We start from the raw sequence: 60,948 nt of genomic DNA, 5'->3' as shown, positions 1-60,948 counted from the left end.
TTCACTAGAATATGTCTTAATTAACAAAAATGTACTGGTCTGCTTTTCTTCCCAGTCTTTTTTTATGCAAAGTAATAAGTAAGTGGACTAACAGAACAGACTTCAGCATTTCAGAAGCAATTGGAAGATGCTAAAACAGCTACAGACACACTGTTTTCTAAAAATGAATTTAATGCTTGTGAAAGATGACTCTGGAATCTGAACTCCACTTTTTAGACAGACTATTGCTATAGAATAGGCTATGTGTGTTTATTCCAAATTTTCCTGCCAGGTCGCCCCAGGGTGAGGTCCTCTAAAAACCACCTCTTACAGAAAAGAGGATGCTATTTCCATCCCAGTCTTTTTTTTACAGTCTGTCAGTAGCACTGGAAGTAATAGCAAATGCACTAATGCCTTTCCCTGTGTTTATTCACTCACTGGAGACATTACTGAACTCTAACTGTGATTCAGAGGTCATTAAAGATCACGACATTAAAAAAATGACAAGATTTAGGAAGAGATACAAAGATTTTTGAAATTAACACTTCCAGACTATAGAATAAATAGTTTAGGTTATCCCATCCAAATAATTGTTGTCAGAAACTCATAATCTTAATGTCAGATATCTGTATATGGATCCTTATATTAGGAATTGTTAATTTTCACTTCTTTTGAAAATTATTCCTCTGTTAATACCTATGACTTTCCAATCCTACGTGCTCACATATACAAGTTAATCACTGGGATTTGACAGAAATTTTGATGCAGAAGGTATGTTCTGTAAATAAGAAAAAAATACTGAAAAAAAGTAGAACAAGGTACTCCAAGAACAGCAAAACTAATGATGTCTAGTTTCATATGGATTTGAGCCACACGTCCGTACTGCACTCCCCAGTCCACAATAATTCCAGCTATCCATCCTGCCATGGTTTTCCTCTGTCCTCCCTCCCAGCAAATGTTGCAGCTGGTCCAGAACTAGGAACATGCCTCTCAGCCACACAAGCCTCGAAGTAGTGAGCTTACCCTGAAGCTCCTTCCTCAAAGGACACCTTAATCTGAGTTGTGTCTCTCAACAATTGCAAATTTTCATAAAACTTGTAAGAGATTATTTTTGCACTGTCTCCTGTCAAATATTTGTCTCTCATCAAACTTGTCTGAAACTGAATGGTGGGCTCAACGTGGTTTGGACAGATAGAGGGACAGAGTAAGCAATTGTTTATCTTGTTTCCTTAAGAATACAGGCTAGAAATACTGGCACATGGGAGGATCTGTTGGTAGGAAACTATAACGGGGACACAAAATAAAACATCTAGTTAGACTGAAAGACATAAGAAAATGGTTTATTTGGGGGGCACAGTAATGTTTTATTGCTCTGGCAACTTTACATTAGCAAAACCAACTTAATATATTACATGTTAGCATACCTTCAGTATTGAAAAACAATGATTTTAGTGCAATGAGACTAAATAGAATAAATACTGTATTAGGATCTCAGGAGTAAAAATTCATACCATAAATATGTCTGCACATCTATGTAATTATATGATTTCTATTACCACAGTATCCAAACTCTCCAAAATAATTAAAATAGTTGAGCGTCTCTTTTTGTCCTCAGTTCTTGAAGGAGATAGAGCTTCATTTTTAAGTGAGTGTGCATACATACATATTTTCTTGCATGTATATGTAATGATCTTGGGAAAAGGCAACTCAAAAGAGAGTTTTTATTTTCTGATGATTATAAGCCTTGCTATATATGTTTTGATAGCAAATTCCAAAATTTAGGTCCTGTGTCTGCCAAAGCTCTGTCTCTCCTGCTCATTAACTCCTTCATTTGCCAAGGATTTTACAGCTGTAGTAGAATTTAGCTGTTGTGGGATATCACAACAACCTCTTAGGCACTTGGACCCTATTTCATGGAGGGCTTTGATTATCAGGGCAGACTTTGAAATCAAACTCTGCATTCAGGGCATAACCAGCTGAGCTCCAGGGCAAAGTTCTCATCATGACCTGTTGCTAAATACGCAGGGGTGCTGTGTTTTACAGCTGTTGGAAGTTTTTATAACATGGAGCTTTGTTCCTAAGTATGAGTTGCAGCAATGAAATATGGAGGTCAGCGATACAAACATAGCTATGGTCAGGAGTGAGACTGATAGGAAAGAACAGAATGTACAGCTAGTCATGGGAAGTACATTTTTGTTATCATGGCTAGTTGAATATCGATAGACTGGAGAGTCACATAATCCCAATGCTGTATACCAGCTTAACTATTTGAGACAGATGTTCTCTTGTAAAACAGTTCGCTTTCCCTGCGGGCAAAACCCCAGTCCCACTTAGGCTCGGTGTCATCCAGATGCTAAATCAATGTCAGACAAGCGCTAATTTTGGCAGGCTATTTAAGATTCAGCGTAATCCAGATGCTAATTTTGGCAGGGCACTGAGAATTCAGGGAAAAGCTGGACTTCTTCCAACTTCATATATATGTTCAGATGGGAGGACTAAGTTTTAGTTTTACTCTTAAAGTATGACTTTTAAAGTTCAGAAATCATTGCAACTACCTTAATTAAGAGACCTTCAGACATGCTAGAACATTTTTTCATCTTTGAGGATAACAAGAAAACAGTATTTAGTAACCAACAATATAAAAAGTAACACAGGGTTGCAGGAGAATGAAAACAGACATTTCCTAAAAACGAAGAGCATTACATGGTGTCTTTGTATTGTGCATAGGGTTATGGAAGACCTGGTACGTTGTTAGCTCACAGGTGGCATTAGAGAGAATTGATTTTTCTAATTCTTCATAGGAATGATTAGATAGCAAAGAAGGTGTTCATGAGTGCAAACGGATACACTTTTAGATTTTAAGGCTCAGATGCCCCCTAGAACTTCTGGCTTATAGTTATTAATATGTTTAATTCTCCTGATGCTTGAGGGTGTAAAAGCAGATCTTGGGTCTTTGCCCTTTAACAAAATTTGATTCCCAGTCTACAACTCCGCATGTTTTCAAAATAAAAAACTTGTATGATTATGAAGGCTGGTTACTATAGAACTTGCTCAAGCTAAACTGCCATTGACAGTTCTTGTGTGTACTATGAACAGGATGCTGAATGCTGCCACACAACTTTAAATGTTTTCAGTGAAACCCAATTTAAAGTCTTCTTTTAAATCACAGACCAAAAAAACAAGTGTATCTTCAGGTATACTATCACTCATGGTTATGTGATTTTATTCATCAATATGATGAATGAACATTGATTCAGTATTAAATTCCTTACTTTAATAACGCCTATAAATATATTTACCTCTATAACCTGAAGCCTTTGTAACACTTCTTGAATACTGGAAGCCATCCTGTCACTCTCATTTCAGTGCAAAGCACGCTGCCTGGAATCCTCAAAGTGCATCTCAGATTCTTTTTCCAATGTATTAAACTTAAGCTGTCCCTAAAATTAACCTTTGCTTGAAAATCAAGGTAAAATGCATCTGATTTCCTCCCTCCAGGGACTGATGAGCCAGCTCAGAGATTTCAGGAAGATGAGCTCCCAGCTGCACTGTTGTAACCTCTGGTAGCTGTCATGAGCAGACTACGGGCTGCCTGCGGTTCCATCTAGAATGATCTGAAACAGAATTAAAAAAAACTCTGCTTATTTGAGTGTATTCACATTTTGAAACAAATTGGCATTTCATAATACCAAAGTAGTAGGTTAAAGTTTGGATATGATCAATTCCTGGTTTAGATAAATATCTAACTAGATAACGCAGGATTATTCACAAACAAACATCTGAGCATGTGAATAGTGAATGAGGTTGTGCCTTTCCATGTCAATAAAGACAGACACATAAGCACTTCAGGATTCAGATGTCTAGATAGGACAATGTGTCTGGAATACAAAACAAGAGAGGAACATTGTCTAAGAATTTGGCATGTTTTTATCACATCCTATCATATTTATTTAGGTGCTCAGTAAATTGTGAGAATTCTAATATATCTTTAAAGAAGTCATTTGCCATGATAAAGTACCAATGGGTGTTTGTGGTGGGTAATCTATATCTATGAATAATCTGCAGAAAGTAGGTGTAGATGACTAATGTCAGACACATCATATCACTGTCTTTCAGTATCTGCTTAAAAATTGCTGCTACCATCTGGCCACATCTAAACACTAAAAGTAAAAGTTTAAAAACCTCTTATAGGTGAACTGAAATTCATTTCATTTGCCAAAACATTGAATCTGATTTTTTTTCTTCTCTTTTCAGCAATGTCAGCTCTTTAAGCCAATCAGAGTGTTGTTTTTTCGGCTCTGTTTTAGATGTTGCTGATAACCACTGCAAAGAAAACAGAACCCTGAACTCCATGTTTGGCAAAACAAATTATTTCCTGCTCTGCTTTTTTAATCACTATCAAGTCTGTGTGTATTAGATTTATGATTTGGAATCTTAACTTCAAAACTGGGTAGGAATTTAAATAAGAATAATTGACAAGGAATGTCAAAAGAAGATATCAGTTTTTCAGGAGTTTCTATGGCATTTCTGAACAGTAGTTCCTTATAAGAACTTTAAAACTATTTTACTTAAAAGCAAAACAAGCTCCTCCTCAGATTTTTTTTTTTTTTTAATCTTAGTAAACATCAGGATATGACAAAGAGTCCTAATGAGGCCAACATGGGAGTTACATAGTGGACCAGTAAACTTCCCATTGTTCTCTGTAAGAAAACAAATATTGCACTTCTATGACATGATGCTGTCTGGCTCTCAACACCAGTAGAGTCTCAAAAATCCACGCAATTCTTGATGGATCTACCCGGGACACACTATGTCTCCACCCACTGTGGTTTTCTTTTAGGTTTATGGATATGTATGGGTAGGTCGCTTGGGATTGCCTAGTCCTAGACACTAGCATCTTAGAATTCAGCCTAATAACTCCTAAAAGGAAACTCCAAGCCAGGAAAGAGAGAACATCAAAATCATGATCCTTCAATCAGAATTAAGTTAGGAAAAGATTTAAGAGAGAGTTAATGGTGAGGTGTAATGTAAGACATAGTGTATAACACATTTGTTTGCCTAGTCACAACTGTCATCCTTGTCCCTCTCATACACCTTTCCTAGCCTCTCTCTTCTCCCTCAAGGATACAAATCCTCATAAATGAATTTCTGCAAGATCAGAGAAAAGGGAAAATGATGGAAACCATAGGAATCATCCTATGCATAGCCCCATGTTATGCTACTACTACTGACATTTCATGCTGCCTTCTGAAAAAGAGGCCTTATGGGTCTCACAGAATGACAGTTGTTTATAAATACAAAGGGGGTTACAACACTTAAAGGACCTTCTGCTATTTCTGATGACCATCATGGAAATAGCATCTGTTTCTGAATGTAAATAAAATGCATCGTTTTGGAGAAAGAACAGAATCTCCTTAATGGCTAGGAAGAAAACATGAAAAAAATCTCTTAGACATGTCAGAAGCAAGGGGTAACATTTTCAAAGGCGTTTTAGTAACTTAAGAGCCTAACTAGTGAATTCAGATCCCTACTACCAATGGCAAGCTTAGATGCTGTGGTTCTAAATCACAGATCCATGTTCTGACAGTTTTGTAAGCCTCACTTGTGCGTCCTGCCAGGGAAAAAAGGTAGGCACTCTGCAAGGATTATACAGTGTCTACTTTAGAGAACTGTATATTGAATTCAGGCATATTAGTAGAGCAACTCAGTACTCCCACATGCTGAATTTGTAGCTGCCTATAGTCAACACGTTTAAGAAACAGCTGGCACAGTAGCGTGTCTGCTCAGATCCCTGAGCAGGTCTGCCAGCATACAGAGAAATCCTTAATGGATGGTAGAGATTTATTAGTGGAGGAGGAGGAGGAGGAAGTAACAACAATCTGCACATTATCTTCTTGTGGAAAACAGCTAGGACACAGACATATTTGATGGTCTTTATCCACAGGCTGGGGTTCAAGTTGTTATCTACCAGGAAACTGCTCTGCCTACTGGGCTATTCTGTATGCCTGGTTAAGGGAAATTCTCCATTATATTTGTTGAAGCAGATCCACCATACAGCACAGAACGTAAAGTTTACCCAAGGAGAGCAAAAGCAGAAAGGAAGGACCAGCCTACTGTCTGAGGTCAATGGCATTTCCCTTAGCAGGGAGTGTTCTAGCCCCAACCATTCTGCTGCCAGTCTTTCCTCATCTAGATATCACAAAGACAACAGTTACAATATTTAGCAGAGCAATAACTAAGCAATGAGGGAAATGGCAGAAGAGATTTGCCTAACTTTGTTCAATCTAGATGTTTGCTGTCTAGTCTAAATTCATCTTCTCAGCTCACTTTGTAGTCAGTGGGGAAAAAAAAAAACTTCCAGAGAGTGATCTATCCCATCCACTCGTGAAACCTATTTAAAGACGGATGAATTCCTCTGTTTCTCTGCACTTGAATTTATAGAGCAACGTGGTGGTGAGAGTATCCAAGCTGTAACTGGTAATGAAGATGAAAATATTAGGTACCTACACTTATTCTTAATGTAGCTTATGTACATTTGTACTTTAGGTACCTTATGAAAATAATATCTTCATTTAAAAATAAAATAATTAAATTAAGAATTTCAAAAATACTGGAATAGATGTCTATCTTGAATCCTGCAGGATGGCAGAAAAACCTCTACTACATTATACAGTATTCAGGTATTAACATCTTGTATTAACATTTTGTGGATGTTAGAGTGAAGAATTTTGTGTAAAAAAATTACAAAAATTTATTCCATATATATGGAATCATGTTAATGTTCATAACCACTTCATTGCTTATTACATCCTTGTTTTCCTCTTCAGCCTCTTGGAGTAAAGATTCTTCTGATCTTTTGTTTTTTTGTCCTTTACACTGTCATGAAAAATTGGCCTAGCATAATCTAGGGAACTATGTTAGCCAAGATTAACAAGAAGGAAACTGTATATTAAGAAAAGGGAGACCTGTTATTATTTCTTTGAGACAAAATGCGTAGAAGGGAATGAAATAAAATGCAGAAATGTGCTCTAGCTGTATTTCTTGTAATGAAACAGTCATTGAGAACTTACTCCTCTTAACATTAAGAGTAGTTTAAAGGAGAGGTAACCTCCTGAACTCAGTGGAACATCAGTAAAAATAAGAAGGCTTATTTATACACATCCTTCAAAGAAAATGAAAGTAGGGAGGATTTTAAACGGCACCTATTAAGACTGAATTTTCTTAAAAATGCAGGATCGGATTTCTTGCATCCAAATGTATGTTTCTATGCTGATATTTAAAACTGACCTCACCCTGTCCAAAACCCATGAGATATATTTCTCTGTGTGTTTTGGAAATGGGAGTTCCATGGACAGGCACACTGTTAGATGTGAATGTCTGCATGTAAAGTGGGACATGGATACCAATAACTGATACTACGCAAAATTAAAATGCCATCGATCTGAGAATAACAGAAGAGATCAAGATAAAGCAGGAAATGCTAAAAAAGTACTTGAAAGGGAATGTTAGAACTGCTGTTAGTAACTGCTTGGACATAAATGAAAGACAGAAGCTAAAACTAATGGGTCAGGAAAAAACAGCATATGACAGGCATATCTCAGAATCTGTTTGCTGGCTGCCATCTGAATATCTGTATCAGAAGCCTCGCAAATCAAAATAAATATTTAACTTGTAAATATGTGCTCCTACACTGCTTTGACATTCCCTTTCACCTATTTTTTTTTCTGAAAGAACAAAGAGTTCTTATCATCAATAATTTTGGAAGGAAATCAAGCACCATCCAGAGTTTTCAAGTTACCAGAAACTCTTTGTAAAGTCAATAGAGACTATTTAGGAATTACCGCGGGACCGTTTGACTATCTGGGAGTAATTCTGGGAGTTCTGAGCTAACAATTTTCCCATTTGTTGCACAGAAAAAAGGTATTTGTGAGAAAATGTTGTATAAAAGCATCACGCTTTGTTTAGAGAATGGAATGCTACTGAAATGGAGTTAAACAAAAACTGATCATGGGAACAAGTACTGTAAACTGTAATATTTTTGCCAAAAGGAGAAAAAAGGCTTGCTTGTTTTCTTAAGTAAACAGTCACTCATAGCTGTTACTCATACATGACTTGATTCTTGTTGAACAGTTGTTGAAGAGTTCATAATATAAAGACAGTATGTTACTCAGTTGAAGAGGGAAATTTATGCAACAAGCAACAACTCAAACATGCCTGCCATATTTCTTCTATGAGGAAAGAGAACGTAATTGGCAGCCTCTCTTCCCCTACTAACAGTTTTGTACAAGGGGGTGAATTCACCCTGAATTGTGTCATGCCTTCTGCTAAGTCAGAAGATAGAAGAGCTTTTAACTCTGGCTCTTAGGATGCCTTGCTTCCTGCAAATTTGACCCCAGCCTTGATGTAGGCTTATGGAGTAGCATTAGATTAGGAGCATGTCCCCCTATATCCTGTTTTAGTTGCTTTCTTTACTTTGAGGAGCCTACATTAATGTTATGTTGAAGTAAGCTGCCAGAAGTGGCACATAAATCTTGCCTCACAAATTTCCTAGTGAAGTAGTTGTTACAGCTGATCAGCAATCAAAGTTAACCATTGAAAAATAAATACTGTCCTTTGAGTAGGCACATTATGCATGAAGGCAATAATAACTACCTTAGCACTGACGTGAATGGATTCAGCTTTCACTTATTCAGGTAATAATTGCCATCTCAGCACCTCCGCTCACTTCTACTGAACTGCGCTGAAGAAGCCTTTAGGTAAAGCTTGGCAATATTAAAATTTCTTAATCCTCATTCAGTCTTTGGTCAAGGGTATTCCAGTGCTATAGAGATGAGCAGATACTTGATCTACAGAACTTCACACTGTTTACAATAGTCAACCAAAATGCTAAAAGGAATTATCTTCATCTACGTTGAAGAGAGTATCTATGACAGAATCTTTGATGAAAGTTATAGTCAGCATAGAAAAAAAGAAGTGCAATTTTCACTGCTTAAAAGAAAAAAACATTAAAGGACCGCAGCATTTCCTGGAAAATTTCTGCTTACCAGATCCACTGCTGCTTGCTTGAGTTATTTCATCATCATCATCATCATCATCATCACTATCATAGTTTAACGGATGAAAAGCTATTTCTGACTCTGTGTCTATTTGATTAGCATCTGATTCTTGCTCAGTAAAGCTTCGCAGTGCAACAAGGCGGTGATGTATTGCTGCATACAGGCATCCAGCATCTTTTGAGCTTGCCTGCATTAAAAAAAAAATGCATACAGTCAAAACTAACCAAAACAAAACTCTAACTACTTTGCAGGTGGTCACAGAAAAGCTGACTCAAAAGTTTTCAAAAGTAATGAAAGAGCTATGAATATGTTGTCCTTTTTAATCAAAACAATACATGTAAGATTCTCATTTAATAGTTTCAGAAAATAAATTTGAATTCAAAAAATATCAAGTTTCTTTAAGTGGTCTGAGTTTTACAGTATATTAACATGTAGCTGTTGATTGTTTTCCTTATAGATATAAGAAGCACAAGCTTCAAAACAATTGTCTCCTGGAGAATGGTTCAGTTTGTACTGAGTAATTGATATTTCAGATAATTCCTGAATGTGGTTCTAGAAGTAATAAAGCATTGAAATGTTAATCTATGTATTTGCATTTCTGCTTAGAGAGTAAATAAGAGTCAACCTAACTACAAAAATTTTATTCTTGGTTATAAACTTTAAAGATGCCATGAACTCTGTTGCTAAAGCTGATTGGAAGTTGGGCATCATCAAGAAGCATACCAAGAACACAACAGGGCAATATTTTGCTTAACATAAAACCTTAGAGCACCCATGTCCTGACTACTTTGTTCAGTACTGGTACTCGCATCTCAAGACTGTAATAGAATTAAAGAACGAATAGAGAAAGGAATGGAGCAGCTCCTTATGAAGAGAGACTAAAAAGGTTGAGACTCTTCAGTCTGAAAAGAAGTCTGAGAAGTGTATAATCAAGGTTTAAAAAAATCCTAAAAATGGTGGATAAACCGAACACGCAATGGTTGTTCAAATCACACAATACAAGGACTAGGGGACGCTTTGTGAAAGTACTAGAGGATCAGTATGAAACATAAAAGCACTTCTGTACACAGGGAGTAATGAACCTCTGAAACTTACTGCCTCAGGAGATTGTGGGGGCAGACAGTATAAACGAAAAATAATAGGCTAAAAATATAATACTAAAGGTTAAAAAAGAAATTAGATGAATTCATGGGCAATTACTTCGTAAACAGATACTCAAGGAAACAAGTAGGGATGCATGCTCTCACATCCCTAATACAACAGTCAGGGATGCTGGGGGAATGAGGGGAACACACTATAGAAGGTGGCTGTGTTCCCTTGCACTCCCAAAATAGGCCTCCATTTTGGCACTGTCAAAATACTGGGCTAGATGGACAATTGCTCTGATCTAGTAGGTTATTTCTTATGTTCTTAATGAAGCAAAGCGTTTACTAGAGGGTAACTGAGTGCTTATGGTCTTTTGTGGCCCAATTCTCCATTGTTGTGCATCATGTGGAGTTATTTCTGTCTGTCTCAATTGGCAATAGGAACAAACACATCTGGTTTGGATTGGAATGACTACTTTCAGTGTGTACAGGTGAAAAAGCTATGCAAACTGCAAAGCAGCAGCAGACCAGGGTCGTCATCTCCGCTACCCAAACTTGCAGCAGCTAACAGTTCTTTTCCCAAAGTCAGACAAATTCAGATTTGTTCAGGTGTCTCGACAGCAAATGCCCGTCTCAGTGGACAAATCTGAGCTCTCAAGACAACACAACTCTTCAGGAAATGTAGGATCATAAATATGAAAAAGGTAGCTACTCAGTCTGATCATTTCTATCTGTTGCTTTCAGCTTATTCATTCAAGGAGCAATTGTCACTTTAATCTAATATAAACTCAGGCTGCTGCCAAGATGGGTGGAATTACCTCCATAACCTCACCAACTCCTCATTTCTACCCTCTCCATTGTGCCAGCACCACCATTAGTGGGGTTACATGGTGAATCAAAATCAAGCCTAAAACCATATTTACCAAAAAAAAAAAAAAAAGAGGAAAAGCATTCAACTAGATCAGTCCTCTGATCTGTCTCACTTATAGCTGTAAAAATTCCAATGCCACTAGAGGGGATGAGGAAGAAACAAGCATATGAGGGGAGGGGGCAGGGTCAGCTCTCTGCTCAAAGCTAGGTAAGTGCCACAAGACCAACTTAATGGAGTTTTGTGGACTCTCTGATTTATATTCAGCATAGTATAACTACTCTCCCTCACTCTTAGCAAGCCCTTTGAATAATATCCTTGAACAAAATGTCTCAATCATTCACATCAAAAAGAGATACCAAAGTTAAACCTGCTGGTCCCTTGGAGGAGTGGACTCCGTTGACTACTAGACCAGCCTGACGTACGTGCCAAGGCTTCGGTGATGCCTGCTGGCTGATCATGTTGCCTGCCACGCACAAGGGTCTCCGTGTTAGTTGGGCTGGGTACCATCTGCAGCAATGGATCGTAGAAGCTCCAATGATGACTGCAGAAGTAGCTTCCTGCACCTTTCACCACACTCATATAGCTGCCATATATCTTGGTTTCCCAAGGTATGTGTTTTTACTGTCCAGAAGTGCCAGGACAGAATTTGAGGAATGTTTATATCTCTGTATGCTAGAGCAATTTCTAATGCTCACATGCAGACCAGCTGCATAGCACAGGCACAGTGCCTTTTTGGAAGTGGTAGATGTACAGTGCTTACACATATAATACATGGCATTTTGCATGTGAACAAAGTCCAGCACTTCCCCTAAGTGGTGATTTACCATTCCTGCCCAGTGGGCTGAATCCTTCCTGGTTAGGATTTGGTGGGGAAACTCCAAACATCCTTAAACTCATGTGGATGCTCTCACTTCCCAAGCCAGGACCTCAATCCTGTATGTGCTATTCATTTGAACATAAGTCCACCACATTTCCATCCTCTGCTTATAAGCTCTTGCCAGATTAAACCAGGATTTCCAAGAGCATTGTCTTCTATAAATTCATGTCACAAATCTGTGTTCTCTCTGAAGTGCAATATGGGGCTCCTAGTCTGTATGGTTTATTATAAGCATTTTGTCCAGAACCACAGCAGAAAGCCGCTGCTTTACACAGAAGTAACTTATGGATATGTAATTACCTGTATAGAAATTCTTAATGCATTGTTTCTGTAAAAGGCAAAGTCCAGAACACTAACTGCTGCATATGACTCTGGAATGATTTGCATTTCATCAGTGGTATGTGAACCAGAGCCTGGAAATGTCTCTCCCAAGGCCGTATCACATCTTCACACCTTTTTCAGAAATACCAAGGGATAGCATTGCTACCTCATTTCATAATAAAAGCCATGTTAAAGTCTTAAGCCCTAAGTAGAGCCTAACCAAAAAAAAAAGGCAATTTGCTAAAACCAAAGCCTCAGCAAGTCTCCAGAATTCAAGGAGATGTAGAGATTTGAAGCAGGGGGAGTTATTTCTTGCTTACCTGTATTAGAAATACTTGAACAGAGTGGTCTTCTTGGTCTGTTGCAGTGAAGCACAGACTCTTTCTATTTGCTCTTTTTATCACCATTTGATCCCAGAGTCTGGTGTTGAGAATCAGTCTCAAACTGCCTTGATTTCGCATAACTAAAATAAGGTTTATATAATAAGTAATTGTAACTACCTTCAGTTTTATTACAGCAGTTTTCTCCAATACTTGTATACAACTAACATTTTCATCAGTTACTCTTTTTAAATTGGTCTAAAATCTGGCATTTTGAAATGATTTTTTAAAGTTTTTTTTAAACTATCAAAATATATTAGTTTTTTTCAATACATTTGGCATACAAAACAAACAATCCAGCACAACTGTACAATGCAGTACAAAAATGGCAGCACAGTAAAAGCAACATTCCTGAAGTGACTTGACAATTAGTGCTCCCGGAAAAGCAGAATCAACAAAGAACAAACGGTCAGAGCGGTGAGTGAAATAAAGGTACTTTGCAGCAGAAATACACAGAGCCTAACAACATCAGCAAGTGCACAAACTGAGTGAAAAATGCTCAGGCAAGGGGGTGCCCCAGCTTGTGGGGCAGCTAAAACTATCAAGGAATGTTAAAAAGACTTTCAGCAACTTGATTTAAATAAAACTAGCTGCTGAGTTACAAACATTCTGAGATTAATTCATTCTGGCCAGCAACAATACAAGTTACTTAGCGTTTCATGTATGTGTTTAGTTATTTAATTCTTACTTAGCCTTGATTGCAACATTCCACGTTTATTGCTAGAAGTGTCATTAAGCCTCAGGGATCCTCTGCCTCTTTCAATCCAGGTTAAAGAAAACTTATTAAATACAAAGAGCTTGCAGTTGATCTAAAAAAGAAATGCATGATGAAAATCACCAGCCAGCGCCAATTTTATTGGATTTAAATTTCTATTTATATTTTTAAGCCTTTTGATAAGGCTTTAGATATATATGTGTGTGTATATATATATACACACACACACACATATAGATATACCAACACTATAGCTGACAGTTACTTAAAATGAAATGACTCCAGCTCTATGCTAAACTTACTACTAATTAAGTCATGGAAAACATTCAGCATGAACCTCAGTTTACTTTTTCAATTATTTCATCTTCATTAACTCTTCATCTGTGATATCCACTGACAACGGTGAACTTGTTGCAAGTGATCTATAATCCTATTACCTTATTTCATTAAAAACCTTATGCAGCACAGCATATCAGTACTACTAGAGAGTAAATTTTCCATGTTCTGACAGGACAGAAGATTTAATCAGTGCTAAAATTAGCTAACTTTCAATTTTAAGATTTTTAAAATCATATACACGACTGCTATTTACTAAAAAAATTACAACTTGAAGATGAAGTATAGCAAGATATGTTCTGCTAGGCCAGAAAGATAATTTGGGTTTTAGATGACGTATAAAACTAATTACTTGGGTAACACATTGCTTTCCTTCTCAAAACATTTTGTCATAAAACATCTTAAATCACATCCAGTTTTGAAGTTTTAATTAGCGATGGTAGGCTCAGCAATCTACTGTGAAGATACTCAGAAAAATACAACTGTAGAATGAAGTTTTGAAGCGTAGTCACTTACGGATAGGGCCTAGAGGATGAATAGATATCAGATGAAAAAAAAAGTATCAGCCTACAAAAAAATTAGTTAGCAGAGGCGTATCTAGAAAAGTGAAAATTTAAAATATTAACCAAAGTGATGTTTAAGTCACTGTAATCTCTAAAAGATCTAGATGTTATTTTTAACAAGAAAACTGCTTACCATGAAGGCTTTATGAAATACACACCTGTAATACATTGTGTTCTGCTTCTTCTCCAGTTATAATTTCAATTTTATCTAACAGAATTTTCTCCACTGGCTTGGAAATACAAGCAACTGCTGATTCAGTTAGTGTTGCATTCTTCATGAAACTTGTTTCTGAAGGATATTAAAAAAAAAAAAAAAGGAAATCCTCACATTTTTGTGTAGAGGGAATATTTTTTGGGCAACAAAACTAACGCATTTCACAGCCTGTGACTTCAGTACTCCCTGTGGTGCTTGATATCAATTAGTGTTTCGGGACAAAGTAGTAAAGAGGAGAAAAAGTTAAGGCTGGAATGCTGCAAAATGTTACACCTGTTCAGATTCATTTTGAGTTGAACAGGGCTCTCTACAGATGCAGAGCTTTGCCCCAAGGGACAACTGGTAGGACCAAGCCGTAAATAATTAGAAGTTGAGTTTCCAAATAAAATGGGTCTGTTATATTGCTGTGCAGATTTATAAATAATGAAAGGCATATGTCCCAATAATTTGCACAGCAATACATGTACAATAAAGACCTGACACAAAAAAACATATGCTACAAGACAGTCATAGGTTTGCATCATCTAGATATGTTTTCCATAAGCTTTTGGTTTTTTGATTTGTAAGAACGTTCATACAAAGTAAGAGGCTCCAATACATCCATTAGTAGAGATGGGTGTAAAATTTCAGGAGAGGGCTCAAAACAGTGGCCTATTTGGGATTCTCCCACAGCCTAGGTTTACGTGGCTTGCCTACTGAAAAAGCTCACACTACAGTCACAAAGAACCCTGAAATCTGTCTGTATAGAAGTTTCAGTCCTACAAATTTGTACCCCATTAGGGTACCAATAATGCAATGCTGTTTATATGAACAGTCACAAAATACAAACAGCAGACAGCTTACAATTGTAGCTCAAGAATGTAGTCCAAAATGTATTCACAAAATTCATTGTACATTTTCAAATAACAAACACATTTGTAATACTCTATCCTTTCCCGAATAACTTAGATCATTCATTATGAAGTCAGGCCAGTTCTAAACCAAATGTCATAAAGCAAATCACAGCTGTTTTCTGAACACAAATTTTTGGCACATATTGCAGTGGGTGTACTAGTGACTGGATAACTTGAGAATTGATGAAAATTACTAAGCCCTACTCATTTGACATCTGCTAAGACACAGTGAAATAATAAAGCTAACTGTACTTGCTTGCTAAATATGCTTACTTGTTTGTGGATGAACATTAAAAGATTCTATGTACATGGATGTTACTTCTCCTTTGTATGAATCAGCTCCGTTATGTGTCTCGGGATGCTTTTCAGGACTCTACAAAAATATGGGGAGATGAATTCCTATTTAAATAAAATGGCTATGTTACTTCATATCAAGCAGAAAGTTGGATCATTTAATGTACATTGCGGTGAAGATTAGGAATTGTAATATATTAAGAGTAAAAACTGACAAATGATACAATTTCGGTCTCTAATGGAAGTAATTTTATTGTCACCAAATCAGTACTTAATTCTTTCACCAAGAATGGCTTCTTCGTAAGGATCCTGGACTAGGATTTAAATCCACAAAAGGACTTAAATGTTTAAGTACCAGCTAATTTCCAGTTTAAGCACTTATGCCCCAAAAGAATAGTTTAAAAACTCCCAAGCACCTTGAAATTTAACCATGGAGGAATTAAGAATCTCACTGACTTCCAGTTTTTGCAGATAAAAGTTTTCTAGACACTTTTAAATAAGTGCTTCTGACTATTGTCAATGCCCAGTGACTAAACTCCTAGCTTATACATAATTCCTGGTTGTAAATCATAACCCAGGCCTATGGTTCCCAAGCTTTTTCACTGGCAGATAAGCAATTCTGTTTTAAGTGGTATAGTCCTCGGTTTGGGAACCACTTCTTTTGTCTAAGATTCCTTCAGGACTTGATCCATTTAGGTGTCCCACTGCATGCACAATATATCTTATGGTGGACAATAGCTAGGATGGAGCGTTCAATTTCCTCCTCCGCCCAAGAAAATTCATACTCATGTTTCCCATCTCTTAATAGCTGTAATGGAAACTACTAGAGTGGTGGGAACTGCATTCTGTTCTCTCCTGTTGTGGCTGTTCCACTTTGCATGGAATATTTAAACAATCCTGCTTCAGGTCAAAATATGAGCATAAGAGGAAAAGTGCCTACCAATACGAGCTAGTAATAAGAGTACTCATTTAGGATGGGAAAGATAGGGATGCCTACCCATCCAACATCATAGTTTTTTCCTATACACCAGACATTGGAATCATATTTACTCACATCTGAAAAAGAACAGAAGGTGCTAGAAAGAACAATCTCTGAGAAATTTTATATTCATAAATAGATTAATCCTCATAAGAGTCTGCCAGTATTTACTGATCTTACCAAAACTCTCTCAACCATGTTTTCTCCAAACACAAAATCAGAATTGCTGCTGCTTACTATACGTCTGTCTTCAACCTGCTGACTTCTATGGGAACAAAATAAGATAAGCACATGGTTTAGAACTTTGTAAAGAATATAAGTAAGTTCATGCATTTACTTTTCCACACCTTACACTGAAGATGAACAAGCAAAAAAATGAACTCTTTACGAATCAGACCAAGTCTTTAAGAGAATCTAAGACTATTTTCTACATAACCGTTCACAAAAAGAATGCAAGGTGTTACACTGGGTTTCATGAAGATTCTCAAGGATATTCCTTAAAAGCAAAGGACAGGAGCAAAACAGCATGCCTCCTCCTCAGGGAAGTATCTTACTCCACTAGATTTAATGTGTTGCATTTCTTTCCCTATTTACTTTTGCTCCAGCAAACAATTACCCTTCCATGTTGGTGCAGCTCCAGTGTCCTTCAGAATAACCTACTCCCCAGTGCCCCACAGGCACTCCATCCTCCACCTAACAGCTTGGAAAGGCAGACAGGCAGTGTATTTTAATGAACACTAACTCCACATATATTCACATAAATCCTGCAAAAATGTAAAGGGATGATAGAAGATGGCTCATAATGAGGCATACCTAAAATAGGAAAGAGATCTTTACATTTTTCAATGATCTGTTCTATCACACAGAAAGTGAACACAACTAAATATTCACAATCCTTTGGTGTTGACGAAATACAGTTTGAGGTTACAGATCTGAGAGAAATTTCATGTGGTAGAAAGATTGCATCATGGCTAGGATTTGGAGTTCCTTGAGTGGACTTGTTCTGGCAGAAGCTAGGTAAAACAACACTTGCTCTTCTTCCCCTTCCCTCCTGCCTTTTTTTTCCTTCTCATTGTCTCAGGATAGCCAGGTGAAAAACACTAAATGTTTTTGCGTTGTCACCCTAAATTTAACTACACTCAGTTTAGCCTCTTTCCTCTCAGGAGATTTCAAAAGAAGAGGGTCTTTGTTTTTTAAATAGCGACACTGTCACAACTTGCAAAAAGTATATTAGTTGTGTATTACATTCAAGAATATACAATATTAACAGAGTTATCATTTGATCTTGCTAATCATACAGTCACTTCAAATGAACATGATCCCTTTTTTGTAAAAGTCACTAGAAAAGTCGTTGTAAACCTCCTTTTGTGGAAGTCGATTCTGGTCCTATTTTTTGACAGAAGTTGGACAAAAGAATGACGACAGGTTGTTCATGATTTCTCTAGAGCTTATTCACTGCCTCTCTTGCTGACAAAGTCTACACCATTCAAATTCTTAACCTCCTTCTGCTCCAGAAAGATGACTTGGCAAGAAGATGATCTGATGTTCTGCCACAAACTGTATACTTTAGCACAGCTTATCAAGCCTCTTCCAGATTGTTCATCACCTTTGGGAGAGTTTATAGGCAGTTGTGTCATGCAAAGAACATTCTTGTTAATCAGCTGGGTTAGCTGGCAGAACTTTGATGATCCATCTCTAAAACTAAGCTTCTATGTTCACAAACACAGTGTTCTTGAAATCTCTTCACACAGGATGAAGGAATTTCCAGGTACAGGCTTCCTCCATTTTACACTTATGGGAACAACTGTTTCTTAACATCCCTGTGTTTGATGGGTTGCTAAGACTAAGAGGAAAAATAAAAATCAGATAATCAGTCTCTTTATCAGCCTTGAATCCTTCCATAAGTAATCAGTGCAGGATCTGTCTTTTTGCAGTCAAAGAGAAAGTGCCAGCCTTAGAGTCTCACTGAAACCTCAATACCCTTATGTTGCTGCAGGGCAAGAACAAAGTATGCCATGATGACATCGCCAAGGAGATGCAAAACAGATGCACAGAATTCAGGGAACTACCACTAACAAGGAAGAATGGGAGAAGAATTGTGGATAAGATACTGGAAAGAGACTACAGAAAGGGAGTAAGCGCAGGTACTCAGCTCCTCCTTCTCAGAGTGTCAGGAGTGATCTAAATAGCTGCTAGTTCTAGTGCTGGCCCCGAACCCCTGCAGGTTTCCAAGCAAACCCTTGTGCAAAGTTGAATTCAGGACCAGAAGCCTGTATTTTCCTAGCACTGCATTTCTGTCACTTAAGACACAATTTCCTTTCCATATTCTTAATCAGACTCAAGAAACTATGCAAATTTCTCCTCTTCAGTTCATTACTGTAAGCTATGGTAATGCTCCCTATTTTTTGTATTTATATGCAGCTTAATAAAAACTTGTTGTTGCCAAGTTACGTGGGAGAAAACAGCTATGACAAAAAGATTTCACTTAAGTATTGTAAAGCAACAAGCACTTTCTGCAGATCAAAAGAATGCACTTACACCTTCCCCACAGCAATCTCAGCAAAGCAGTAAGCACCTATTCATGTTTAAATTATTTTACTCAGTAAATACATTAGCATTTACCACAATTGTGATACATAAAATTAATCAGGCACAGAATACACCATGCAGATTAGCAAACCCCCTTTAAAAGAAAAGAAAAAGAAATACCATAAGCACTTTAAAGTCCTGTAACTTTTCAATGTCGAAACACTGCATAGCATTTCTCTATCCATTTACTTCACAAAAGAAGTCACTCACCTACTTTTTGCTAGATACTGTGCAGGTGACAGAAGGTGAATGGGCTTGAAATATTGGTATCAACTGATTTGAAAGGCAGCACCATCTTCCCTTCAGGTTTTCCAATACGTATATTACCATCATTCTGAATCTGCTAAAAATGTAACATGCTGTGTGGCTTCACGTTGTCCTCATAGGGCATAATCACAGCTTTAATTATGACAGAAGGGGACAGGCTGGCTCTTCCAACGTAATACTGAGCATCTACCCTCTAACGACACTCTTCTTGTTGAGAAGGATTAAGAATTCAAGTTGCCCAAGCACGTAAAGTCCCTCATCTTCTCAGAATCCTGGCACTGTGCATTGCAAATTTGTGTGCAAGAACCTTTATCTGTGATCCATCTGGCCCTGAAGACTGGAATTGAACCCCTTGCAGTTAACATGTTCTCTCCCAGCTCTTTGGATGTGAGGGGGAAAGGAGACAACATCACAGATTTATTATCAGTAGCCCCAGCTACTGATAACGTCATTCTTCGATCACTAACTGGTCCCATTCGTATTCCTCATGCTCACAACTTCCAGGTAAAAACCTCTAATCAAGCATCAAGAAGCAGTATCAATACCCACACATGAACCTGCTGACACTAAACCAGTTAGTCACAGACCTGTAGCATTCTCATGCAGCCATTCTCCAGAGAGAGGCAATAGCTTTTGCCTTTTTTACACTTTTGCATCAGTACGAGCTCTTTCAGTCACTTACAAAGGCATCAGGGTGTAGGTCAAGTGCTGGCTACCTGTCCAGACAAGTCAGCTTCCTCATGCAGAAATTCTAAAGGCCGCGTCTGCACAAAGATACAACCCCATCACACCACACTAGTTGTTCACTCTATAAATTCTGGCTATAAGTTCTGGCATTCCCCTACAGAAGTAGGGGACCAGTTGCAGCATTCACCATGTCTTCCAATCAGTAATGTATGGTTCTCTTCATGCCTCCTGTGTCCAACACACTCACAAATTCTGGTAACTCCTGAGTTTCTCTGCAGCCAAAATATTAATGAGATGGTGCAGCTATGCAATCAGAAGAGACTTCTCTGACGGGACACAAATATGATCACAAACATTCAAAACCAAGCAGTATTTTCAGCTGACAAAGCTGCATGAGATGGCCAACTAAAGTAGCTTCTTGCTTGGGGGTTGCTAACGAGAGACAAGCTGTCCCACAGAGATTATTACCAGCAGGAGTCTATTCCTTATGGCATATGGAACTCATTGCAGCACCCACAAATCCTGTCACCGCACACAAACACCAGTAAGCACAGCGTGGATGTAGATAGCATGAGCTTAGTGCTATGTAGAAAGAAAGGGCAAGCCTCAGGCCAAACGACAAAGTGGTGCAGGAATACATTAAAAAAATCTTACCGTATTGTTTTAGGGCTAGAAAGATTCACAGTAATAGATGACCTTGCCACTGTCTTCAAACTTCCTGAATTCTCAGCTGAGGAATAAGAGCTGTCTTCAGATAACTAGGAATAATATAAGCAGATGAATTAATAAACCTGCAATAAACAGGTCTGCTAGAAATCCAAAGTCACTGAGGTATATACCTCTGGTAGTTGGCAGAGCTTCCTCCCACTGTGTGCTAAGCCAGTACCCTTAAGAATATCCTTTAAATCAATGTGCTAAAACGTTACTTTATAAAAAAATAAAGTCAAAAAGACCTCCAAACTTGATTTGCCCACAGAACCCGAGCACCTGCAAGTTGAGACAGGCTGCCAAGAAGGTAGGTTTTTCAAACACTGTCAGCACTGGTACAACTGGTCCCATTCTAGTCAATAATTCATTGTGTCCACTGAAACTGATACGGGAACTTCCTTTGAAATCTTGCAGTGAAATAACTACTTTAAAACAACAGTGTCTTTAATTTGATTGAACTCCAAACATGTATATTAAATCACATTAAAATCACTTTTCTTTTTACCTGACCATGTACGCCGGTCTCAGTCGCTTGAGATGCTATGGGATTTTCAGGACATGTGCGGGCTTGTGGTGGCTGTAAAATGGCAGGTCTAATGACATTCCACAGTTGATTTTGTGACAAGCATCCTTGCAAACAAAAACAAAGTGTTTAAATAAAGACTTTTTCTTCCCATCTAATTCATACCTGTGTGTCTTGCCTCTTTAACTAAAAATTTCAGAGCACACTTAAATAACACGGCTATTTTTTACTTACTATGTGTTCTAAGAAATGCTAATCTCTTCTAAAATACACAATTCTGCATTGAAACCAAGCATGCTACCCCATTAAAATAGAAGGGTAATACAAATACATACACATACATACATATATATACACAAATATATATGTGTGTGTGCGCGTGTGTATACATACATATATGCATACACTCAAACAAATCAGCACTGCTTTGTGATAGATCCATCAGCTGATATTTCAAATTCAGTCCTGCACCTGCAGATGCCAAGAAGGATTCCTCATTGCCTTCTCTGGGAGCAGAATTTTATCCTTGTTCAGTCATGTATCAGAAATGGGGGATTTGACTATTCAGTCACTCCTCTCAAGTTCATATAACCTTAAGCAGTCAGAGAAGAGGCTCAGAACAGAGCACGCAGGATACATACATCCTCAGATAAATAACTTATGAACCTCATAAAGCATTCACTCACCAATGAGGAGGATTGACATTTTTATCTGTTCTGTATCTTAAGAAAGTCTTTGTGGAACACAAGTCAATAAATATTGCAACGACAATTACCTTCTTTTGTACTTTTGCTGTCAGTGTTCCTTTGAAGGAGAGCTGAGGTCATGAATATGTTATTCTTCTTTACTAAAGAACAAGGAATTTAAACTTTAATAATAAGCAATAATAAATCACAAATTATTCACCTGTGTGTCTGTAATCTATCTCTATTTTGGTAGTGTTTGAGCAATATCCTACAATTCATCCAAATAAGACCTTCAAGATAACTACTACTGTCTTCATTTTGCAGGTGGGGAGATTTAGGCATGGAAAGCACCACGGTTTTTTGGGTTATGTCAGAGAAAAAGTTTTCTGGGTATTAACAGATGCTTTAATCTCATAAAATTCCACTTCAGCTGCTGGTGCTGCTGTTTTGGAAAAGCCATGGAAACAGTACTGCTATCTGGTCCAGTCTCGTGTTTTTTTTAGGATCAGTAAATTAATGTACCCTGGCCTAATATTTGCTTTTCTACATAAATATTTATTGTTGTTGTTGTTCCCTTTTTTTTTTTTTTTTTTAAATTACCTGTCTGCGAGGGGGGAAAGGTAGGAAGGATGGTAAAGGAAGATGATCTTCCTCTTTTCTGAGAGAGTGTTGTATCTGAAAGGATAGAGAGACTGAAATTATCCTTTGTTCGGAGCAAAAAAAAGATGGATTTTTGAGGTTAGCCAATTTGATGTCATGCCTTCCTTGGCAGCAGAATCAACTTCTTATCTGCTAACTACTAGCTTTGAGGTACACTTTTAGGTTATGCCTTTACCACTGATTCAGAGGGATCTCTGCGGCCAAGTAGCACAGCACAGCTTATCCACACTGCTTACGGCTACTCTACTTTATAGTGGTTCTGTCCTGGAGACAGCCAATTGGAGTGCTTCAAAACCAAGACAGGGAGTGAGCCAGCAGTTAAGCAGTGTGGACAATCAAGAGGCCTAACACTCAAGCTTGCTCCTGAACCCGGCTTTATTTTTTGGTATCAGCATACTCTAAAATTTCTACCATATTTCTGATTTTTATATATGAGCTCAGTATTATTTTCAAGGTAATCCAAACTTAGGTTATCTTATATCCTTTTAGCTATGTTTAGGTGTGCTACAGGACTAGGTAAAACAAAATACAGTTTGCATATATTAAGGCCTAAACTCTGAAGTAACTTTCCAACCCCATCATTACCTTAAATAAATACTATAAGATTCAGATCATTCCTACTGTATAGTAGCCTTCAATGACTTGTGTGTATTTCTCCTGAATATCATGGAAGGAACATACTGCCCTTAAAGGGATTTCCAGGTCAGCTGGCAGCTGGATGGAAGTAGAGGCCTTTCTGAAAATTGCTTTACACTTTCATGGATTCTTCAAGGAACATTGATCTCTTCCACAAACCAGGGAATCTCATTCCTTCCCAGCTCCCCTCCTCCCTTGACTGAGTGAACAGTTCCAGGAAACCACATTAAATATACACATTCTTCACTATTTTATGCAATATTACTTAAGTAAGGAAAATTCATATATTTTTACTTAAGGTGGTACTTAGTGGATATTGCTGACAAGTAAATATCAATGTTTAAGTTTTCCTGACTCAGAATATTTCTACAGGGCAGATACATTACCTAGACGGAAAAATATCTTCTCTTCTTTACCAGATAAGATCAGAGAACTACAGTAATGATAAAGGTGAATGGAGCTAAACAGCGTACCTGTGTTGGACTGCAAGTCAGACTTCTGAAAAGTAAAAGATGATGATCTTGCACGTTTTCTGGAGAAACTAATGAAATCTAAAGAAAAGTAAATATAACGTTCTGTCAAAACAGTTTGGTAGCAGATTTCAGCACAATGGTGTGATACAGAATTAAAACTTTAACGCAATAAATTCTAGGAATGATTTATAGGAACAGCTTTAAGGCAGAATCTAAGAGTGAAAGAGGACCTTAGAATCTCAGTCAAGAGCTGGTACAAAGCCCTAGGGAGTCTTCTTTATTTCTACCAATGTCAGGGGACCAAGAGTCAGCACTTAGAATTAGTTCAGGGCGCACAGGCTCAGAGTGCATTAAGAAGTTACATTATAACGTGGCCTGAACGAATAGAAAAGGGCAGATAGGAGCTAATACAGCTAATGAATATACCTGCCTGTTTTTCAGGGGTTCTGGAATTTGGCTTTCTGATAAATATGAGAGGCGAGACAGGAGGAAGATTCTGGAGGTAAGACAGAGACATACTAGGAAACGTTAGGAGGCTCTACAACCCCAGTAGTCTATTAACAGGGATTTGTCCTGGCTCATACAAAGTGAGGGTTTGAACACTATTTTCACAGGCAATGGTCAGGCCTATGAAGAAGCCAGGGTATTACTATGCTATTTCAATGAGGTGATCATTACCATTTTCAGCTTTGCAAACTGGGTCTTCTGCAGGACGCTGGAAAAAAATAGAAGGGTTGAAGGGTCAGGAAGAATAGATCTGCCATTTTCTAGAGCAGGACACAAAGTATATCTATCCAACATATGTGTATTAAAAGCAGTCTTGTCCCTAGTTTCCATTTTCACTTGTTCTATTTTGATCCCAATTATTATGAGTCTTAACATAGGCAAAAGTCTCTTATTGCCACTAGGATCATTGTCTATAGAGTCCTCACTTCTTAGTATTTTCTATCAACTATGTAAAACAAAAGCTTAAGCTTTTACCTTCAAAGGACGGTCCTTCTTTTCAAAGACAAATGTTGGCTGGGCAAGCACTGATCTCTCTGGAAAACAGAAAAGATAATTTTTAATAACAGTTCTGTAGTAGCACATCTCAGCCATAGTTCTCAAAGTGCTCTACGAACAAAATCAAAATTTTATCCTCTTGTTACAGATTAAGAAACTAAGGAGCTGCAATGATGTATAACGTTCCCTATCAATAAAAAAGGCTAGGGTCCACACTCCCAGTGTGAGTTTTGCCTAACTAGAGGCCACAGGATTACCTTTTTTTTTTTAAATACACTTTTAGTTAAAAAGGAAGAAATTGCCTTTCATCCAGTGCCTTTAGCCTTTACAAACAACACATTCGATTTTGTGGTCTAAGCAACCTTAAAATTCCCAGTGGATTTCCACAGGAATACCAGATATGCTTTAGGGGACTAAATAACAACATTTTGTTTTTCAGACCCCATTAAGTAATAAGTTGGGAAATCACACTCTCTTCCTCTCATCTCATGTATAGAGCTTCCTCTTATACCCTAAGAAGCTAGCAAGAACGCAGCCTTTAATTTTGATGGGTGCAAGTTCAGACCCCAGTTCCCATTACTGTAGTAATCCAAAGAGCCTCACAGTTTCAAACCCCAATCTGTATAGGTTCTGCAGAGGCTCTTATTTGTGCTATGCCAGTGTTCATTCCTTAGCAAGAATCTCTTCTCTCTTCCAAATTCCTCCTCCAACCTTGTTTTTTTATGATATCTCAGTATCTACTTTTAAATCGCAGAACAGAGATGGTCCTCAGGGCCTCCATACTGTTTCTCAGACACATCAGCTATACCTGTGTCACTCCTGATAGGTGTTTATCTAGGGTCTAATGTGTTCTTAAAACTTACTCACAGAGGGGACTCCACAACCTTCCCAGTCAATGTTCTATTTACATTCCCTGGACAAGAAAAATGAGTCACATTGGAACACCGTAAATGTTTCCCTTTGTCAAGCCTGATGTCCCCCTTCCTGCAATTTAAGCATAATCTCAGTGGACTGGGAAATAATGTGTTCCTTTCTTCTTTGAATCACTTTTATATGTTTAAAGACTCATTATATTCTTTTTCTCCCTTAAACTAAACAATAATTTCCCTCTGTCTTTACAGTCACATTTTCTAAATATCTGAGCATCCTTGCTGTTCTCATCTGGAATCCCTGCAGACAGTTCCATGTCACATGTGAACTGTGTCAGCCAAGATGGGGCAAGAGACCTAATTGAAGCCTCACCAGTACTGAGTAAAGTAGAAAGATTATTACTTGTCTTACATATGATATTACTGCTTGTTTCCCATCTCTTATGCTTGCTTTCCCCTCTAACAGCATGGCATTGCCGACGCAAGGCATGCAAGAACCACCAAAAGCTTCAGGTGCATTTCTGCAAAATGGTGCCTAGCCTATCATTTCTTATGTTCTTGTCTTGTGTCTGACTGTTCCTACTTAAGCATGATAGTTTGCATCTGTTGCCTCTGAAGTGCATCCTCTTTATTTCTCCAGCCTGTCAAGAACAGTTTAAATTATAGTCTTGCCCTTTAATGCAGTCATAGGCCCCGAGAGCTTGATGACATATGCAAACTTCATGATTCAAATCATGAATGCAAATTCTTAGTACCGTCTTCAGGACAGACACTCATAGAGCCCAAACCGATGTGCAGCTTCCCTTCTGACAATAAACCACTGTTACCTATGTTGTGATAATAATTTTCCATGAAATCTTCACTAGTTTGCTTATGAGATTGTCATGTGAGGGTATTAAAAAGCCCTCAAATTCAAGATATCTCTCTCTAAGGCCTATCTCCTTACCCTAGGAAGAAAATTAAGTATTTGATGTGATTCGCTCCTGACAAATTCACGCTGGCTGTTACTTAACACCCTGCTATCTACTACATGCTTACAGCAGAGTAGAATACTAAATTTAGATTTTCTATAATTATTTATCAGTATTTATAAACTGAATGTGTACTATGTGCTTATCAAGGAGAACACAAAATAAATCTGTTCCAAACAACACAACCTAATATGTTGAGCCTTCAAATGCCTAAGTACACATTTAAGCATGCTATTCTTTCATTACAGTGTATAGACACATAGTAAACTATATGAACTTATGGTAATTCAGTAATCAGCATGAGAAAAAAGTAACATACCCGGGGCAAGGCTCAGTACCTAGGTCACAATGAGTATGCAGTGAGTGATTGAGGTAAAATATCATCATACTAGATGGTTTTAAACATTTGTTCTTTGACTGCTTTCTTAACTTTAAAGCACACTCCTTTTATCAGATTCATAATGCAGATACTAGAAATTGCTTGAATGAGACACTGCGCACTGGGACTCAGTATGGTCATTTGTTGAAACCTTTGTCCCTTCCTTTCCTGATCTGCACTCCATTCTTCATAATCCACGCTTTTCTAGTTTAGAACCAAGTTACTGCTCACTCTAACAAACTTGAGTAGCAGGTACAAAACAAGAGGCTTTTTATATTCCTGTGCATCCTTTAAGAACAAGGGAGAACTGCAGCTCTGATTCCCAGAAAAGCGCAGGGTTGCGAAAGGCAGTATCATCCCAAAAGCAATACAAGCAAGATGTGTTGCACATGGCCTCCCAGCCATCTTCACACTTCCCATTCTTCACGTTTCAGATAAATGAATGCTTAATGACAGTTTTCATGTACGAGTATGATATGGAAACATATCAAGTTCTATACACCAAATGCTATTCTCAGGCATACCTCTACATTTCTTAGGCATGACTAAAAACAACTTTGGATCCACATTCTTTTTTCTTATAAACTTTTTCAACTTATCCCCTGGATCAAATTTTGTGCTGATTTAAGGCTCCTCTTTCTTACATGATTTTAGTTCAGGCTACTTACTTTGTTAAGAATGAGAACTTCATAGCCCGTGCAACTCTAATGGGCTAACCTGGTTGTTGATGTAAAAGAAGAAAAAGTTGTATTCACCAGTACCACCAATTAATAGAGCAAATAGGATTCACCTCACGAAAGCTTGAGATGTCTGTAACTTGCAGTCAATAGAAACAAGCAGTTTTGGAGCATAAGATATCGGATCTGTTTTAGATTTGTACTTTAAGGGATGATGCACATGTTTTTCTCCACGGGGGATAAGGAGAGGCTAGAGTGACTACTGAGCTACATGACTGCCTTTGGCCAGAGAAATCCCACACTTGACATGTTGTCAGCTTCCACATGTCAGAACATGCATCATGTACATTTCCTTTTTATTACACTGGCTTCCTGTGTTTCATATTAGTATATTCATTCTCCTGCACAACAAAAGTGTGTGTGAAAATATATGGATCAGTATTTTCATCTTGGCTTGCACACCGAACTACTATCAAATCGATCAATTACTTTAATTAAGGAAAGATCAACCTATCAGGGAAGGGTTAAAATTACTGAATAAATGCATCATTGAAATACTGACAGCAATTTTTACTTTCTGTTTAAATTCTGTATTTACATGGGCATTATGTGTGCTGAGGACTGAATTTAGCAAATTTGGTACACTTTGCAATGAAGACCGGTTGCCAGTACGCGGTCCAGAAGCATCATTTTGTCCTTAATAGAAACAGCAGGAAAAAAGCTCACACTGTTAAACTCCAAAAAAGATAATTCCTTGTCACTGAAAGTTAAAGAAAATTTCCATAATCTGGTTGCAGCTGGGGGTCCATGGCATGGCATGAGATGGAGTAATTCCACTTCTATTCACCAGAAGGGAGTGGCACACATAAACAATAGCATGTCATTGAAATATGATTTATTGAATATAATAGGCTTTTTTGCTGTCTCCCTTTTTTTAAAAAAATAAGGGACTTGTATTCTTATTGAATGAAGGAAAAAAACAAAAATTAAAGCATAACTACAGAGACCTTCATATTCTCCACAATATTCCTTAAAGCTCACTAGCCAGCAGTACTTTTAAAGGTCAATTTGCTACTGTAAAGCATGGAATTAGCAAGGAGTGAACTGCTATGAAAAAGGAACTGACTTTCTATTACGGAGCTAACTGTTGTTGGAGCTAAAAGGCTGTAAGGAGTTTGCGGGGATTAGGGAATATCACTACAGTTTAAACAACAATAAAATTCCAGTAATAGTTTAAAATTCAGGAGTTACTGAAGAAAAAAAAATCATAATTTGTTGATTTCCAACAGAAAAATGTGAACCTAGGATATAATGGTACCTCTTAAAGATAAATAGGCATATTTTGATAACGCAGTAAATATAAAAGATATATCCCATTAACTGTTTTTGAGCCAAGGGGACAATTTTCTTGCCCTCGGTATATTTTGTCAGAAGTTGCTGATGCTGTCATGGGCTACTCCTGATCATTTTGGGGGTTTTGTACTGCTGCTACCCAAACCAAGAAAGCCTTTTTGTCATTCCTGAAAAATATTCCATGCACCTGACCTGCAAGATCCTCACTCCTTTATCAGGCCTGTTTGTAACCAAGCTTTAAAAATATATTTGTTTAAAGTATACAGGTAACTGGAAATTGATGTGTTGGATACATTTTAAACTTCTCACATACTTAAACACAAAATAACGGCAGGTGATCCCCAAGGAAAAAGCAACCTAGAACGAGCTGTGGATATAACGCAGCTGCAATCAAGGAATTAACACAGTCGTGTCAATATGCTGGTTTTAACACTAGCGAGCAATTATGCATTTTTCTCCTCATTTTTCTGCCCGAAGGTTGTTGCTGCCAGGGTGGGTGGCAGCCAGGCTGTGCCTGACGCGGTCCCAGGGAAGAGGCGGCAGCAGCAGCCACGGCCGGGTGCACAAAGCCACGGAGGGATGGGAACGGAGTGGGCTGGAGCCGCCCCTCCTCCTCCTCCTCGCCAACAGGACACAGGGACAGGCGCAGGCTGGCTAGCGCCTGGTTACGACCGGGCCGCTCCAGTCCTCAGCGGCTTGCTACTTCTGGATAAAAGAGGTTGTTGGAAAAGTTACCACAAAAACCTGCCAAGTGGGCTGCCTCTGGCTGCTCACACTGGAATAATCCCCCAGCCTCAGCCAAGAGTCCAGACACAGGACCTGTCTGTCTGCCCATGAATAATCACCACAGATTGGGCTCTCCTTTCCTTGCTGCAGATCCCCCAAAGCTGCTCAGTCAGAAAGAATTTGGCCTAATGTTTGCTGGGTTCAGAATTCAAAATGAGCCCTTGCCGGCAAGGCACATTTGAGAAGTTTCAGAAATTCATTTCTAAACGAAATTTCAAAATTTCTAACACATTAGAAATTCACTTGTCTGAGATCTTTTCCGCAGGCCCTCTCGGCTCCAGCCTCCAGCGCTGCACCGAAGACCTACCCAAACGTGCTCTGGCCTTGCCACCTGCCTTGCCCGCGGGGTCCGCGGGGCCCAGGCCTGGTGCCTGCCCTGCCCCACTCGCCTGGAGCCGCCATCCCCTCTCTGTCACTCTGCTCTTCCCTGCGTGAACTCAGAGCGCGGCCTTAGCCCGGCATGTGCAGCTGACAGGTAAATCATACGCCCAGATGGAGCTTGTGTTTTTAAAATTCAGTTTGAAAGAAAATTACAGAAATGCACTTTGGGAAAAAATAACTGCTGGCTGCTGCCTGAGTCTAGGAAGCAACAGTCAGCAGGCCATGCAAGGGCACGGGAATAATGCAAAAATCGCTTTCACCAGCTTTGCATGCACCCCACAAAGCCAGCAGTGCCCATAAAGTGGATCCTTCAGCCTTTTCCGAGCCATTCCAGTCTTCACTTCTATTGCTATTGTTTTTGTCTTCCCACAGCTGTAGAAACTTTACAAAATATATATTAAAAAATATATATACTGAAGTTTTTTGGCAGTGTTAGTGTTATTATTATTATTATTATTACTTTCTCTTGCCCAGGGAACAGATAAATGAACCTTATCCTCTCAGGGCAAGAGACAGAGGAACGAATACAAGCCCAAGCCTAACCCTAATTTTGGGGCAAAAAGAAAAGTCAGAAGTCCTATGTCAAAAGTGGCTGTAAGTGCCAAGCCTGCAGTCCTCCTAAAACAGAGAGATCCCTCTCCAAACCCTTAAGACTATGGTTAAGAGAAATTTACAGATCTCAATACAAATCTTTTATTTCTGACTTTTCAACAGTTAATTTTTACATTTTCAGACTCCAAATAAATTCTGTTGCATCTTCACTGTTATCAAATGTGCATGTTTACTATAAGTTTGAAAACATTTTAATTTATATTCATACTAAATACTTTCACATTTTTGTACATAAAGTTAGGAATCTATAACAAACAAAAATAAAAGGCTTTATATCAAACAGGATGGCTGACTTCAGTGCAAGCCGTGAACGTCCATCAAATCTAAAAATCCATCTGAATTTAAATACACACATTAAGATGCTTAAATATTGGCAGAGTCTGATGGCTATGATTGTTCTTACATGTGAATTATTTCTTTTCTGGTCTTAGTAACGTCTACTTTTACACAGAGAAAGTACAGAGACTGATCTTCTCATTCAAATTAGTTCTATTCAAATTAATTTCATTGGCTAATGATCCCCTTTAGGCAATTACAAAATTGAGTAGCTGTTTAAGGATGCAGGCTTTCAGCAGTGTCAGAGGTATGGAGTATCACCTAGCTTTTTTAATAACTGCTCAGTGACTACTGTTGTTCAGGGCATAGCCAGTCAGTTTTAAAAAAGCTGTAACAGCTTGCCTAGTAAATTAATCTAACTTTTTCCAGTAAATTAACCTACACCTTCCAATAGGTAAGGTGTCTACACCTTACATTGTGTTCTGGTTTTCTGCTTTAAGTGAAATCTTAACTGAAAGCCAGATGAAAAGCTGTATTTTCGAGATTTCTCTACTAAGCTGGCAAAAGCTTTTGTTCACACTATTTGTCAATGGAGTGCCAGTGACCAGGCAGATGGCAAGGCTGCCGTGTCCGTATCATTTCTTTCAACTGCTTCATACAGAGAATCTTTAAATGCCTAATGCCGATCCCTTGGGTTTTGCCTGAGCGCTTACTGTTCCCAGAACTGCATATGTTATTCGTGTAGCTCTCCAAAAATAAGTACTAGTCCTGCAAACAGATATGCAGGTTGACTCAGCTACAAGACTCAATCCTTCACACAAAACTCAAACAAAACAGTAATTTGTAAATTCCGTCAAAAATTTAACACTGATGACAAAAGCTAACTCATGAAAAATCATATTTCTCTTAATTCCTTAAATGAAAATAACAACTTCTACTATTTTTTCTGAAAGCAATCCCATTGGCACTACTACTTTAAACAGTAAAAAAAAAGTGAAAATAAATTTCTTTGAACCAGAGTTTTATTTTCTCAAATAAAATAAGATCCTGGAAAATCCTATGCTCTCCAAATAATGTATCTGTCAGTATCTGACTGACAAAACATTTAACTGTGTCCAGCTTTCTCTCACAACATTGTAGTAAACATTATACAATACATAAAAACTATTAAATGCACAGTTAAAAATCAGATTACCATCTTATTCCATCAAAAAATAAGGGGATGGGGCAGTATTAGCAAGTTTCTACACTCTCATACTGTATCATGATTTTCACTAACTTGGTATGTTATTCCTATAAATTTTAAAGATAAAAGCAGAAACATACCTGTTTTTGATGTCAAGAATTACTTAGACCACTGGTTCCCAACTGAATTTTTGCTGTATTCACAGAACTTAGACCAAATAAAGCTAAGCAGTAAGCATATGTCCTCGCATAGAGGCTGCGTGTAACATTGCTGGTCCCTGCCTGTGACCAGTTTGGCTATACTTGAGAATCTCAGATTTCATTTTAGCTAAGGGGAAAAAACAACAACAACAAATCTGTAAACAAATAATTATTTAATTTCTGCTACTAGCATCAAACAACAGATACTTCTTTTAGCAGAAAACTGTATGAAATGAGCTATTCTTGCACAGTACGTAAAACAGGTCTTAGTCTCCACACTTTTACATCACAGAAATTTTTCGTAATTCCTGCTATGTTTGTTACTCACCCCTCTGACTGAGAAAAGAGCTTTGTACTTTACATTACTGTATATGTGTCTTTGTCAAAAAAACAGGAGCTTAACACTCAGGAGTCATAAGCTGTTTTCATCTTAGGGGCTGCTGAGTAGCAAAGCTAGATGTAATTTTATTTCTAGCAACAAAAACATAAACATTACATTGAAGTAATTGTTTTACAGTATTTCACATACAAATTAGCTAAACTGAAATATCTAATTCTGAAAGAAGTCGAGGGCAAAAGATTTACTGTGATTTTAGCTGTTACATCTCCAGAGGTAATCTGACTTTACTCAAATAATAAGTGACAGAAATAAGCTTTGTCTCTACCATTTATGAATATCTGTTGTTTATAGTAAATCCTTGGGGAAAAAAAAAACACTGAAATAAAATATTATGCCTGGTACTCTGTGGCAATATACATGAAAAAACAAAAAAAGAGAATAACAATGGACTAACATGCAAGTGGAAGATGTGGATCCAGAAATTAGCATCGTTCCATTAAAGAAAACTGAACTCTTTTGATTATCCTAGTTGACAATCTGTCCATTACCTTGCTGCCTCAAGGAGTATCAGAGATAAACTGTGTACTAAAATGACCAATTTTTCTTCAATAGTCTGTAAAAACATAGAACACTACCTATACTTCAAAAAAAAAAAACCCTGCAAAATCAGGTAGAAAAGAAAAAACATACAGTGAAAATATGCAGTAGGATAATTTAACAGAATATGCTCCTATCTAAACTTGGACTCACATTTAAATATTGTTTCTGGTTTTTAGTACAAAAAGAGACATCTGTCTGTATTTCCAGAGACGGAGAGTTTTCATCTAAAAGAGGACAAAATAATAAAACCTTCTGGCTACAAATAGGATTTGCCAAACCTGCAGTAGAGCTGTGGTATCTGTTTTATATATACTCACTGAACTTCGTAATGTAACACAGAGTCAGTTCACAGCCAAGTGAGAGTGCAAGAAGGCTGTCAGCCAAGATCTCAGGTCCCTCAGTGCCAAAACTTAAATAAGGAAGACAACATAAGGCAAAACAAGGGTGTCCTAGAACAGTACTTTATACGCTCAAATCAGTAATATTCACCAACTTAAAGACTTTTAGAAAAACTGACGTTCAGAAACGTCACCGATCCTGAATAACAGGTCCGTTTCCAGAAGTGCTAAGCAGCTGAGCACTCCCAGGGAACCCACACGCGCTGCTGGTTGCTCAGCACCTTTGAAAAATCAGGCCACTCATTTAAGAATCTAAATATGGACCTGGAAACCTACATTTAGATTCCTATTTACTATCCTTCATGCTTTTGGTTTCTGTTCATGAAGCACTTTAGCACTTTTCAGCACAACTCCTTTAAAAATTAAGATAGTTTCTCTCCCCAGTTAATACTTATTTTTTAATGTCAGGACAGCAGGAGTTTCTAAGCAAATTTATATTACTTTTTTGCTAAGATCTTGTGAGACATTCACACCCAAATCTATTTTACCTATACACCCCTTCCATCAGTAACAAAATGGGAAAAAAAACAAGGGCATAAATCAAACGAAAGCCTAATCTGGCTCCAGTGCTCATCAGAAGAGTTTTTGATAGTGAGAAGTACAGGAGATCATCTCCCAGTGACATTTCATACTTGAACACATATTTCTATATTGGGGACAAGTTTTCAAATTTAGTATCTTAGTAACACTTCCAAACTTTGAAGCTAATTGAAAATTTTCTTTCAGAATACTCTTCCATTGAAGAGTATCAATGAACCAATAAGATTGCAACTAGTTCTCATGAATCCTCATTTTGCAAAACTGTTCAATGGACAATGTTCTAAATGGTTGGTTTAAAGCTATGCTGAAGTGTTTTATCACAAGAAATAGCTTCAACATTAAATAAAGTACATTGAACATATTGAGACATAACTTTTGATAAATCTTTAGTTTTTGGAATACAGTATCGCTCAGAATTTTATTTCTGGAGAACTCAAGAGTATACAACAGACATGTGGCCATCTGGCTGGGCTTGCTACACAAGTGACTGTACTTCAGTGGCAAATGAAGAGATTCCTGTAAACAACACTGCATGCTGCTCGAACACCCTGTACAAAAAACAAAGCGTATATTGTTTATCTTGGGTTCAGATAGCATCTTATAAACACAGCTTGGGGAACTGATAAATAATCCCACCCATCCTTTTTTGTATCATCTGTGATTCAGGGCTTCTCAAAGAAGCAAGTTTTTGTTTTATTGTACTCAGGAAAAGGAAAGGAAAAGCTCACCCTACTGATGACTGCAAAATAAAACTTAAGAATTTGTCTAAGGACAGCTTCACTGTACTATTAAAGTCTCCAATCTTGCACATTCTTTGCCATACAAAGCGTTCATAATCCACATAAACAAGTTCACTGTCATCAGTGAGACCAACTATGACAGCAAGAATTCTTCAACCAGGCAGAGCTGTGCAGAATCAGACCCTAACTTTTTAAGCCACATTCACTCTCTTCGCAGTGCTACAGAATCTAAATATAGTTTCCTTGACCGGTGTGGAAACGGTTCTTTTACCTGAACAATTCCACCTATTACTCCTTGCTTCCACTGTGGGTTTATAGCATGCAGCATGAGAAATTTAAAAAAAATGAAATACTTCTTGTCTCTCTTCAGCCATGGAAACTCAGCTGGGAACCCGCAAAAATGTTTATAAATACAGCATATGTCGCACCCATTCATTTCTATAGAGCACAGTCCTCATCTTTATATGACAAGAACATAAACAAGCATTAAAACAACACCACCACCACCCTACCCCAGCAATGCTTTAACAGAATTTCCAAGAACTGGCTTTATTTCAAGCGTTTGAGTGAAGGGAGTATTTTTGGGAATCTCATCACTGCACTGTAATTCTAGCAGAGCTGCAATGCCAGAAGTCACTGAACCACTAGGACTGTGCCAAGGTACGTAACCAAAAATTGTTTTATAACCACTGAAATTTCCAACATCCCTGTGCTCAGCATTTTCATTCTATCATACAAGCCTGTAAAATACTCAATTCAAGGGCATGTTCAAGAGCATGTAAAACATCACTTTTTTCAGGGCATTGTACAAATATTAAATGTTACAAAAGCCTACAAAGTAGCGTAGGAATAACACTCATTTTGTTTGTGCAGAAATTGAACTACACAGATTAAGGCCCTGATCTAGCACAACACACACATACTTAAATATTATGAACAGCAGTAAATGGGATTATGTGTGTTCAAAATTAAGCACAGATTAAAGGGTTGGTTGACTGAGTAACTGGCCCAAACAATCTGAACTAAATCAATGGTAGCATCAGGATTAAACCTTGAAAGCGCATGCTTCCTCCTGCTGTTTTTGGTTCATTTATCAACCTGCCGGGTTAAAAATGGCTTGTGGCACCACCTGCAAAATGTAGCTAATAATTTAGCACTTGTTCCTTTATCCATCCTCCTAAAAAATATGTTATAAATCAAACTCAGTTCTTGCTCCTCCTCACTACCTAGATGAGGAAGGGTTTTCCTGTCCCCCTTTCTAGTTACGCATCTCTTTGAGGCACTAAACTGCACCCGTTCTGCTTTCAGTGCCCAGGTGCTCAGCGCAGGGCACATCACCAAGGACAGCCAGTAAAGCAAGCGCTTTTTGCCATCACTGGCAGGGCAGTTTTTTTTAAAAGCTGCAGAAAGCTCAAAGGAAAATTCAAAAAACACCCTTAGAAACAAGGGGAGACCCCCTTTGGGGTGCTGCATGGGAAAAACCCACAATGCATGCTACCTGTTGATGTTTTTTATTCAACTAAAACACAAAGTGCAGATTCATGAAGGATTACACTAAGAACTTATGATAAAAAAAAAAAAAATTACTGCCAACCAAGCTCTCTCTTGCATCACCAGCGCCACTGCCACCAACCAGATACAGACTTTGTGTACATCGCTGTCCCACTTCCCCTAAAATCTCTTCGCTGGAGGAAAAGGAGACCTCAATCACATGCAAAAAGTATTAGCCAGCAAGACCTACCTGTACAGCACCCATCCTTGGGATTTGATTTGCTGTGACACAAGCCAGGAAACAGCCTGCAGGTGGTCTGCTCTTGCAAGCCGGCAGCCTGCTGCGCAGCCCAGGGGTCGCTGGGCCAGCCTCCTCCCTGGGGCAAGCCAGGCTTAGCCTTCACGCCATGCCCGGGCCTGACCGAAACGGCGTAACCCACGCAGGAATGCCCTATACCCCTATATAAAACACTCCCTCTGCAAGCGGGAATCCGCTGATTTCTCATTATGAGGCCCTTAAAATTTTATATATATATATATATATATATATATACACACACACTATATAAGATATATATTTTGTATATATAGTAAAAAAAAAAAAGTATATAAAACCTGTAGTTAAGTCTAGAACTTTGGATTTACACTTAATAGCTCTTTCCTAGGTGGAAAAAAACAAAACCAAAAGCCAAACAGGCGAAGCCCCGCGACAAGCCACCCCACAGCCGACGCCGCCGCCGCCGCCGCGCAGTAACGGCAACGGCCGCGCGGCAACGGTAACGGCGGCAACGGTCACCGCCGCGGCCGCGCGGCAACGGCACCGCTTCCCCCAGCGAGCGCAGCCGCGGCAGCCCGCGGGGGAGCGAGGGCGCGCCGGTGTCACACTGACAGCTCGGGGAAGGCTTTTAACCGGGGGCTGGCCTTTGGGAGGGGATATGTAAAGCCGCCAGGCGGATTAACGTAACAGGGCGGCCGGCCGGGCGGGCTTCGCCTCGTGTTTACCGAGAAAGGGGCTGCGGGAGGGTGAGGCCGCTCCGCCCCGCCGAGGGGTCCGCGGTGCGGAGCGGCGGGGAGCCTCCCGCCAAGGCGGGCAGGGGCGGCGGGGCTGTTGCCGCCCTTGGCAGGGCCGCGCTGCCCGAGGTGCGGCCGTGGCGGCGGCGGCGGGGGGGGGACGTTGCCGTGGCCGCTGCCCCCTCTCGCTGAGGCGGCGCACTGGAGAAGGGGGCTCGCTGCGCTCCTTCCGCGGTGCCGAGCTGAGGATCCCCGGCCCGGCTGCCGGCGGGACGTGGCGGGCGAGGGGGGAGGGAGGCGTTTCAAAGCGGTGCCGGCTGCGGGCGGGCGGGAGCCCCGCGGCGGCGGCGGCCCCCGACCCTGCGCGCCCCCTGGCGGCGCAGCTGGGGCTGAGCCGCGCCCGGTTATTCCCAGGCTGCCGTGAACCAAACGCAGCGTTAGCAAAAGACGGTGTTAAGGTCCCCCCTCCTTCCAGGTGGCACTACGCAGCGCGGGGATGAAGTCCAACTTGTGTCTCCACTCTTGGTCCCCCAGCTGGTATTGTTGTCTTGTTACTGGTACGTGAAACAATACAATACCGATGTTCTAGCTTCTGAACAATGTTTCATTTTTGTACTTCTTGTCACATCTTCTACTCATCTTTTCAGATAAACAAGTCCCAACTTTTCCGTCTTTTTGCCTCGGAGAGTTGTTCCTCATGGTTTTTGGTGCACCTCTCTAGCCTTCTCTAACTGCAGGATATCTGTTTTCAGACTGAGGGGGCCCACACGCAGCACTCCAGAAAAGGCCGGGGCATGGAATTCTGTAATAGCCTAGTCTCTCCAGAATTAGTTTTCATTCTATTCCACATGTTTCTCAACGTCTGATTAATTTTTCTATGATACTGCATACTGAGCAGAGCTGTTACGCTGTTCAAGGTAATGCCCAGTTCCATTTTTTTGAGATGATACAGTTAATTTAAATCCTGTAATGTATTTATAAAAGGCTTTTTAGTTTTTAATTGTGCTTATATATATGCATACTGTCCCTTATAATCTTACTGTGTACTCTAATGTAGGATCAAGACTAATATGCCTGCAGTGAATAAGTAGGCTGTATAATACAGTGAATAAAGACACAAATCAGGGCATTGTTTGCATACTGGAAGATGCTGAGCGCTTTCTCTTCCTGATGGATGTGTCTAATCTAATTTAAAAAGAAAAGGTTTTGTCAATTTTGTGTGTCGCTAATTTGGCTGAGTTGAAAATCCTAGTCCAACCATCCAATTTTAGAAGGTCAAGTTCTAAACCATGGTTAAGTGATTTTAAGGGCATCTTGTTTGGTCCTTTTGAGCAAGCTTCTCTTTAACTTAATTTTAAAAATTCAGATGAAGGTGTATCAAAATTATTGTCTTTTAAAAAACCTAGTGTGAAAGACTGTTTTTACCCCTAATATGAGAGGATTGATATTTCTTTACTTTCAGAAAACTGTGAAGGTTATGGAAGGCAAAGACAATTTGCAGGAGTCTGAAAATTACAGACTGATCTAATGTTTCCGAACGTTCTCCTCTTCCTTGGGTATTGCTCTGGTTTTCACTGTGATCAGTGTGTAATAACCTTCTCCACTGCAACCTACTATTGCAAAACTCACTCAAAATTGTTAAATAAATCCTGTAAGTAAATATTCCTAACACCAATTGTGACCAAGTGAAATGAAAGTCTGAGTTTAGAGACGTATGAAATGAAACGGGACTGTAAGCTAAAGGCCTGATATCCCAAAATGTTTGTAAATTGTGGATGCAGAGGCAGATTGTGGTCTCAACATTGCAGGCTGGGCCCATTCCTATTTGGGAGAATGTTTTCTTCACATATGAACTACACTGGATTGTTTGCTTTTAGATAAAATTTTATATTTAGATCTGAAAAATGTAAGCAGTTGTAATGGCTGAATTTCACACAGATTTTCCTAACTTCAATTTTGCTAGTTTAATTTTGAAACTATGCATTGCTCCAGGTTAACTTAACTTTTGGCCCACATTTGTTCAAAACGATTACAAGTTTCAGATTGTTTTAGTTGAACTTGCGATGAGCTTAAAATGTAATAAAACTGCAGAACAGGCAAGATTGACATAGTTTCACATTTCATTGCCAGTATGGTGGTTTATATATCTGCAGGTAGTGATCCCAAAAAGCTCAGAATATTTTGGAATGTAAAATAACACACTGTTGCGCACCTGGGTCGCCACACACATCAAGTACAATAGGTGATAAAATCTAATGTTGACATTTCTTCCTTAGACCCACAGAAAATACAAACATGCAGCCATAAAATTATAAGAGCAAATATAAAGAGAAATACTACAGTTCCTCCAAAAATAAGCCCTGACCTCTTCCATTTCATTTATTTTTCATGTTTCCATTGGTTTAATGGGAGTTAGGCTTTTTGCAGTGTGAATAGTCATAATTAATTTTTTCTCATACTGTAGTTTTTCTTCTTTACTCGGTAACATTTCACTTTGTCATGCCTTGTAAACACTTACATTTTGTTTCAAAATGCAACAATTACTTATCTCTACATTTCAGTCTCTGATTCTGGTCCCATTCCAGTGTAGTAGAACAATGCTATATTTTTAGAGGCCTTATTTTTGCCAGCAATATCAAGCATTCGAAATAAAACCCTCAGAACCAGAGTCATTCTTCCCATCACGTGATGTGGTAGATGTGCGAGGTAGGAAGCAGAGCGAAGCGTGCGCAGTCCCCGAGCGGGAATTCCTCCTAGCGGGATGATGGCATAGGGGAGAGCAAAGCTTCAGCAACACTCTCCGCAGCCCAGCAGTGCGGAGGCTGCCGCTTGCCCACACTGCGCCCCGCTCCGTATGCTGCGGCCGCTGCCGCGCCTTACTGGCATCGTGCGTTGGACAAAGGTGGACCCTGTGGCCCCTTTTGAATCGGTGACAGGAGTCCCTCTAACATCACTGGGACTAGATGGTCACAAAGAGCACTTGATTGTTAATGACAAACCACACAGGTTATAAACACAACACACAACTGTTTTACCCAGAGTTGTTACTATCTAGGGACACCTTTCAAATAAAAAATATATATAAAGAATGGCCAGCTTGGCCACATGATTGCTGAGCTCACTGAGACCAGCCTGTACGATACACCAGCCTTGACAGCCATAAAAGATCTGCTGTGAAACCAGGTGCCCTAGCTGACAACCACAGCTTCTGTGAGCATTTCTGAATTCCAGTTTTACTAGGGCTCAAGGGCTAATGGCCCCAAAGTACACAAATGAATGAAATGAATCTCAATGACTCCCTATGAGAGATTCTATAGAATCCTTTTAGGATGGTAAAACGTCCCTAACCACAAACTGCTGCAGAATGAAAGCATCACATCAGCTTGCCCTGGTATTAGCCTGGCATTCACTGCCTGCCACTGCTGAAGACAGGATACTTTGGTCCGACCCAATATCACCATTTTTGTTTTCTTGTGTTAATACTGCATTCATTTTCCTTGTAGAATTCTTTCAAACAATAAAAGCTCTAACACATTATGGCAGCCAGGTGAGAGCAGAACATCATCTGAAACTGTAAGCTGAAAGTAAAAAAAGGCTAAATAATGTGTTGAGGTGATAAAGTAGACATATCCTGTAGTTTTGACATGTCATCTATGAAAGTGTAAATTAATCAACAATTAGTTTCTCTCTGAGTATTTTTCATCAGTTGATGAAATTCATTTTGGATTAATTAGAAATAAAACATTAATCAGATTTGCATTAATTATGGCATCTTATATATAGGCTGAACATATTTTAGTCTGAATAAGACAAGGTAAGCTTGCCTTTAGCAACAGAAAATGACACGTCTGGTAGATAAGCTGTTCCGTTTGTATTTACACCTTTATTTTCCTTCTTTCCCTTCTTTCTTTTTGCTTTGCAAGTCTGTTGCCCAGGAACCCTTTTGGTCAAATTAGCAGTTACATCTCTGAAGTCTTCCTTGTAGTAAAGGGCATTGTGCATTTGTAATTGGAAGAAGAATTTGGCCCAGGTGCTTGAAGAAAGAGCAGTGTGCAGTGGAATGAACTCAAGATCCCAGCATGTCTGTATAAATCTGAGTATATTTAGCCAATATTTTGGCATATTGTAGAGTTGTACATAAGTCAGAATCTTGTTAATTTTTGTGAACTCTCCAGTCATCAGAAATATATCTTAGAATTTTGAACAGGACCTGAATTGCTACTATTATTTCTGTTTTCATTGTTAATAATTAAACATCAGACTCCAAAAAAAAAAACCCAAAAAGCCATCTTTATGCATCACATAGTATCAAAAAGGCTTTTGATGAATCCAAGCTTTTTCATGGGCCACATTTAAGAAAAGCAGATGTTTTTTATATATCCTACTGTATAACGGACAGATTATGTTTCTTAACCATTAAATTGAATTTGGGAATGTTCATCAGTCTGTGAAATTCACTCACACATAAATAAGTATATATAAAAAAGGGAAATCAGTAACATCTTGAGGATTGGTAAGGAGCATCTGTCTAATGGACTACAGCTCCTTAGAACAGTAGAGCTCTCGTTCGTTAGAAGATGGAGATTCTCTGCCCGTCAGATCTGTACCTGAATCCTCTGCCATTCAGGCTAAGGGAATGTGGAACAGGATAGTCTATAATCTTTGTCAGGGCATACACGACTTGTTCATTTGCTCAAAAGTAAAAGGTGACAAAATCTGGGGGGGTATCACGATCTAATGGTTAGTTAGAATACTGGTTACCAGCAGGGAAAGGAGGCCCCATAGCACTCTCCATCTGTGCCAGCATGGCTCAGTAGACAGGACATGAGTTTGCTTTACTAGATCCCGAGTTTTTCTAGAAGCATTTTTGCCCAAGCTCTCATTTATTTACAAAATGTACAAATTATATTTAAGGTTCCTAAGGTAAGACATAAGATGTTGCTTAATAAAAGCACTCTCAATTACACAGACATATAAGCCAAATCAGCAGAGGGAAGCTCAAAACACATAGTTTATAGTATAATTTACATTCAGCAAGAGAATTTTCAGATGAAGAGGATTCCCCTCTCCAAAACAGAATCAGACTGGCAGTGTCCCCGAGCGGGCTTTACTCAAAAGGGGGATAATCCTGGAAAGCCTTGTATTCTTGTGAATTATACATTTATTTAGAATTACTGAGGTATGAGGATCACCAGTTTCATTTTAAACACTCACCACTACTAAAGTAGCTCAGCAGAGAAGAATGGCTTTATAAAGGCTATGTCTGTACAAGGAAATGAAACGTCCAGGCACTGGGGCCAGCTGGCGCAGAACAGCCCATGCCCGTAGTACTGAACTCTCTCGCAGCAGGATAGGCACCTGAAGAATAGAAGTCTATTCCTATCCCCATTCCCAAGCCATAGCCAGGAATTGTTTGCGAGGCTGGCACTAGCTAAAAACATGACAGGAACAATTTAACACTATGGATGACTGAGCTCCAGCGTCTAGGAACATTCCCTGGCACAGTTTAATTTACTACTATAGAGTTTTAGCCTTAATCTAGCGGTCAGAGGGAAGTGGTGTGCAAAAGGCCTTTACAAAAGTGATACTCTGCTTATCGCACGCATAACTTCACCTGAAAAAGCAGTGTGCTCATTACTTTATGTATGTCACTTTTACCCTTAGTGATCAGCCCTAAAAAGAGAAGCAATAATATCTTCACTGGTCTCCTTCAGTGAAAATACAATGTACAGATTGAGAGAAACTAGTTAGAAGAGAGCAGAGACGTTAGCTGAGCTATAGTCTTAGCTAAGCCACAAGTTGAATTCACTATTTCTGCAGCCTCCAAATGGTGCAACGTTCTTTATAGAGAAAGTAATTATGAACTTGAGGCCAAAGACATTGTAATCTAATTATGACTGTAACAGTTTTGTGAACACTCACTTATAACAAACAAAACCAAGTGTTTGCAATTAATGTTCAGTCAAAGGCCTGGAAACGCCAGCATGCGTCCTGCTGTCACTGGCACGGCTGGCACTCTCCCCTGCAGATCTGTTCCTCTCGTTAAACAGAACCTCCAAGGATAGCACAGATTTTGTGCGTGTCAGCGTGATGCGCTCACATGATTCCTATTTATCCAAAGATAATCTTTGAGAATCACTTACGTAACATGAATAAAGCTAACAGAATGCATTCCTTTTAATTTTCAGATATATTAATCACTCATCAAAAAGGCACCTATCCCATGCTCTAAGCACCCTCCTGCTTCTGAGAGTTATTAAGCATTTTGGAGGGGATATCATTCATGTAACAAAATCCATTACCTTTCCTACACCCACATGAACAAATACAATTTTTAATGCCACCCTGCATCTGCAATAACATTTCTGTTTTTCACATCTAAACAACAAAAGAATGGACATGGGATTGTGATAGTAGCCTGTCCCCAGTTTCATGGAATAAATACTTTGAAAGCAGTTTTCTTAGTACTTTATTTAACTCATTGTCCTTCAATAATTTCCTGTAACACGGCATTTACATGCTTCTCAGTTCAGCCTAGCGCAGTGGCATGTTTTTATTTATTCCTATCCTCTTCCTACATTTCTTTCCTCAAAGCAGTTCCAGCGCTGTGTTTGAGCGGGGTCTGCGTGCCAGTATTTCTGGCCTTGCCTGTCTGCTCAGGCAGCTGCTTCAGAGGCCAGCTCAGCGAGGTAACTGAATACGTGCCTGTTACGCTGTGCGTACTCACAACATGGTCTCATGTCACCTACCTCAAAGGCAAGGACGAGAAGAGTCAGGACTGCAACACACTCCGGCCTTGAATGGAAAGGAGTGCATGTTGCTGCCAGCTCCAGTTACTGCTTACGCACGTGGGGAGAGCTACCGAGCAGAGCCTCGTGGCAGCCTCCGGGCTGGTAAACGCGCTATAGCTTCTACGTGGGGCAGAGTCCTGCAGAAGGGAGAGAAAGAGGCTCTGAGCCCTGCTGGGCTGCGCAGCACAGCTGCATGACAAGGGGCAGGGAGGAGGTACTAGAGAGGGCCGTGTTTGGCACCAAGTTACTACTTAAATTTCCACTGTGGTATTCCAGAGCAAACATGCAATGCAAAACACAAGCGTTCTCAGCCGTGCGGGGCCATGTGGCGGTGCGCTAAGCGATAGCTCTGGAAGCTGAACTGCCTGAACCCTTAGGACTTTCACTGACTCTGCTTCCCGGGCATGTTGCTCATTGAGGATATACACGTTTGTTTTTTTTATCTCACAGCTGCCAAATCACACTCATTAAAGACTAAGAGACACTAGCCTGTTCAGAATTAACTCTTTCTTAGTTATACCACCCTCAAAGTACCCTGAAGTCCAAAAATGAAAGACGTTATAAAAATACAATGTGTTATTACTAGTAGTAGTCTGCGGGATTTAGAGGAACAGGTTTCATTTTAAGGACACATTTTCCGAAGATATCTCTCTGTGTAAATGTGCATGTGCAGTCCTTCCCATGCACTCGTTTGTCATGTATTGCGTGAATTATATGCATTACTGAATCTATTTATAGTACGTATTTTGTACCAAGGAACTGGAGATCTATATGTGTCAATATAAGGCATTTTTTCAGTTTTTGTTTTGGATTTTTTCCGATTTTTCCACATTAAAAATTATGTATCAAAATAATAGAATAATAGAATTTTACAGGTTGGAAGGGACCTCAGTGGATCATATAGTCCAGCCAAGGTGAACTAGTCCAAAGCAAGGTGAACACTGAAATCAGACCAGGTTGCTCAGACCTTTACCCGTTTGGGTCTTGAAAACCTCTGAAACCAGCGACTCCACAGCCTCTCTGGGCAACCTGTTCCAGTGCTTAAGTGTCCTCACAGGGAAAATTTTTTCTTTGTATCCAGTGAGATCCTCCCCTGTTTCAATATATGACCACTGTCTCTTGTTCTACTGCCATAGCCGTACACCTCAGCAAAGAGTCTGCCTCTGTTTTCTTAGTAACTTCCTCTCAGGTATGGGAAGGCTGCTGCGAGGTCCCCCCAAAGCCATCTCTTCTCCAGGCTGAACAAGCCCAGCTCCGTCAGACTCTTCTCACAGGGCAAGTGCTCCAGGCCCCTGATCATCTTGGTGACCATATGTGGGACTTGCTCTAATTTATCAACACCTTTCTTGTATTGGCTCCAAACTGAACACAATATTCCAAGTGAATCCCAACAAGTGCTGAGTAAAGGGGAATAATCACCTATATTAGCTATTCCCAGTCACCTTCTTCTGTTTCATATGCTATAAATATATGCAATACTATAGTAGGAATAATATGTACTATCCAGTAACTGGTCATCGATGTTTTATAAAGAAGTAAAACTACCTCTGTAGCCCCATGTAGCCATTAGCTTGTAAAGCAACCTGCCAGCTTGCGGACGGTTACCTGAGCACTTCTGTTATGTCTGTATCTTGGGACCAGGAGCTTTTCCCAGCTCTCAAGATGTAGTGTGTGCCCCGGCTGCATGCTGACTTCCTCTCTGGAAAACCTGGAAAAGCACCATTTTCCTTACTTTTTTCTCTTATTCACCCTTCTCCCTCTCTCTCCAATATGCTCTGGTTTCATACCAAGGAAATCTAGGCAGACAGAGATCCGTAGCTCCTTCCAACACATTGTCTGCACAGGCAGGGTAGGGGAGCAGGACTGCATTAACAGCACATTACAAGTGCATCCAGTATGACCTCTGGTCTTCTCCAGAGTCAGCGCTGCCCACAATGCATTCCCCCACTCCGTACCTATGTGCTGCGTTCCTTACTGCTATGCAGTTAACTTTATATTTTGCCATATTAAAACAGTCTTTGTTTGAATGGGCCTGACTTACAAAGCCGTCTATACTACCTCTCCGAAATCCTTATGCCATCCACACACTGTTGATGTAAATACAGAACAGCTGCAGGCCTCTGAACTCTGGAGAAACCCGCACATGTTCGCTGGCCATTCTCCAAAGACGGCGACTTTTTGAGCGATGCCAGCCAATTTTTAATTCATTCTGCATGCGCTCTATTTATATTGCAGAGTAGTACTGTTTAATCAGGCCATCATGCAGTACTAAATAAAAAGCCCCTCAAAACTTTATTTGAAAATATATATGGGCCATATCATTAATCTAAACACAGCTGCACTAAACAACTTTTACTTCAGAGCCTAATTTTATGATTAAAGTCTAAATATTTGGGCCTTTATCTTAAATCACTCCTGACAGTTTGCAAGAGAACAATATTTACTTTGATATAAAACTTTAGAAGACATCATGAGCAAGTATCCAACAAAGTATTCAATGCAGCATAATACCTAGCAAAAAACTCCTGAAATTTCCGTTTCAGCCAGGAATCAAGAAAAGAATCGTTAACAAATATTGTGAGAGCTGTTAATGCCTTGTAGTTACTGCAGGAGAACGTGGTCAGGCAGCTGCACCAGAGGGCAGCTCAGCGAGGTAACTGAATACGTACCTGTTACGCTGTGCGTACTCACAACGTGTTCTCAAAGGCAAGGACGAAAAGAGTTAGGATTGCAACACGCTCCAGCCTCGAGTGGGTCCAAAGCACTATTGCCTGAAATTACCCCATCTAATTTTAGGCACTTGAGGCATCTGAACGAAGAGCCTCGTTGCTCTGCTCTGCATTCTGCCCCAGAGAGGGTGATTTATTCCTATGATCTGAACTGCCGTCTGGATGGACACTCTCCCTCCACTAGCTGTGACTTCTACCTTTAGATACCTCCCCGTCTCTCTCATTTTGCTCCTGGACCCCCAGCAAACCATCTGTGAGAGCCTCTCATGTGAACCAGTGTAAGGTGTTGAAAATGCGGCGTGTGCAGGGCTTCTGGGAGAAAGTCTTCAGTCTTGTACATAACAATAGTACAGATAGGAAAATCCCACTGCTTATAATGGCAGGCATTCCTGTGCTGCTAACCACATTGCGAGCTCGTGTTTTGACTCTGGTACTTTGAAATGAACGGCTGTGACAGTTTAAGGTTTTATTACCTCCTAGTTGTCTACCCAGCAGAGTTTACTGTCCTGTAAGAAAGGAAATTGGTACTTGCATGCCAGCCTATCGGCTAGTGTATTAGTTTAAGCGGCCAGGGATAACAGACTCAGAAGTGCAAAGACGGAAAACACACGTGTACCTATGGGGTTAGTAACTGCTGGGAGCAGTGAGTTCTTAAGCCATAACATAAAGATCGAAGCGTCACTGCAGTAGTTCTCACTCCCGAAATAGGAAAGAAGGCATTGTGTGTATTGTCATTTAAAGACAGAGGTTTGAAACAGGTCACATGACTCATGCCCTAGAGACGAGTGGCTGTAGTGACTGTAAAAGAAACTAAGGGTGATTCCCCCAGATGTAGATGCCCACTAAGTGCAGTTAGAGTGGATGGATCCTATCCTCAGCATGACATTTTCACTATGTAGAACACATTTTAAAACCAGTTTGGGAAATTGATTACGAAGCACTATCACCAGGGCTTGTTAAAGAAACTCAGGCCAACACCGTTTTTTTCCAGAGAGCTTCACTGTAACGTTATGAAGAATAACCAGCTCACTTTGAGAAGGTGGTTTTAACTGAGGCACCAGAAGAACGTTTCCACCAGTTTTCTTTAAAAAGAACTCTGAAGCTATCAGGGTGACTGCCTCTGTAACGATTGTCCTCTCTGCCTGTTAACTTAATAAACTAAGCAAATCCCGAAACTCACTACCATCTTGAAGACTCCATACTTAGCGAACAGTTCCTCTGAACCTTTTGCCATAATTTGTGAGTAGACATAAATACATGAAAAGCCAAGAGTTTTAAGTATTTGCACAATCATTCCTATTTTTAATATACATTAACATGCTTAGCATGGCTGCTTATTATAAAATATGGTAGATAAGGTAGTTTACAGCAAAAAAGAAAGTCTTTCATTTTAAGGTTTATGGGTTTATTAAGGTTTTATTTTTATGGGTTTACTTTAAGGTTCTATTTCATTTCATTTACCACTGGAGTATCTTTGTGTGCAAAGATAAGGTATAAAGATTCATTTATCATTATTCTTTGTTTATCCGCCCCATTTAACAAATTAATTTTATAGTACGCAAACATCGCCATGACATTACACAGTGTAACATCAGACTGTCCAATACTGTGTGGCATTGTCGCTGTTACAATACTGCACCTTCTGCTCCGGGTCACATGATAAAATTAGCTCTATTCAACACCCGGGCAACTTTCCACTCTTTCTGTAATAGCTATTCTAGGACATTATTACATTACTTAATATTATGAGTAACAGGCTTGGTTTTAATTAATCTGCCTCTAGTAATTATTGAAAGAAAATTGAAGAAGAAATGGAAGAGGAGAAACTCCTGCTGTGCCCAGTGGGACAGGATCAGAGAGCGTGAGCTGTCTTGTACGCCCTTCCAAGGACGGAGGGGACTTGCAAAGGTCCTTTCTCTGCTCTGCTAGCTGACCTCAAGCCGTTTAACAGACCTCTCAAAGATTTCTGCAGGAACAGGGTAGTCCAAAGATAGAACTAAGAGAATGAAAAGCAGTGAAGAAGAAACATTTCTGAAACTAAGAGAAAATTAATTAAAACACGAGTTAAATGAGCATGGCCTTAGTCTAGTAGCAAGCAGAAGCTCAGAGCCTGCACAATACACCCCTCCCTCACTGAGTTTTCATTCTCTGCTCTGTTTGTATGGCATTCGCTGTCCTCCTGGGATAGGAGACAGGCTCATTACCCCTCATCAAATACAGACGCACAACGAGCAACAAGATCCATGTGTAAGTGTCACTCTCACGTTGTAATTTACGTAATATTTGAGATCTCTGGAAAGCTTTGCATTTTACGTAAAGTCGCTCTGGAGTCGCAGAAATTTCACACATTATTAAACAAAAGTCATTTGTTACATAAGTATTACGAATAATGTTTCTTAAAGTGAAACCATACACTGTTTACAGGAGGTTCATAATGTCTAGTCTTTTTGTCCAGCTAATAATTTTGAAGGCTCTTGTAATTGATTTGCAAGTGGAAGAATAATAAGAGCCAGGAGTGAAACTCTTACATCTTTGGCAAAACTATGCCATTTTTTAAAAACCTAGCCCTATGAAAATCAAATCATTGCCGTCCCCTTATTCTAGCCCAGAAAATTCAGATAAACAACTGCCTCAAAGCAGAAACTTCCATAGCTCCTCCCTCACTGCTCTTAATACACTGTTGAGTTTCAAACCTGATTTGAACTGTTTAAATACTATCATTATTAACCAGGTTTTCTCTCCCTTTTCCCTAAGCAGCCTTTAATTTCCAAATGGTGTAGACATTACATGTAAAAGCTATTTTACCACAGTCTTAATGCTGTACAGTTTGTGCTAGGAAAGGATCAAGATCTATACTCGCATCAGTAAGTAAAAGTGGCTATATTGAGTGTTTTGTGGCATTTATGCCATAAGGTATAGCAAGATAGTAATCTATGGCTTTAACCAGAAAAACAGGAACAGAAAGTACAGTTCAGCTGCAGCAGTGGTGGTGTTAGAAACGTCATGTTTTCATTTCCTGACTTTCGTGATTTGAACTCTTCAATCTTTGTCCTGAGTGAAAGCAATTTTTTTGTTTAACAGCTGAGCACCAGAAATTCTTCCTTTCTATAATTTTTTGTCTCCCAGCACATCCCTGGAACGCTTAAACCATGCACCACTGCTTCTCTGTGCCCATACCCTATCAAGATTCAGGGAGACACTTCCAAAGCTGGTGGGCTTGAATATAATAGCAGTTCTACTAGTTGATGGATGACAATGTTAAATGAGATAAATGTTGATGCTTTGAAAATGAGAAGACAAAACAAAGCATGTCTTTCATTAGTGCACGGCTTCTGTTTTCAGATATTTATCTTGTTCAGCTATACTTACATTTTTAAAGCCAAAAAGAAATGGTGTTTTGAAGCAAAGCATTCACTCCAGGTTATCCAGGTTCCTTGGGTATCCTGGAAGACAAAAACAGGAGACTCACCAAAGGAACCTTTTACTTTTACTAACTGTGGGACTTCCCATCTTCAAAGTGTATGAGTCATACCTTTCTCTGCAAAAGGAAGAAGTTTCACAGCTTATCCATACCTAACAATTACTGCTTCTGAAAATCTGCCTCAGTCGTGAATGTGCTGCAGTGCCTGTTCCAAGGTTTACTGTGCCCTGAATATTGTGAGATCAAGCGTTCTGTGGAAGTTATAATACTCACTGACTGTGAGTATTGCATGCATTGCTTGCTGTAGGATAGTGAAAAACTCCAAACTAGCTCTCAACAGCTCAGCTTCAGGAATGTATTGCAGTTGCAGGAATATGTATTTGTGCATAGGCTACTATGTTCTACAGGTTAAAGGTAGCTTGGGTGTTTTTGTACAGTCACACAACTGGGAGATGTTTCCTTAAAGCTTCAATGAGCAGTTATATTGCTACTTGTATAATCTAACTGCAGAAAAACAGTGTTTCCAGTGTTCAGAAGGAAACTCAAAGGCACCTGGATGCCTAAGTTCCCTGAGTGTCTTAGGACTTGCCCATTTGAGAATATGCTACAGGGTGACAACACTTATTTGATATCAACTCGTCATTCCCTCAGCTTCAACTAAAATAATGCTGAATAATAACTGCATGTAGTTATGTTCCTAATACCATGGACTTTCTTTTGGTTCTTTGCAAGTACAAAGTGACTGCCTGAATCACAGGGAAGGAAAAACTGAAATTCTTTGCCTACACTATGCAGGAGATCATGAAATGTTCAGAATGATCCCTTTTAGCAATATAACTGATTAATCTGTACATCAATGAACAGCAAAAGCTGCTCCAGCTGCCAGGGCTCCTTAGTTTTTAGCACATGCAGAACAATTCCTTCTCACTTCTTTTGCTTCCGGAAATATTCAGAGAAAATTCCTGAATCCTCACCTGAGCGTGAAAGTTACATTGCTTTAACTATTCAAATATGCTAAAAGTAATACCGCTCCCCTGGGTGGGAGGCAGATGTATTAGTATAAGAATCTTATTGAAGTCTAATTTTCTCACATATAGGAAGAGGAATGAGCCATAGGTTCCCATTGCACTGGTGTAATTAAGTCAAACTTGGATATGATCAAACCAATCATAAATGGTGCCCTCAATCAAATCTGAGACTATGTTTCAAAATCTGGGTAATAAACAAAGCCTTACTGCTATGATACTACAAAATACATAAATGGAAAAGTACTTTTCTAAGGGTTTTGGTAAAATACTTCTCAAATTCAAAGGTGATTCCTCAGTTATTCTTTAAAAGCATGGAAATCGTCTGTCAGTAAAAAAAAAAAAAAAAAAACCACCATGAAATCTGCTAGCTGGCCGTGGTCAACAGCTGACGCTTCACATCTTAAACTCAGACCTGAGGCATCTAAGAGCCAGAAAAACATCAGATCCATTAAAGTCAGGGAAACACTTCTACTGATTTCAACAGAAGCTAGATCAAACCCTTATTAAACTCTATTAACCTTGTTGAGCCCTTCTTCCTTGCAGCAGGTAACCAGCTTGCTTTGTGATGTGAAACATGAGGTTTTATCATCTGTATCTTTGTTTACCTTACTTAACTAGAGTTTAATTACCTACTCCTTTAAAAATAAAACATACATACACAATCCAGACGCTGTTTTTCAATGACTTCCTGTGGCAGTAAATTCCCCGGGCTTACCCCACGGACTAGCTTTCCGTATAAGGAATCCATATTTCCTTGTCCTTTAGGGTCTGAACTCTTTGGAGTTTATTTAAACCTGATATTCAGGGCAAATCTTGGGCTGCTTTAGCCTAAGTCAAGTGCAATTTAAAAAAAGAGCCTGAACAATCCCTGTGCAAGGCAAGCGTCATGTTTCACACATCTCTGATAAATACTAAAATCCTTCCCCTGCAAGTCGCTTCCTGCTTCGGGGTAATTTCCAGAGCGTGTTGCATGCCAAGGTAACACGTACAGTGAGCGAGGGGAGAGGGCAGGGAAGCGAGTCCCGGCCACTGCAGTGCCTTCCTGGCAGGCACTGGACACGCGGTCTCCTTGCTGAACAGCTCCTTGCTGTACCTGCTGTCCCTGTCATGCAAGTGCCGGGCATACCTACAGGATGGGCAGCTTTCAAGCACAGCTCCTCTGCCTGCCTGTGAAGGGTTTCTTAGTGTCCAGTACAAAGGGGAGAAAGAAGGTAAGCTCCCACATCCCGCAGTGGCTGGGGGACCTTGCTGATACGGAGATGTGGCAGGGCTGCATTTTGCTACTCTGCACTCAACTTCTGCTTAATAAAGATAATTTTTACTGGGCAGAGAAACTTTTCATCATGCCCCACAAAAGCTACTGCCATTCTGACATAATCTGCCCGTCAATGAGTAATTTGTTTTGGTGTGAGTTTTAGTGTCAGCATCTTTCTATTACTTCTTCGTTTTTACTAGTACACACTTGCTCAAGTAGTCAATGACTCACAATTGTCAGTTCATAGCACTTTAGAGTAAGAGCTTAGAGGAAATAGCTCTGCGTGCATATGTTTTTATGTGATAGCTTGTCATACAGTATATTAAAATGACATTACTGACAATGCTACAGTGAAAATTATTAATTTACTGTTCATCAGGTGAGTCTTTCATCATTAGATGAACACAGACATGAACAAAGTTACAATTGCTGTTAACTGCTGAAAATCGCAGAGCCAGGCAGCCTAATGCACCAAGCAACAGCTGGAAACAGAAGCCCCTACTCAAGGCTGGAGCAAACAAATATTCAGGAAGTCTAAAGTGAATCACTGGAACTGACGGCAAATGTGGGGATTGAGAGGTTGTTTGGGATTTTGTGTGAGAGAATCAGCAAGTGGAAAGAAAATTAGGGAGAAAAATAGAAACATTTATGTTCTTTTGAAAGGAAATTGGGCAGAACAAGCTGGCATGGAAAAGCAGGTAACTTTGTCTCTCCTAATCAGAGATGCTTTGCCAAAGTTCCCTCTTTCGTAAACTGGGGATAGCAGTAATAATAATAGTGGAAAATGACAAATTTCACCTTGGTTCAAAGAGGTTTCATTCATTAATAATGATTGTAGAGCTCCTCAACATGACTGGATAAAAGTTGCCAGAGAAGAGTAAATGATAGAAAGGCACAGTTTCTGAAGTTAAAGGAGAAAAGGTAAAAGGCTGCATTGTTAAATATATAATTGTTTGTGGGATATTTTTCCCCAGGAAATGACAGACATCTCCCTTTGTGCTTGGCCTATAAAATGAAAAGCGTTTTCATACTGTCAAAGCACAAGTAATTACAGGTCTTTTCTTCTCAATAACTGGACATAGCTGCATTAAAAAAAAAAGATGATGATTTACTTTTTTTTTTTTTTTTTTTTTTTAAAGACTAGTGAGAAATAAGATCTGGCCAGTGTTATAGTCTACTGTGCAACTGCATTAAAGCAATTCAACCAATCAATTGACTTTTCAACAAATGCAAAAATTTCTGAAGTCAAAAGAGTAATACAGAGCTGAGTGTTTCTTCACCAGTGCCCAACTGGTGTAATAGCTGCTTACCTGAAACTACAGCATACAAATCTTTAAAAAGAGAAAAACAGTTCTTTACTCAAAGGACAGATAAAGCATAGAACTCTGCCACGAGACACATACTTTCAGCAAGATAGTAGTAAGATTTTTAAAGGTACAATATATAGGAATAAGACATTAGACTGCTAAATGAGTAAGGGATAAATTCTCATGACCCAAGGCAAAAAACACTCATGCATTTACAAGAGGTGGGAAGAAAACTCCCATCTGAGATACTGTGGGACTATACCTTCCTCTGAAGTTCAGTCAAGCTGCTTTCATGGACAGAATAACAAACTATTGATCTCACATGTGTCTAAAAATAACAGCCTCAGAACAGGATCTGGTTTCTTTGAAGTGCTGCATTTTGACTTGTGTGAAGCATCCTATAAAATACTGGATTTCTTTTGATTTACAAAGCCATGCAATTTCCCTATGGGATGTTAAGAACTGTTAACATGTTAGTTATACAATGTCCTTCCTCATAAAGAAAATACTTCGGCTTCCTATCAAAGCATGGATTCTATGATTCTATGATTTTGATTCTATGATTATCTTTAAAAATACTACATTCAACACTCCAAGAAGAGCACAGAGAGGTACCTTCTGCACCTCCCTGGTGCATATAAATTGTACCTTTTTATAATATCTCTTTGGGTATGCATCCTACTCCTCTTTTGTGGCTAGCAGCTCTGATTCCTCACTGAGAGCAGAATATCAGCCCGATCTTGCCTCTCCTTTTTCATCATTCCTTCCTAGAGGCAGAAGAAGCCTCCCCATAACTTAAAGGCTACAAGTCTTCAAAGGTAGTAAGCTTGAGTAATTAATTTCACATCTGGACACAGCATTACAAACCCAAGCTTAATATAAGAACTCAACCTAGGAGTGTGCACTTGCTATAAATATGTGTCGTCTGTTCACAGCTGTGTTATAGAAAAGTAACAACTGCAAGTCTGGAAGGCTGTGCAAAATTAGTGTCACACATGCTACACAGCAGCATGTTGTCCAAGGGGGAGCCTGTGAAAATATTTATCCATAGAGCACTGAAGAAAATATTGTAATAAATAAGAAGAAAAACAGGGTTTCAGCACCTGACAGTCTCCTATAGTATTAGTCAAAAGCTGGAAAACACCTGAAGACAGTCAAAGGAATGCTAACCAAAGGCAACCGGAGCCAGAAACAGAATAAGCTGTATGATGGAAAGCATGATGGTTTATAATAATCACACACATGGAATCATCCAAACCACCTTCTTTAGGTTATTAAAAACCTTAAATATATTCCCTTTCTAGTTAGTTGTTAAACACTGGTACTCCAACAGTCTCCTTTATACCACATATTCTTTGTGCCACACCTATACGAAGGGGCATGCTTTTCACACCTGCAGAAGGAAAACGTCCTTTTTCCTTCTCTATTAACTGACTAACTTTTCAGTATCATATTTCATGTTTTTGATTTCATAGTTAGAAAAAGTTAACACTTGTTACTGGTTTAGAAATCCTGATTTCCCTCTGATAGTCACTGCAAAATTCACCTTCTTCAATAGTAGTCAACGACTGGCTTTGCAAACCTGGACAGTCAGCAACATGAGAGAAAGCAAAAAGAACTGGTGATTTCATGGATAGGCAAGAAACTAGCATGGCCCATAAGTTTCTTCCCACAGGTGCTAGCCAAGGGAAGTCAAACTAGTATTCCCAAATTCTATGGTCTAAAAAAAGGTGGTCATGATTTCTGGTGTGACGGAAGTGTATTGCAGACTCCCAGAAGTGCACAGAGCCTTTCCAGGAGAATACTTGGCACCGCGCAACAGAAGAGTGCCCTTCACAGGAGACTGGAGAGTCTGCTGTACAACCCAGCTAAAGCAGAGCTTCAGGAGAAGGAAAAAAAGGCGAGAAAAACTCTTATCACATTTTTGGTAAAAAAGTTTTGCTGTTTTTGGAAGTTATTTATTGAAATATTATGAGCTTTGATAAGCAAAGAAAAAACTGTTTATGCTTTTTTTTTCCCCCTGTATTTTATGATCTCTGTTGGCCTTGCTGTTGAAAGGCCAGGAAAGAATACTTTGATTTTCGTGCAGTATTGTGCATTTTGTTCTATTTATTTGTTATGTTAAAAGATTTCAAACAGTTTTCAAATATACGTTTTTGAAGGTAGCCAAGAGAGCAACTTGTCTTCAAGTAGCTCCACAATAAAATATTAAAAGAATTAGATTAATGAAGCTAATGCTTTTACTACTCTACTACTCTTGCAGTTTTAACAGGAAACTCTTAGTGCTGGTGAATGATAGCTGTTTTGTGTTTGTTAATTTCCCTAGATCCAGGCTTGTTTCTAATGTAACAAAGAGGCCTACTGTTTCCACTTTTCAAGACATACTCATGTTCCCTTTAGGAATTCTTAAGGGATTTGAGGCACTTTGCAATCCATTGAGTGATGAGCACTTAACTCTTCTAGGCTCCTTTGAAATCCTAGCCTTGTATTTCGAAACTCTGAACTAGACCAGCTCTTTGCAGAAATATTTAACTAATGTATCTAATGTTGACTCTTTGCATTGACAGTGAGCAGATACATGAAAAACTGAGCTAGGCCTAGCAGGCATAGATATTTATTGGTAACTCAGTAAGCTTTATGAGTTTTATTCTTCTCAGTAGTTGCTGACTGTTGAATTCAGACAGACGTATCTGACTTTACGGTAACTTGTTTTGTATTTGGCTTGCATTTCACTTCTAGGCATTGGAAATGTGATTATATTTATCCTAATAAAATATAAACATGTATAGGACCTTTATATCTGATATATATTTTCAAGGAAAAAATGTCTTATGTTAACATGCATAACTTTAATAGGACCATGTAGCCATTAGACAGAAAGTAATTCCTTTTAATTACTAACTTTTTAATCTATGCAATTTAATATAAAGTTACATCCTTCCTCTAGAGTTGTCAAAACAATCAGTAGTCTGTATCTGTTAAATCCTACAGGAAGGTGTTCATTTTCAATTAAATTTTATATAATAAAAATTTTTAATAGATGCACCTGAAATCTCGATCCTAAATTGAGGTCTACTACCTAATTAAATGACAAGAATTTCTGTTGAATGTCCAGCAGACTTGTCTTGGGAGTTTATCTCAGAAAAGATAAAAGAGGATTAAAATTGAACAGGGACTTCAGAAATTTGCAAAGGATTTGTTTTCTTATACAACAGACTGGTAGACCCAGTAAAAACTCAAGCCTCAAGACTAAGCTATGTCTGTAGAAATAAATGTGAAATATGATATATGTCTGTAGCTTAAAAAACTCAGTCATCCAGAGCTGAATGTGTTATAAACCCTGTAAAAACTGAAAAAGGCTTTCTGATTCTTTTCTGATTAATTATTTGCATAAATAGAGTAAAGCAAATACGTAAACTATTCACACTCATAATGTAGTAAAAACATACCATCTGATTTAACTGTATCTATATCCATATCACTTATAATTTTGTACAACAGATATGGCAATTATTTTTATTTGACAGACCACTCATATTTATAGCAAAAATCTAACTAGCTGTCCTTCTTATTTAAATATATATTGAGTGAAGGAATAATAATAGGGAGAGCAGTTTAAAAAGATAAAAAACAGTGGAAATAAGGGAAGACAACTTAAAAGGAAGAAAAGGAACAAAAGATAAGGCTATGTGAGAATTTTGCAGTTGGGTGAGAGTCTGTCTTCCTACATGTTTATTCAAGTTACTCAGACACCTCCAGGTGCAAGTTTCCCCTGTTTTTCAGACTGTATCTTGGCCATTTCTCTGCGCTACACCATTCTATCCATGGTGGTCCAATCCATCAGGCTTAAAACTACACAGCTAGCCCATAATGCCATTTAATTTATTAGGATAAAAATAATTCCCTACCTGCTCTTGTCCCAGAACAAAAAGACGCAGGCAGAGTATACGGCTTGATGACAGCTCGTATGGGTTGACACTTGGTGAGTCAGCGTGGTGACAGCTACCTGGCACTTGTTTTAAGTTTCAGGAAGAGATTCGATGCCTCCTCCTCTGTAGGATTTTCTACCAGGTGAGTCCTAAGCTACCACTGTGGCAACCTCACGTTGTGCCACGGCAGAACATGTTCCTCTATGACTTCAGATCCCTGCCAACCAATACCCAGCAGCTCTGCAAACATCTCTGGCACGGGCATGGTCTCCAGCCCTCTCCATCATTGACCAGGCTGGCCAGCAGCAGCAATGAGGATACCTCACACCACAGACCCCCCCATGGACTCTCCCTACAAAAGGGCCACACAAGCTGTCACCTCCAGAGCCACAGCCAGCCTCTCTCCCAGCAGTGGCAAACTGAGAGCTGTCTGGATGCCAAACTACCATGGCCAGGTCTGCCCTGGGCTTTAGAAAAGAGTTAAATGATCCACCACAGCTGTCAGAAAACAAGCCCAGGTTGCCAGGTGACTCAAATCTGCCTAGTAACTGGGTACATCAAAACCCAATCAACATCAACAGCTATGGATCACGCACCTTGACAGACATTATGCCACACTGTCCCTCAGCAGCTGTGATTTATTGCCTGACTGTCTGTCTCACCATACCATTTTGAATAAACAACAGCACGGCTCGCAGCACGGCTCATTGTCATTCATAAATTTATTGGGAATGTCTCAAGCTTTTCTGATCAAATAGATTTCGTTTATGGGGTTCTTCATAAACACAGATAGCATATATTACTTAATCACATTGGTGGTTCCAGTGTCTTCTCTGTATATTCCAGAGAATCCCAGTCAGAAGCAGAGCCAAGGTGAGGTCCTCAAAGTGTTCCTGTTTCATAAGTTTCCTTCTAGACTATTGCTGACTTTTCAAATATAAATGCCTAAATGATAGAGGGAAATTCTGCTTCTTGTAAATCTTACTTGAATTCATGATGGTCCACTGTTTCACAATAAGCAGATTTTTGCATAATCTGGGGTACATGACCTCCCTGCGCACTTAACTGCAAAAGCATCTTTTTCGGTAAGGTCTTCTTACTAATTTGCCATTGGTAAGCACTGGGAATTTGCAGCCTCAGTTCTCTTTCTAGCTGCTACTGGCTTAGTGTTGTGACGTGGGACATAACAGCCCAGGTCCCCATGTATCTGTAATACCGTTCTTTAATTTAGTAAAGTTTTTTGTGTTCTCAGATGAGAAGAACATAAGCAAAGAAATATACGACTTGACAGAGTTAAGTCATGGCAGAATATACATTACTAGCAACAACGAATTATTTGTGCTGCCTCAAATACTGAAAAATAACAAGGCACAATACAAATTGTGCCCATTGGACTCATTCAAAGTCAGACCTGAGTGACGGTAGGTGTTGTTCAAACACATACACAAATCTAGTTTGTTAACAAAGAGCAAACAAACAAAGTTAACGAGAGCAAAAGTCACTTTCTAATGGATCGCTGAATTGTCTTTACTGAACTGAAAGGATCCCTGGTTTAACCTAGCTGTTTTGGTGGTCAAGCCTGTGGAGACAGGTGAATATTTTTTCAAGTCAGTATAGTTAGGTGACAAACTCTTTGAGCAGATTGGCTGGTACTTAATCAAGTGGCTGTAAACAGGTGGCAAGTTACTGCTTGCCAGAAGTTAATCAGAAAGTGTGTTTCCTTTCCTACATGGTAAACGTACATAAAGTCAGGAAGCTTGAAGTATCACTCATTGGCTTATGATGACAGAAGCTCCTGAAAGGATCCAAAACTCCCGAACATAAAATCCCTACCTGCAAGGCCCAGAGGAAACTCTGCAACGTGAAAGAGTTTTTCATAGAAGAAATTTTACATAAATATTTCCAGTATTTAAACTCAAGTTATTACAGAGGCTCTGAAGTGTAATCATACTTGTGTAAAACCCTGTAACATGGAACATATCACTCTTTATATGAAGCCAGTAATTCTATCTAGTAGAAAGAATATTATATTTGGGAAAGCTGTTAGCTTGAACAAGTGATTCTGACTGTGTTGATACGAGGCAATCCAGTCAGTCTGCATCAAACACGTGCAGCAATACCTGACTGAGAATTGCAAGGCAGATCACAGGAGCAATATACTATTTAAATTCATTAGCTGATTGCTTGTCTTCCTAACTATGGAGGTCAGAAGCTGTCGAGTATTAATTTATTCAAGCTTATTGTTGAAGTCAGCATATATATCAAATGGTTGGTATATATTATTATAGCATCTAAGTAAATATTCGACTTTAGGAATTCACAGTTGTGTGTGTTTATCTGAATAAACTCTGCTTCTTTTCTAATCAGGAGTGTGATCTACTTAATATTATTCCTAAATCAATCATAAAAGTTTAAGCAATTGCACTAGTTTTATTTAACCTGACCTATTTTATGCATTTCCAATGCGCTTATCACTGTGTAAACCTGCATGTCATGCTGAAGACGTCATGATGGGTTCTGTGTGTTTGGCACTCCCATTTGAAATGTTAGCATCTTGCAAACTGCCCCATGTCATGATCACATTGTAAAGACTTTCTCATTACTTTGTTTCTTTGGAAAAATGTAATTTGCTTCAGCACTTTCTTCTGTCCACCAAAGTCTTCATCTCTCTTCAGAGGTAAGAGGACAAGAGCCATAGCTAAGTGAAAATAGAGTCTGACAATGCCATTTGCAGTTACATATAATGTTTCCATGGAGGTTTCTGCACAAGGATGTGTATGACACAGATACAAAATAATTCCAAAGTCACACATTTAGAATAGCAATATATAGCTTAAAAATCAATCTTTGCTAACGTAACTGCTTTACATGATTTCATAGTGAA

General features: G+C 39.1%; 1 protein-coding gene across 3 annotated transcripts; it reads right to left on the bottom strand.

Annotated features, from left to right (window-relative positions):
* Positions 1-1,303: 1,303 nt before the first annotated feature.
* On the bottom strand, positions 1,304-37,406 carry LOC138064592 (ran-binding protein 3-like). 3 transcript variants are annotated; one of them, XM_068927925.1, is made up of 16 exons: positions 36,844-37,406; positions 24,774-24,832; positions 24,471-24,507; positions 23,793-23,870; positions 22,624-22,698; positions 22,113-22,184; positions 21,320-21,444; positions 20,761-20,864; positions 19,367-19,495; positions 16,744-16,828; positions 15,564-15,663; positions 14,342-14,472; positions 13,258-13,378; positions 12,510-12,652; positions 9,024-9,222; positions 1,304-3,593 (listed from the first exon to the last, which is right to left on the bottom strand). In XM_068927925.1, the coding sequence occupies exons 1-16, from the start codon at positions 37,097-37,099 to the stop codon at positions 3,550-3,552; spliced, it is 1,758 nt and encodes a 585-aa protein (XP_068784026.1). In that variant the 5' UTR covers positions 37,100-37,406; the 3' UTR covers positions 1,304-3,549. The 3 variants fall into 3 exon arrangements, with proteins under 3 accessions (XP_068784026.1, XP_068784027.1, XP_068784028.1); XM_068927926.1 differs by having other exon boundaries at positions 19,367-19,492; XM_068927927.1 differs by lacking the exon at positions 19,367-19,495 and having other exon boundaries at positions 36,844-37,134.
* Positions 37,407-60,948: the final 23,542 nt, after the last annotated feature.

The sequence above is a fragment of the Struthio camelus genome, chromosome Z (assembly GCF_040807025.1).
Source record: "Struthio camelus isolate bStrCam1 chromosome Z, bStrCam1.hap1, whole genome shotgun sequence".
Lineage (NCBI taxonomy): Eukaryota > Metazoa > Chordata > Aves > Struthioniformes > Struthionidae > Struthio > Struthio camelus.
The sequence above is the reverse complement of the archived record's forward strand: the minus strand, read 5'-3'. Positions and strand labels throughout refer to the sequence as shown.

Bases quoted from the DNA above. Each gene is read 5' to 3' on its own strand.
- LOC138064592 (XM_068927925.1), bottom strand. From the start codon at position 37,099: ATGAGAAATCAGCGGATTCCCGCTTGCAGAGGGAGTGTTTTATATAGG. The intron at 15,664-16,743 runs GTAAGATCAGTA...ATATTTTTGTAG, and splicing joins ACATGGTTGAGAGAGTTTTG to AGTCCTGAAAAGCATCCCGA. The intron at 9,223-12,509 runs GTAAGCAAGAAA...TTTTTAATGCAG, and splicing joins TTCAAGTATTTCTAATACAG to GCAAGCTCAAAAGATGCTGG.